The sequence below is a fragment of the Hibiscus syriacus genome, unplaced genomic scaffold (genome assembly GCF_006381635.1).
Source record: "Hibiscus syriacus cultivar Baekdansim isolate YM2019G1 unplaced genomic scaffold, ASM638163v2 tig00110450_pilon, whole genome shotgun sequence".
NCBI classification, from domain to species: domain Eukaryota; kingdom Viridiplantae; phylum Streptophyta; class Magnoliopsida; order Malvales; family Malvaceae; genus Hibiscus; species Hibiscus syriacus.
In genome coordinates, this window is record NW_024062743.1 from 8,616,568 (window position 1) to 8,688,656 (window position 72,089).

The 72,089-nt window shown below is 34.1% G+C and overlaps 1 protein-coding gene and 2 pseudogenes across 1 annotated transcript; 2 read left to right on the forward strand and 1 right to left on the reverse strand.

The window, feature by feature from the left end:
• The first annotated feature begins 23,508 nt into the window (after positions 1-23,508).
• LOC120125962 (APETALA2-like protein 3) lies at positions 23,509-26,577 on the forward strand. The gene is made up of 10 exons (XM_039144273.1): positions 23,509-24,304; positions 24,427-24,452; positions 24,549-24,579; positions 24,655-24,742; positions 24,834-24,979; positions 25,314-25,358; positions 25,471-25,574; positions 25,675-25,811; positions 25,900-26,016; positions 26,196-26,577. The coding sequence occupies exons 1-10, from the start codon at positions 23,724-23,726 to the stop codon at positions 26,451-26,453; spliced, it is 1,533 nt and encodes a 510-aa protein (XP_039000204.1). The 5' UTR covers positions 23,509-23,723; the 3' UTR covers positions 26,454-26,577.
• A 4,880-nt stretch (positions 26,578-31,457) lies between these two features.
• On the forward strand, positions 31,458-38,978 carry LOC120126199 (annotated as a pseudogene).
• Positions 38,979-63,927: 24,949 nt separating this feature from the next.
• Positions 63,928-72,089, reverse strand: part of LOC120126200 — a 10,279-nt pseudogene continuing 2,117 nt past the window's right edge.

The window sequence follows — 72,089 nt, forward strand, 5'->3', positions numbered from 1 at the left end:
ACATATTAGTACTCACATTTTTATCTGTTGGCTCATCATCATCTAACTGGTCAATACGAAAACCCGAATTTGGTTCTGTAAATTGATTGGGATTTGGATTAGGGAAAAGTTTTGGATTTTGAGATTGTGTTTGATATTGTGTTTAGTATTGGAAATGTGGTGAAACAAAAGTTTCTTGGTGATGAAATTGTGGTGGAACCATGAAATTTTGAGGTTGATAACAACGTTGTACATTGTGAGCACTATAAACTGGGGCTGAAGAACTTAGTTGATTATTATCTGTTACTGACCCAACTTCACTACTTCTAGGTTCAACAACATACAATGTAACATCATCTTGCGAAACACTAATGTAAGCAATGAATTGATCAACATCTTCATTGTTGGTTAACAAATAAACTTTACCCTTTCTCTGATAAGATAGCCTAAATCCACTTAGAGGCTCTAAACTCAATTTCTTTGAAACACGTAACATTAGATTTTCATAAGTTAACTTATTTAATGACAGTTTTAGTTGAAGATTCATAGGTAAAGGCATTTATTGTAAAACACCATTAACATTCTCCCATGACCCTCCATAACACAAATCTATCCAAACGTGATCAACATTAGATGATTTCATTATACAAATTGTAAATAAAGTAATTTACTAAACAAACGAGCTATAAACTGATATCATCACTAACTTAGAGAAAAACATACCTTTATTAAATTGATACTTAATAATTTGGGAGAGAAATCACTGAAAAATTATATATAAATAAAATTATGTTGAAAATATTAGAGATAGGGACGAATGTCGTTGGAGATAGGGACAGATGTCGTCGGAGAGAGTGAGAGATGGAGATGGACTGAGTTGTGATTTAGGGGTTTAAGTTATGAGTTGTTGCTGCTGCGTACTTTATATACCCAAAACATTTGTGTTGCGAAATTAAAAGCTGAGTTGCGAAATTTAAATTCACGTTACTAATTAGAAAATCGAGTTGCGAAAACGAAACTCGTGTTGCGAATTTAAAAATTGAGTTGCGAAACAGAAATTCGTGTTGCGAAAATGTCAAATTCAAGTTGCGAATTCTACTTCTGTGTTGCGAAATCCAAATTCGAGTTGCGAATTCCAAATTCGAGTTGCGAATTCGGAAACTGTTTTGTGAAATTCGCTTTCGTATTGCGAATTCGAAATTGAGTTGCGAATTCGTTGGTTATTTTTGCAAATCCAAAAAAATTTGGTTAAAATCATATATTATAAGATATTTTCGATCACTCAAGTTATTTTCTCTTTTAATATTTCCATAACACAACTATTTTAAAAAAAATTCCATCACACCATTTAAGCCCTTATTCTTTTCCTCGTTATTATCTAAGAAATTTGCCTCCGGTGCATATTTACAAAATTATAAAGTAGGAATTCTTTTGTTAATTTGCTTAATGTAAAAAATAAGTGTTTAAATTATATTTAAAATTAAATTTTTTATATTAAATTTTATTTTATAAATAAATATCTAATGTTTTCTATCTTATATTTTTAGATATTTATCGTTAAAAATTATTAAGGACACACATTATGTTTGTATTTAAAAATATATAAAAACATTATAAATGTGACATATATCATTTAATATTTTTTTAACGATAAATATCTAAAAATATAATAAAAAAATATTAGATACTTATTTTTAATAAAAAAATCTTTAGAAGCAAAATTTATTTTTGAGTATAATACTTACTTCTATATTAATCTTTGTTGACTTGGGATGATGAGTTGAGTACAGTATAAGCAAGTTTGAATCATGGGCATAGAAAACCTAAGAGAGCAGCGTAGATGACGGACACATGTTGAATAAGGGGGAGGCGGTGGGGGACGGTTTCTCTAGCAAATGCCAATAGCCTAGGCCAACTCAATTGTCTAGTCACACTCCACTCCCATCTTTCAGTCTCTATTCTTCCTTATATCCTCCGATATAAATGCAATCCGAGAAATAATAGGTTTTTTTTTTTGAAAAATTATCGGTGATCGATATATTTATTGATATAATATCAGTTAGATTATATTTTTTGATTTAACATCCGTAGTAGTAAAGCGCGCTCTCTATCTCGTGTTATATGTTGATTTGGCGTCACGTGGGGTATAACGCGCCCCCTGTACTGTATTATACGCTGACATGACTTACACGTGGTATAGCGCAGCCCCTGATCCGCGCTATATATGTTTATCTGACACGTACGGTATAACGTGGTACAGGAGGCGCGCTATACATTTAATTACCCCCTCCCAAATCCTCCTTATAAATACTTCCATCCTCTATTACTTTCATCATACCATATTCTCTCAAATTCTCTCAAATACTCTCTCTATTTAAGGTATATTTTATAATATTTTTAATATTATGTATTTAATTTATTTAAGCATTTTACTTTATTTAATATTTTACTAATACAATTTTTTTACATATATATAATGGAAGGCGGTCTACTTCGCTTGGATGAAAATCATATATATCGACACTTTGCTGATACGATAATATTTTAACTTTTTAATTTAATTTAAATTATTTGTAATAATTTGTTGATTTATTTAATACATGATTATTAGATTAAGAATTAATTTATGTAATTATTTAATTTTAGGAGAAGGACCGTGTATTAGATCATTTTATTAGGAATCTTAAGTTAGTGATACCTAGTCGTGTCTTGTTGTATTTAGTAGAGGTTGGATTTGGTTACGTAGGTAGATATAAGGGTCACTGTAAGATAGAACCATACCTTATTTCTGCCTTAGTAGAGCAGTGGAGGCCGGAGATCCACATATTTCATCTTACGTGCGGAGAGTGCACGATAACACTTGAGGATGTTGTTATGCACCTAGGGCTTTCGGTGGATGGATATACGATATCTGGGATCTCGTAGGGTTTCTGGACTACTTTGTGCCGGGATAATCTAGGACGTGTCCCGAAAAATTTTATCGGAGGTAGGATACCATTATATTGGTTAGATGCCAATTTTCGGGAGTTGAGCGTAGACGCCTCTGAGGATGAAGTTAAGATGTATGCACGAGCATGCATACTGTAGTTGATAGGAGGGTTGCTGATGCCGGACAAATCGCGCAACCTAGTTCATTGCATGTGGTTGCGATATCTTAGCGACTTTCGTCTGGCCGGATCATTCAGTTGGGGCTCGGTAGTTTTGGCTTTGCTGTACAGGGAGATGGGTGGAGCCACTGACTACAGGCGTAATGCTATCGGCGGATGTCTTATGCTGCTGTAGTCTTGGGCATGGTATCGATTGCCCTTTTTATGTCCCGTTGTGAAGAACCCATTCGTATTTCCACTACTTCTGAGGTAATTATAAAACTGATTTTGTATATTAATAATTTTATACAGCGTATAATAATTTTTTTCCTTGAATAGGTGGTCTACTGATAGGAAAAATTATCAGGAGCTACCTGATGATTTAGAAAAAATTAGGGTACTAATCGATCAGAAGGCTGGCACACAGGTATGAATTTTAATGTTTAAAAATTGATTTTAGATTATAGTTATATAATTAGATTATTATTTTGATAAAAATTATATAATATTTGTTTTAGTTTGAATGGGTATCATATTGTACTGATGATGTGAGGGCGGTGATCCCACCTGAGTTGAGGGGCTCATCAGATGTTTGGATGGCGATGGTCCCTCAGATATGTTATGCGACCGTCGAGTGGCACTCTACTGATCGCGTGCTCCTGCAGTTTGGTTGTTTTCAACCAATTCCGGAAGCACCTTGCAATATGGACGATTTGCATAGCTTAGATAGACGCGGTAAGACAGATACAGATTGGCTGGTGAGGCATCATGAGTGGGTCGTGTTGTGGGATGATCGACATCGGCGCCTTCCCCGTAGAGAACTCATTTTTTATGACATCTTGATGTTTGCTGACGGTTATTATGAGTGGTTCAACAGTAACGGGAAACCGTTTCTGCTTCCCGAGGATGTACGAGGGCAGACCTTTCCGCGACGTCGACAGAAACGTTCACCGACACAGCACCATCGTCCCCCGACTCGTGGACGGAGAGCAGGTGCTTCCGGTTCATCCTCAGCTGCACCAGCAGGACCTTCACAGCAGCCACCACAGCCATTTATGATGCCGCAACCATATATGATGCCACCGCCTTTCTATTACTAGATGTCGCCGCCGCCACTTTCACCTGGTTTTATGACCCCGCCACCACAACCATCACAGATGACCCCTCCTGGAGGCTATTATGGGTCTATGTTTGCAGATCTGACTTGGGGTTCATATGTTAAATATCTGGCGGGTTCAACCTCATCACCCCACAGACACCTCCTGTACAGTTTTCACACTCAGCGATGTCTGGGATTTATGAGTTTTCCCAGTTTTCGCAGGCCGGTGGGATAGTCAGTCATACACCTCCAGCTCCATATTCTATGGAGGTACTTCATCGTCATCAACTCATCATCAACCTAATGTACCTGCTCAGGACGACGACGACAACGATGACGACAGCGAGGAGTCAAAACCAGTGATACGAAGAAATCCTCCTTGAGACCGACAGCCACCGCCCTGCAGAACACATTCGCGTCGCAAGCATCGATAGATTTTTTTTATATTTGTATTTACTTTATTTTGCTAAATTTGTTGGACTTTTTTTAATGTATTTCAATTAATTTTGTTTATAACCATTTAATATCAGTTATTGTAATTTGGTTATCATTTACCATTTAATTCTTATTGTAAGTTTGTCGTATTTAAAATTATATTCAAATACCAAATTGTTATTAGGTTGATAAAATTTAATGATTGTGTTCGTTTTTTTAATCTTCATCAACGATTATCGAATGATATTAACTTGAAGTAAATGCAAATCAAAGTACAAGAATTATAATTTAATAAACAAATACATCATTTCCTCATCAATTGTTACTTGATGGCAACAAAAGTGGACATGTTTTTCTAGTGTGTCCTGGGTTTCTACAATGGCCACATCTTCTGTCTTGTCTAGATCTTTCTCGAATATCTATATCGCAATGAATTCGATTGAATTTTGGACGACCACACTCCCTCAATAAACTCAGATTTGGTACAATCGGAAGCCAATCTTGAACCTCATCAGGGTCTTTATCATTACCTATGGGGGGAAACTCAAATTCGTATACCTTAAAAACTTCAGATAGTAGGTATACGGGATCCATAAAATGGTTATAGTCTTGACGTGTATGCGAGCAAGATGATATCACATGAGAGCATGGTTAATTCAGAGCTTGAAAAAACCCGCAGTCGTACGTTCTGTCCCTTAGATTTACTCTTAACGACACAGCTTCAATCCCTTGATGAGGTTGCGGCAACTCTGTGACACGAAACATTTCATGCCTTCTAGAGAAGCTTGTTACAGACATTCCATTTGATGCAGCAATTTTTTTTCTGTAGATCTGCAACTAATCTAGGGTGATAGACATGACCGCCTTGCATCCAGGTTTGAGCTTGTCCCTCGAGCTTCGCAAAAAGTGCCCCCAAACAAAAATATGTACTCTTTACCAAAGCCGCTACTGGTAAGTGACGTGCACCCTTTAAAGTTGAATTGATTGCCTCTATCAAGTTGGTCGTCATGTGTCCATATCGATAGCCACCATCATATGTGTTCGTCCACATTTCTTTATCGATGAGGCTGATGTAATCGTATCCTTCCTCATTCTTCACCCGCAAATCTTGAAGCATTGATTCAAAAGTTCGAGGAAGTAGTTCGTAACCTGATCAAAAAATGTATAACTTACTAACTTGCTTTCTTTGCAAAATTAAAACGATTGAAAGAAAACAAACTACATCAGTTTCACTTACCCATGCGCACAGTTAATTGACGCTCATCATTCTTCTTGTACCTTCCATGATAGTTCACAGCAATGTGTCAGGGACAATACCTATGTTGGACAAATGGTGGTTGCCACATTGGACCCAATAATAAAACTTGCTTGTATTTTCCATACAAGAAAGTCCCGTCGATCTGGACCATAGGCTTGCAGTATTTGGCAGCATTAACGCACTGTGGGTAACTCCAAAAAACCCGGTAGAATTGGCTTCGATTGCGAAGAACTCGATCATTATGGTATGCATAGGAGGTTTTGAAGTCCACAATTATCCCAGGATTCAACGTCCGCACCAGCCTAACCAACCTAGAAGTTCGTTATAAGATGCATCCCATTCGCCATGAAGTTTTACAATGGCATTTTGTTTTGCCAACCAAGCTTTTTTATAGGAGACAGTGTACCCATACTGCGATTGTATAGCTGAAATCAACACTGCAACAGCTATATGAGAGCTTGTTTTTACCATGGGCATGATGGCTTGGCATATCATTTCAGAGTCCAAGTTGGGAACCCCTCCACCACAACATGTGTGAGGACCGTTGTATACTATTAGTTCCCATATGTTATTTTTCCTCTTCATTTTTGATACGCGAACCATCCAATTGCATCCGTTTTCGCGTCGGGCACAATAGTATAAATGTTTTTCGGTCATCGATTGATTGACTCTGGACTGAACAAAATTACGGATATTGTAATTTTTTATAGCCATCACCGCTTCTTCTTTGCTTGAAAACTCCATGCCTAAATATAACTCACCATTATTTATTGATGAGTAATATCCATAGTCACTGAGATGAGGCATATCCGTAAATTCTGGCCCGTACGTTGCACCATAATCAGCTTAATACATGTGTGCATGAGGGTCAGTTTGTGCCACATTTCCTAGAACTTTATCATCATCGGAGTTGAATTGCGGTGATTCTGGGTGAATGAATAGTCCAGTCTCAGCACCATCCGTACCAGGCTCACGAAGCGGTTCTTCTGGTGGGGATGATGGTTCCTCTATGCTCTCCACATTTAGGTCGAAGAACCTATTACTTGCACGCATTCCCCTTGAACTGGAAGGCATATCGACATTGAGATCGAAAAAGCTCGCAGTCGAATGCCTCCCCCTGGAGCTTGAAGCCATCGTGTTAAATGGAAACTGCACAGATGGTTGCGTCGATGGCATCTCCATATGGTCAAAGAAATTTACAGATGAATGCCTTCCCCTTGAACTGGACGCGGTGTTGCCATACGGATTATTCGTAGACCCACCTTGGTACATATTGTAAGGAGTTGCGGATGAATGTCTCCCCATTATGGCATTAAAATCATTACACATTACTGTAGTCGGGCTATCAACTTGATCAACTTGTTCAGCCAGCCCATAGTGGGAGCTTAAAGATTGACCCCGAACAGCACGTACTTGAACAAAATATGCATACATCTCAATAGCGGCGTCTGAATAATTACTTTGAGCTTCAACCATCATTTGAACATCATCATTATTCAAAAGTTCAAACGCTGTATAAGTTAATGGCAACAATGATGTTAGAAATTTGTACTGCAACGACGACATTCTTCTACTACTTCCAACATGAATCTTCCTCGAAATCTTCGTTATCAGCTCCTCAAGAGTTATGTTTCTCTTGAATGATATTTTAACATGCTCATTTGATACGAAACCAACGCCGGTTTCATCTTCTCGAATTTCACCATCATAATAAACAATAGCTGAAAGTCGCGCCATTCTTTGAGTTTAAAAGTGTGACAATATTATATCTGCAAAAAAAAAAACTGAAACAAACCTGATTAAATAAATTATATATGAACGAAAATATAACACAATAAATTTTTTACACATCAACGTAAATAATTTAAATAATATAATTTTATATTATTACCTGTACCGCAAAACTATTTTGACGTATGCTCCTGTTTTTCAATTTTACAAACACAAAAATTAATTGAAAATAATTAGTATAATATTTTTTTCAAATAATCATAATAAACAATAAGTATAATAAAAAAAATTTATAACAAAATTTATAACGAAAAATCGCACGAACTTCTAAATCAAATATGAGAAAATTATCAGAATTATTACTCATTGACGGAATTGTTGTATTAATTTATAAGTTAGAGGAGAGAGATGTGAGGAGATATGAGAAACTTAACGGGGAGCGAATGGTATTTATAACCATATAAGGCGCGGTACCTGCACCGCGCTATATGTAATTATTCAGATAAAGGTATAGCGCGGACCAGGGTCCGCGCTAAATATAATTAATACCCAGGTATAGCGCTGAGCAGGGGCAGCGCTATACCCCTACGTGGCGTATAGCGTGGATCAGGGGCCGCGTTATACCCACGTGTATGCCATGTCAGCGTATAGCGTAGTACAGGGGGGCACTATACCCCACGTGGCGCCAAATCAGCATATAACGCAGGGCAGGGAGCGTGCTTTACTGCTACGGGTGTTAGATCGGGAAATATAATCTGAACGGTGTTAGATCGGTAAATATAACGGTCACCGGTGATTTTTCGAGAAAAATGCCAAAATAATATCAACCATGTTTTTTTTGAGTTATTATATTAAAAAACTCATTAATTATTTTTTAATAATAACCCCTTAGATTTATTAGAAAAATAACCACTTTGTGCACTTGTAAAACTACCCAACACGTGAATATGTCTTACAGTACCAAGTACTTTTCAAATTATCCAATTTAATATGGTTATTTAATACCTCACGTTTTTTAGAGCACGAGGTCCACCAGATATTGAATCGTCCCGAGAAATTTATTGTGAAAAGTATTCAATGTACCTCTCGTATTCCAAGAAGTGAGGTATGTTGTTTTTCCAGCATACCACATGTGCTTATAGGCATGTTCGAGTATTTATTATTGAAATTTTTGTAACTTATAAGATTCTTCACATAGTATTGAATTTTATCTTTCAGTTGAGGATAATATAAAGACATGTGAGATATTATAGGCGGGTTAAAAACCGCATTGAAAATGGTACCAAAGATTGTTTTGTGCAAGAATAAGAAAATACAAAATCGCATTCAAAATGGATCCAATATTTGGTTTTGTGCATACAGAACAAGCTAAAATGGCTCGATAGACATGGCTAATATCGGTACATACAATACATTTTAAGCAGTGTGATAATCGTGTTGAAAATTATTCGAAACAAAAGTAGTACAATGAAAAAACATGATAAGTTTAAGGGAATGAGTGGAGGTGTGCCATCTGTGGGTTTGATGCCTTAAGTAGATGGTGCCGTAAGAAGAGAATGCATTGTTAGAAATGATTAATTTCCCGAGTGATAAGAATAGTGGCGGTGTGTCATTTGTCAAATCAACATCTCAAGCGAGAAAAATAGAAGATGATGCCACCAGAAGATGATGCCTTCGTAGAGTTTCCCATGAATGTCGGGTTACTCATGTTTAATCAACTTTAAAAATATATTGTATAAAAGAACAGTTGCAGAGAAGGCCAACCGAAGAGAATGTCTTTTATAAACATTGTTGGTTTGGACGAAAAAGGAGTAATTTACGAAACAAACATTTTGTCGAGAAGGTCATATCTTTTATAAAAGGCATTCTCTTCGGGTGGCATAACTTATAGCACTAATATTGACATAAGTTTAGTGCCAAATTGTGCCACAAGAAGAAAAACCTCCTATAAGTATAGACCATGTTAAAATTTACAATATCAGCAGAAGGAGGGGATATTTATAGTCAATAATCTCGCGCTGTGCAAAACACGAATTTCTCATAGATTTCTTACGTGTCAGGAAAGTTGCGCTATGCAAAACACAAGTTCTTTCAAGATTCTTGACGTGGAAACAACATTTGATTTGACATGGTAAGTCTCGGTTTAAAATGAGAGAGAAAATAAGTCTATAAAATCAAGATTGATGTCCATTTTGTATGAAATACCTTAGTAAAACAAATATTAATGGCGAGATTTTCTGCAACTGTGTTCTATTCTGGAACTTATTTCTACACTTCCTTCAATGCCAAGATTAAGAAAGATGAGTTGCACAATTTGATATAAACGGAGCTTAAAAAATCTACAACACGACATGTGTTTTCGTTGCAAGCTAAAGTTCCCATGGGAAATACTAGTACTGAAGCACATTACATGTTGACCTTATCGAATACAAGCGACCTTATCGAATACACACATATTAGTGGTAGGAACATCGAGTTGACTGTAACGTTTAAGGAAAAATCATGTTTAATAAGCAATGAATGAGTAACTCGGTTATCACAATACTATGAGGAAAAAGAACGAGTTTTGCTACGTATTTCCCATGAACGTCGGGAGAGAGAGTTTTAAACGTGTAGTTTATTTTATATTATGTTTTTAAATATGTATTAAAATAAATTTTGTATGAGTATGATGATTCCCAAGTTGTTTAAACCCTAAATTGAACAACTAAAAAATAAGAACATTATATTCGAATACTATTTTTTAAACAAAAAATAAAACAAAGTTCGATTAACTAAAAAAGAAAATGCAGCTTGATTAACATAAAAAATACAAATTTAAACAATTGATGATGCATAAGTCCACATGCACCGCACTATGGTGGACAACGAGTCTGACGATGATTTCTACAAATGAATCTCTATTTGGGGGCATCATCATCACTCTGATCATTGCTGCCACCGCCACCACAACCACCATCACCCTCATCTACATTGCCAATACCACCACTTCCACTAGGACTAAGACTAATGTAGAACATGCTTTGCGGTGGAGTCTGTTTAATACCGTTGGATCCAAAGTCTGTTACCAATGTTTGAACAGATGCACACGGAGGTGACGGATAATATGGTTCAGCTAGTGCATGAGGTCAATGAGAATTGACAACGACCGTTGGATATGAACGAAATACGTCGGTGGTACCATATGTTGAAATGATGACAGAGTCACCGTATGTTGAAATGCCTACAGAGTCGAGTGGGTGAATGTAGGTGTCATCAGCGGTATCTAATACTCTATAAGTGTTTGTGTCATTTCTGATGATAAGGCTTGAGTGTGTTTTTTTCTACCCCGATTTGCACCATGTTTCAACGAGGGATGTTGTATGGGCAAACGGTTTTGGGAGGCCTATAAACTTCTCGTGCTCGCTCCTCCTCGGTCAAAATATGCGACATCTCATTTTGCTCGTACCACAACATGTAATCATCTGAAACATCATAGGCCAAGATGGGTTTATAAATGGGCTACGTAACGAACCTCGACATCCACTACCTCGCCCAATCATCATGATACACCTTCTAATTAATATTTATCTTCCCCTATCACGTTAGACAATGTAAGGCATCGTCCAAGGTACTTGGTGGTGACGAAATCATTTGGACATTGCCAAATTACCGCAACACGATATCAACATGAAGCAACTCGACGATCTCATAGAGTATCAACGGGACCATCGACATCTAAAGGTACGAACCTTGATGTATCTCATCCAGAGTAAACACTCTAATAGCACTGTCAACATACGACGTCCACACGAACTACGTAAATATTTTTAAAATATGATACAAAAACTAGAATAAAAAATTGATATTTAATTTACAAATTAAAATTATAAAATTGATTACCTCGTTTGTTATCTTATCGATTGACAATCTAAAATCACACAGACTTTGTGGTAGGTGGGAGTGACTAAGTGCAATGGTCCATCTATTATTCATATAATAAAATATAATTATTTGTAAAACTAAAAAAATTATATGATAAATATATAAACTTAGGTTATTTGTAATTACCTCCGAAGCAGTGGAAATTATAATAGGTCGGTTGTGTAAGAATCGGCGCTAAAAATGAATTTAAAACCAAGCCTACGATTGTAACAACATCAAACAGCCACCACTTGCTTGTTTGTTCAGATGAACAACTTTATATGGCTCTCAGAACAAAAAGACCAACATTGTCGATCCCCAACTCTGATTTTTAGTGGCCCAAAAATCACGTAGATTATGCAACCACATCAGATGCACTTTGTTTCGGGATTTATCAAATATCAAGATCCCCCAATAACTTTTAAAATATGAGCACGATTTTATTGCTATAAAATAAAAATGGTGTGAATATATTAAAAATTTATCGTCAAAAAATTATAATAACACAAACTAAAACAAAATTTAAATATTATAAATAAATAAATTAAATTATTTAAACATATTTAAAAGATTAATTGTTTAATTTTTGCAACAGCATCAACGGGGCTGTGTAAAATTGTCGTCCAAAATTGTAATGTAGATCTTCCTTCTATCCAAATCTTCTTCTGTCAGAGTAAGACCGAGGAGCTCCTCACACAAGCTTAGTCAGTCCCTATGAACCATATCGGTAATAGGATTTCCATCAACAAGAAGCCCAAGATGGTATGCGACATCTTCAAGGGTAATAGTTGCCTCCCCAAAAGGAAGATAAAACGTGTACGTCTCCGGTCTCCACCGTTCAAGCAACGCGTTTATTAATGGAGGGTGCAACTTCGTGCCTTCCGTTACAGTGCTAACGTAACCAAAATCTGCTTCGTGCAAGTATGAAATAATATCGTCATCACGGGTCAGGAAACGGTTGATAAAACACTTTGACAAACGTTCATATCTCTTCAAATAAATAAATAATTTTGAAACAAACAAACAAATACATTCAAAATAACTAAATAAATAAATAAAAGCATAAATTAGAAATAAATGAAAAATAATTCAAAATAAATAAATCGAACAAAATTATTAAAGAAATAAATAAATTATTCAAAATAATTAAAATTTTAAAACAAATTAATAAATAAAAATTACTGCCAGATTATCTCGTCAATAGGTGCATACATACTGAAGACCAGCCCTCAGTAATCTTACCATAATAATATTAGAGAGAGTTTTTTTTTTATAGTGGTCCTCGCACTGCCCCTGAAGCGAAGTTAATGATACCTCGTGTTCTATGAAACGTGAGGTAAGAGAATCTTTTCAAATTTTAAATCTCGAAACTTCTGTGAACAATAATTTTCCAATATCTCGTGGACATCGCGTTCTGAGAAACGCGAGGTATTAAATAACCATATTAAATTAGATAATCATAAAAGTGTTTGGTACATCGCGTTCTGTGAAACGTGAGATATGTTCACGTGCCGAGTAGGACGTGAGTAGGGAGTTATTTTTCTAACAAATATATTAAGGGGTTATTATTCAAAAATAATAATTAATGGGGTTTTTAATTTAATAACACTTTTTTTTTGGTTCTCAAGTCTTCAGTTTGATTAATTCAGATCAACTCAGGTTATACATTTAGTTTTGATGAGTGAGTCTTCCAACCAAACTATTTTACATAAAAAAAGAATCGAACTTGAGGCCTACTTAAACGTTATTAAGTTTTTTACCATTTGAACCAACAGTTGATAAATCAACCATGTTTCATATACAGTAAGTTTAAACTAATATTTTATACTGATGTATTTTCTACCATATAAATTTATTTTTTAATTGATGCATTGTAACTATAAAAATTGACGGCTTTTCAATATTAACCGGTAAATTTTTACATTCATAAAAACAAATAAAGATGATAAAATCTAATTAACATTATTTTTCTCAAAACAGAAAAAAAATCGATAAACAAGTGTTTTGAAGAAGGGATAAATATTCCATTTATACATGAATTATACTAAATTCTTAATTTCATACATAATATTTAAAAATTCTCAATATCATACATAATATTTTTTCCGTTAACAGATTCACTCATTTCTGTCACAAAAGGTGAAGTGGAACCCTACTATGCTCCGATATAAATGCAATCCCAGTGAAATAAATCAACCATGTTTTTTCGTTCTCAAATATTCGCTTTGATTAATTCAAATCAATTCAGATTAAACATCTAGTTTTGATGAGTGAATATTTTTACATATATAAAGACTCAAACTCAATACTTAAATGATATTAATTTACTTACCACTTTAACCAACTCTGTTAATAAATCAACCATGTTTCATAAACAGTAAGTTTAAAATAATATTTTATACTATGTATTTTCTATCATATAAGTTTATTTTTTAATTTATGTATTGCAACTATAAAAATTGACGGCTCTTCGATATTAACCCGTAAATTTTTACATTCATAAACACAAATAAAGACGATAATATCTAATTAATATTATTTTTCTAAAAAAAAGGGGGGATAAACAAGTGTATTGAAGAAAAACCTGTGACCTAAGAATAGGGAAAAGAAAGAAAATTTGTATTTTTTCCCCGAAAGGAATGAGAACAAAAGGCCTTGCTATAAATGGGTAAACTATACCACAGACCACCCAACTATAGCTCCTTTTCGTTTTGACCACTATTTTTAAATTCTTATCAATCAAGTCATCCAATTATTTAAATGTATTCAATTAAGCCGCTAGCCGTTAACGGTTAACGGAAGTGATGACATGGTAATTAGTAAAATTGGTGGTACAATTACACATTTGATCATCAATATTTATAAATTTTATCAATTTAATCCTAATTTAATTCAATAAATTTAATTCTTTAATCATATGAGGACACATGTCATCATTTTAATTGTAGCACTTTTTAATAATATTTATTTATTTAGTATAATATTTTTCATCCAGATGGTGACACCATCAAGTAAAAACAACTTTCAACAAAATGAGGGGGAGGATTTGAACCCTTGTAGGAGGAAAAACAAGAAACACCACTGAGTCAAGCTCTCATTTGTAATTAGGCTTACATAATTTTTTATAAAACCTATTAAATAATAGGGTTTCGAAAATGCTTAACACCCGGTGGTGGGGAGGAATAGTGACAGTTGCGGTAGTCTTAGTTTTCTTAGGTGGATGTCCATGTGGCCTTCCAGTGCTGATGGGGGTTTCGGCTTAGGGGGAGCTGATAAATCCTTGACGACCACGTGGCCCAGGCGGTGACACGACGATATCGGGCGAAAGAGGGGACTTAGGTTTCAGTGGACGTCCACGTCCACGCTTTGGTGGGGTATTGGGGTCGGGTTTCATGTAATTGTTGTTCGACATTACGAGTTCGCCGCTCTGTTTCATCAGGTTGAGGTGGTGGGAAAGAAGAGTGGAGTGATTCTCCAGGAAATCCAAGTGAATCAACTCGATGTGTTTCGTGATTGATGCCATGTTCGACCCTTATTTCTCATTCAACACTTCAATGGCTTCCATAATCATCTACCCAGCAAAAAACTCAGAATGAAAGGGGGGAAAATAAGCTCAAACGAAATCTCTATAACTAAGAAAACCCAAAGAAAAAGCAATGAATTGTATGCAAAACTACCTGAGGGTAGTCTGGAAGAAAAGATTATTGAGAAGCATGAATGCCTTGAGTATGATTACTTTCTTCAATCGCCATTAAAACTCACTAGAATACTTTCCTTTAAATTTTTTAAAATCCTTTTATTTCCTGAGAGAAAGATGAAATGAAATTGTGGTTTGTTGATTTTTGTTGTGAGATCTTCGGGATTTAAAAGGGCAAAAGCTTTAGGATTGAAGGGAAAACGGGGAAGTAAATAAAGAACAACATTTGGGTATGAGCTATAATCCAAAGGCTAGGCTTGGCTCAATGGTGTTGCTTTTCCTCCTCTAGCGCCCAGGAAAAGGGTTCAAATCTATCCCTTCTCAATTTGTTAAATGTAGTTTTTCTTTTAACCTGATGGTGACACGTGTCACTATGTGGTTGGATGAAAAATGTTATATTAAATATATTAAAATTATAAAAAGTGCTCCAATTAAATGATGACATGTGTCCTCATATAATTAGAGAATTCAATTTATTAAATTAAATTAACACTAAATTGATATAATATATAAATATTTTTGACCAAATGTGTAATTATATCAATTTTACTAATTGTTACATTATCATTTTTTGTTAATTGTTAACGGATGTATTTTAATAGTTAGATGACCTGATTGATAAGAATTCAAAAATAGTGGTCAAAATAAAAAGAGATTGTAGTTGGGTGGCTATTGGTATAGTTTACCCTATAAGTATGTAGGAGGATATAATTACTAAAACACACCCGCACAGCATAAATGCGTAATCCTACAATTCAATCTCACAATATAGTTAATCCTGTAAGTATGCAGGAGTGAAAAGTGGTGTAAATGAACCAAGTTTAAATAATAAGATTTTGTTTATATTTGTTTGTTTATTTTTTAGGTGTTTATGTTGGGTTCGTGTTTGTTTATTTTTTTAAGGTGTTCGTGTTCGTTTATTTAACATTCACAAATGTGTTCGTTTAATGATCATGAATATATTTGTTTAAATGTTCGCTGCATGTTGGTTTAGCATTCTTTTATAGTTCGTGAATATATTCGTTTAAAATAAAAGGTAAAAGAAAGAGACGGGAAAATGTTTCTGTTTATGTGTTATAATAGGGGAAATGGTAAAAGTGCACAACTAGTGCTTAAACTTCTTAGGATTTATAGTTTAAACTCTAAATTTAATCATATATTCAATTTAGTAGGTACCTTCACTAATATTCAAAAGGGTAAAGTATAGTAATGGTCATTGAACTTTTCTAAAGCTTTCATTTAGGTCCTCCAACTTTTAAAACTTGCAATACAATCCCCCAACATTTAGTTCATTTGCAATATAGCCCCTAACATTTAGCCTATTTGCAATATGGTCCCCAACCATTTAACACCGTTACACTATCGTTAGTACGTTTGCAATATAGTCACTGAACTTTTCAGGCACTTGCATTTAGGTCCCCCAACTTTTAAAACTTGCAACACAGTCTTAAATTTCATTATAAACCCTAAATTCCTTTTCGATCTTAAATTTCATTTTTCGCTTCTCTCTTCTCATTTCCAGCATAACTTTTTAGTAGGGGATGCATGGGAAATTCTAATCTAACTTGGAATTATGAGGAGGTGTTGACTTGAATAAGGGTCCATTGAGAGAAGACCCGACCAAGGGACTATCGGGACCATCAACGATTCAAGGTATAATGTTAGATACAGGTCATCTAAGGTAAATCATAGATGTTCGATGAAATTCTTGTGAGAAAAAAATGGGGTTAGAAATGCAGAGTTGACAAATACTACTAAGATGAAGTAAGTATCATTGTTGAAAGTCACCAACAAAGCTGGAATTATTTTGTATAAATGACATATAATAATTTCCTCGTTTAATCCTTGTGCTTAAAGATTTTCCAACAGATGATCAAATATAATGAAATCCCAAACATCACATTCACCTCTCGTTTGGTTTTTGTTCTTCAATTTTCAGCCATGTAAAATTGTAAACCCAAGCAATGCTCTGTCTTTCAGCTTTTTATTTACAAAGAAAAAATGGAGGAAGGATTGCTTGAACGCAACACCGATTGTGTTTATTTCTTAGCCTCTCCCCTCACTTGCAAGAAGGTATTTATTTTCTCTTTTGGGATATCCGAAAGTAAGTTTTTCCTCTTTCTCACTTTCCCATTTTCAGCTTGCATTGTGTGTTTTTTGTTGAAATTGTTATGTTTCTGGAATTGCATGTCAATGATTTGGATATTCAGGGTTAGTTTTGAACCAAAAGCATCTAATTTTCTTTCTTTCTTCTTAATTAAAACTTTTAGTACTCCTTATGAAAGATATTCAGTCCATCAGAATAGAAGTGAAATAGGGTCCTAGGCTAAATTTTTTTGATCTTCTTGTTTGGTTTTTCTTTAAATCAGGGAATTAATTGTGAGTATCGACACAGTGAAATCGCCAGGCTCAATCTGAGAGACTGCTGGTACTAGTTTACTGGGAATTATATTGATATGACCTATGGTTTTCGGCATCCTGTGAGCTCGTATTCTTTTTAATAAGTTCATGTTGATTATGGGACTGATATATCGTGAACAAATTAATTTTTTTACACGTTTTTAAAATTTTACAGTTGAATTGTATTGAATTATAACTTTAGAAGACAATTATGCATGCACGCAACTCGAAAGACATCATGACAGTGTAGTATATTTAAAGCAGCTACTTGACCCTGTCATGATGCCTTTCGAGTTGCGAAAGAGACTGAGAGGTGAATGCGTTGTTTGGGATTTCATTATATTTGATCATCTGTTAGAAAATCTTTAAGCATAAGAATTAAACAAAGAAATTATTATATGTCATTCATACAAAATAATTTCAGCTTTGTTGGTAACTTTCAACAATGATACTTACTTCATCTTAGTGGTATTTGTCAACTCTGCATTTCTAAACCCATTTTTTTCTCACAATCATTTCATCAAACATCTATGCTTCACCTGAGATGACTTGTATCTAACATTACACCTTGAATCGTTGATGATCCTGATAGTCCCTTGGACCCTTATTCAAGTAAACACCTCCACATAATTCAAAGTTAGATTAGAATTTCTCATGCATCCCCGACTGAAAAGTTACGCTGAAAATGAGAAGAGAGAAATGGAAAAGGAAATTCGAGATCGAAAAGGAATTTGGAGTTTAAAATAAAATTTAGGACTGTGTTGTAAGTTTTAAAAGTTAGGGGACCTAAATGCAAGTACCTAAAAAGTTCAGTGACCATATTGCAAACGTACTAACGGTAGTGTAACGGCATCAAATGGTCGAGGACCATATTGCAAACAGACTAAATATTGGGGGACTATATTGCAAATGGACTAAATATTAGGGGACAATTTTGTAAATTTTAAAAGTTGGGGGACCTAAATGAAAGTTTTAGAAAAGTTCAGTGACCATTATTATACTTTACCCTATTCAAAATATAAAAAAAAATAAACGAGCGTATAAACGAGCTTGTTCGTGAACACAAACGAACCGAACACACCTATGTTCGTGTTCATTTGTTTATTAAATGAACAAATTGTTTATATTATTTATTTAACTTAATAAACAAATATAAACAAATATTATACGAACAATTCAATGAATGATGTGTTCATTTACACCATACGAGTGAATGCTCTCCACCAATAGATCATATTATTGATAATCCTATTTTTATGAGTTAATTACCTTACATATTTTTAAATTATAAATTATAGTTTAAAATTTTCAATTAACCATTCACCGTCAAAATGTTTTGACATTGATAAATATAGTTATTTTTTTTATATTTCTATGTCTTATTCCTCTTTTTATTTTTCTTTGGTTTTTATTTAGTTAATAGTGACACTAATTTTAATATTGATTATTGGTCATTAGTAATTATTATTTTTCATGTTCTTTTTCATATTATGTCACTTGTTTTTTCTTTTCTTAAAATTTTTAATTTTAAATAAAAAATTTTATTCTTGTAACACATTTTTCTTTACTCTTGTGACACTTTTTGTATGCTCTTGTGACACATTTTTTATGGCTTTTGGTAAGTTTTTTGCATACATTTGAGGTCGTGTTATTGCTTGCACAAAGATTCTCACAATATTTATTTTTTGATTGGTTCGTCTATGGTCACGTATTGTCAAATCCCATCTTTTGGTAAAACGTTATTTATCAATATAATCAGAATTGTGTAGTGAAGCAATTTACCAAATTGTTTGATTCACTTATCACTCATTTATTACTTCGTAAAGTGTCTCTTTTGACAAAGACAAGGGGTTTTGTAAAGGTTACTCGGTTCTTTTAATATTAGACATCATTTTCAATGTAAAAGTTTAATTTTTTCATATATTTGGATTTAATATTTTTATTTTACATACGAGTTTTTTAATGACTATTGTCTCTAATCTTATCTTTAAATATGTTATATTTTTGATTCAGTTCATTATTTTTATTAATAAAATATAATTGTCATTATTAAAAAAATATAAATTAACTTTTAAACACATATTTTATTTATTACATTAACAACTTTAGATTTTATTTATAATTTTTTTTATGAATGATGATATTTGTTTCTTTAAGATGTCAAAGTTAAATTATTTATATAATATACAAATGCATATCTTAAATATATACACAAATCTATAACACCCTAACTCGTATCCGACCCGGATATGAATTCGAAGTGTCACATTGACTTTTTAAAACATTGACTTTTTTAGGATAATTGAAAATTATCTTTCATTAAAATAAAATGTAAATACTTTACATAAATACAATAAAAAAAGATTTACAAAACCGATCAGAGCATATTCAATTTAAGCCTTTATTTACATACCAACAAAATAACATACAACAAAAGTACCTACTGCTTAAATAAATTCTGATATGATCTGATCTTCAGTCAATATATACAGTCTTGCCCGCTTGTACTAACTTGGATCTCCTTTTTCTTTGAACCTACGTGTGAAACACTCACACGTTAAGTCACGAACTTAGTGAGGCATCTAATACAATAATGCAATAATAGAATCATGAAATAGACAATCCTATAATATCATAGTGTAATAAAAATCATCATATATCTACTCAACAAGAACATACATGGACATGCATTTAACAAATAATAACATATCACATTATTCAATGTTATTTTATGTTATATATTTTATTAGCCCATGGTACATTACTGAGAACTAAAGATATGTAAGTGCATTGAGGTTATGTACAAATGTTGTCACCACAGATCGTATAAATTGCACCGAAGTGCCGTGTAGAAATGCACCAAAGTGCCACATAGAATGTCCCGAAGGACTACGTAGAATTGTCCCAAAGGACCGCGTAGAACCCTTGACTCTTGACATACCAATTATACCCTCAGTTCTCATATCATATACTATGGGCTTTACCATTTACATCATATCTTATAACTTATTTTATATAGTAAAGTAAACATGTAGGTAATGTCTCATAACTTATACCATTATTTCATATAAACACGTAGATCTTATCACATAGCTTATATCTTATACTCATTTATCCATATAGTTCATGTAACACATAGACTAACATATAATACATAACTCATGTATAACATTGCAAGTAACATATATATAAATATGCATGTACTCAAATACACATATAAACCATATTAATCACATTTTAGTATTCATGCAATCATGAAAGTAAAACATGGGAAACATACTCATCGCGAGTCTAATTTCCATATAATCATATGTCATAGTAATATGCACTCACCTTAGCCTCACTTTGTCCAATCAACTCCTATTAGTCTTTATCTTTCTCTTGATCAATCTTAACTTGTCGATTGTTCCAGAACTTGCTTATGTTCAATATCTACACACATATATATTCGATACGAATATCAGAATTCTAAGCATTATTAATAATGGTATCGGTACTTGCATAATGGTATCGATACCCTTGGTACCGATACTACCCCTTCAGTATCGATACTATTTAAAGAATTTATCCAATTTTGCTTTCTGGTATCGATATTGTTCATCCAGTATCGATACCCAATCCAAAAATCACCTATATTTTGCTTTGGAGTATCGGTACTGTTCATACAGTACCAATACCCCTTGCCCAAAAATCTCCTTTCCATTTCGAATTTTTACCTAACCCAGCCATAACCCTTACTTTTAACTCCTTTCAAACCTTTAAACTATAGCATACTTATTAAAATTAACTTACAACACTTTAACACACTCTAACATCCAAAAATTCTCATACAACACTTAGAACCAAAAATCATACCAACTTATCAACATCGTTCTTAATCCTTTCTAACACTTTAAATTTCTTATTCCAACACATAACAAGTCAAATTTCATTTCAAAACTTATTTACGAACTCTTTCTTAACAATTTATTCAAAAATCCTTTATTCTTAATCATTCATAACTTCTTCATCTTTTGATTTTAAGAAATCTTAAGCTTTCCTTAAGCTTATGTATCACCCAAAGAGCATAAACCAACTTAAATTTCAAGAAATAACCAACTTATAAGAAACTCACCTTTTAAATTAGGGTTCACGGTTGAAGGAATAAGGAGGAGAAAAAGATATTCCAAATACTTCTTCATTTCCCTCTTCTTTGCTTAAATATCTACGAGAATACATTTTTAAATTCTTTTCTTGCCAAAAGACCATTTTTCCTTTCTCTTATTGGATCTTTTCCATTCAATCCTACACAAAGATATTTCAATTAAGTCCCTAAACTTTTTAATTTATCTAATTTGATCATAAAATTTTAAAATCTTGCAATATGATCACTAACCCGATGTTTGAGATGTTACAGAATCGCACAAACCAACTTACCTCAGTAGTTAAAGGAATTGTTATTGTTCTTAAAGGTTACGGAATTGAGCACCAGGGTCTACATCAAGGTCATTGAGTGTTTATTGTCAAAAGATTGGGACTATTCATTATGTTCATAACTCGTTCTTTTTTATTAAACAATTGACGGTGGTTTAAGTTGGATGTAAACATGACAAATGAGATATGATAGTCATTTGAGACTTAGGGATCATATTTTATCATATCACAATCAACATGTTAACGTCTAGCTTAGAATATTGTCAAATTTTTAACGAAAAAGGATGATTTTGGAACATAATGAATAGTCGGGTGATCATTTTATAACTTATAATAGTTGAGGGACGCAACAAAACTACTCTATATTCATAAGACTATTTTGTAACTTTCAATATTCGAAAGACTTAATAAAATAATACTCAATAGTCGGGGACCATTTGTGTACTTTACCCTTAAATTAAATGATATCAAATGTTCATAGAATTTTAAAATTATTTTTTTAATTTATTATAATAATATGAAATCATTTTTATTTATTACAACAACAACAACAACAACAAAACTCAATTCCCATATGCAATGGGGTAAGGGGGAGGTAGGGTAGTAGGCTGCCCCCAACGCCAGGTTGAGAGTAGCTTCCGTGGAAGACCTCCGGCAGTCAGAAAATTAAAAATATAGATAAAATGCAATGCATGTATAAATAAATACAAAAATACATAGTTGAACAGTAATCATATGCAATATTAAATTAAATTAAATTAATATTTCAATTAAAATTTATTATTATCCAAGAAAAAGTTAGTATTAAAATTATTCTTAATACAGTAGAAACTCTTTAAATTAATACTCGATAAATTAATAAACTCTCTAAAATAATAAATTTGTCTGGTCCTGACTTGGGCCAATGTAAAAAATTGAAAAACTCAATAAAATAATAAGATAATAATTTTTCGTAAGATCCCTTTATAATTTAGGGTCCCAAGAAAATCATAAATTAATAATTCATAGAAATTGAAAAAAAAAATATTATACTCTATTGAAATATGATTCAATAATTGTCTATTTTCCTTTAAAGTTCAAGTCTATTTGGAGTTCATTATTAATTTAACTAATCTCTTGCAACGTAATTCTAAGAGACATAGACTAATTTATCTTTTTATTTGGTATATACAGTATAATTATTTAAAAATTCTTTAAATTAATAATTATTAATTTATTAATAAATTAATAACTCTCTAAATTAATAAATTTCTTCGATACTGACACTATTAATTTATAAAATTTTAACTGTATTAATATTCTAAACATAAATTGTGATTCTAAATCTTGCCATTGTAGTAAAGAATGTAAGATTAATCGGGAGGGAAATCCTTAAATTATATCAACCTCGAAAAGAAGGAAAAATAGAGGTTTTTTTTTTAAAAAAAAATTGTTTAGGGAAAAATATAAAAAATGGCAGCCACTTCTTCCCTCATACGTCCCATCGTCCCCTTTCGAGGGACCCCTCTATTCTCTTTTTCTCTTTGTTGCTCCATCTTTCGCCTTCCTTCACAGTCCCAAACATCTGAAGAAGAAGCCTCAATAAATCCTCTCTAGATTTCCTTCAATATCCACTTCCTTCTTGAAAACCACACTTCCCTTCTTCTTCTAAATTCATGTTTTTCTTCATTTGAAACCTTGGAATCCTTGTTTGTTTTCCCATTTCATTTTTAAGTTTTAGTTATGGTGTTAGATCTTAACTTGAGTGTTGTTTCTGATGGTGGCGATAATTCAGTACTGATAATGGAGATGGAGACGTTCGGAGAAAATGGCCGTATTGGGTTTTCCGGTTATAATAGTAACCAATTGGATAGTTCCGGGAGCATTGGTTCCTACGTCGTCAACGATAACACCGCAACCACCGGCGGCGAAGAGGACTCCGCTTCCAGCGCGGCAGCCACCGACACTTTCGCTTACCCCTTCGGCATCCTCAGAGCGCCCCAGCAAGAAGAACCAGAGAATAACGACCGGGCAACCATCTCGCTTTTCCCGGTCGCTGTCGAGGGAAATGGCGGGAAGTCAACCGAACCGTCGGTGAAGAAATGGCTGGATCTGGGCGGGTCCCGAGAAACTCCGTTGTACCACGTGGACGGCGAGCGAGCCGCGGAGCAGAGGATCCTATCCCATCAGCTGCTACAGCGTCAGCAGCAAGTTCAGCTGAGGCCACAAGTGAAAAAGAGTCGACGTGGTCCCCGTTCGAGAAGTTCTCAATATCGTGGCGTCACGTTTTACCGTAGAACCGGACGTTGGGAATCTCATATTTGGTCAGTTTATATATACATATGCAATATTACAGATCCATTTGGCTTGAATCTACTGCTTAAACTTGTTTCCTTTTAGTTTTTTTCCCCTCATTGGTATTCCTTTTATCCTTCTAAAATGCCAGGGATTGTGGGAAACAAGTGTACTTGGGTAAGGAGAATTGAAACCGTAATCCTTTATTCCTTTTGGAAGCTTAAAAATGGTGGGTTTTAAATTTTGATCTGGGTGTTCTTTCTTTCTAATCAGGGGGATTTGACACAGCACATGCTGCAGCAAGGTAAAATTTGTTCTCTAATCGGATAATTGTTAGAAGTTTAAGGGTATAATTTTTTTGTTTTGAGGGTGTTAACAGAGCATATGATCGAGCGGCAATCAAGTTTCGAGGAATCGACGCGGATATTAATTTTAATGTTGGCGATTATGATGATGATATTAAACAGGTTGGGGATTGTGTTTGATTTATTGAATTTAATACTTGCTTTGGAGAATTATACTGCTTAAGTTAAATTAACCATTCTTTTTGTTTTGTAGATGAGTAATTTTACAAAAGAAGAATTTGTGCATATCCTCCGTAGGCAGAGCACTGGTTTTTCAAGAGGCAGTTCCAAATACAGGGGAGTTACATTGCACAAGTGCGGCCGATGGGAAGCTCGAATGGGACAACTTCTTGGCAAGAAGTAAGAATCCTTTAATAATTTGTGACTTCGATTTTTTATTTAGTTTTCTAATTATGTTACCAATACGGTTTTGGTAACATAACTATGTTAGGATACGAGTGTGGGATATGTGAAGAAAACTTGACAAAAAGTAAAGTGAACCTGTCTTGGATGCGTGCTCATATCCGACACAAACTCTAGGAATCATTTGACATTGACTTAGGCTAAAATTGTCTTAGCATATTGGTTGTTATGTTTTAAGTAAAGACATTAATCTAAGAAGTTGAATCATGAATGAATTGATTGATTCATAGTAATTGTTTTGATTGGGCTGTTATACACTCCTTTCTGGCAGGTACATATATCTGGGGCTATTCGATAGTGAGATTGAAGCTGCAAGGTCCTTGGATTATATAATTCAAGTTTCTCTCGTAATACCGACAATCGAATGATTTCTCAACCTGTTTGATTTCCAACTCTACTTGTCTCTGTTATTGTTATTTCCAAATCAGGGCTTATGACAAGGCTGCTATAAAATGTAATGGAAGGGAAGCGGTCACCAACTTCGAGCCAAGCACTTACGAGGGGGACCTCATCTTGGAATCTGAAAACGGAGGTACTCTTTCTATTTCTAGAATTGTCATCTCTCATTTCCATATATCAATAAACAATTTTTTGCTTTAGTTTACCGTGAATTGTTGATCCTCTCGTTACAGACCAGAAAGAAGTTCTCGACTTAAAATTGGGCATTGCGCTCCCCTATACATCCAATCATCCAAATGATTACGAAAATTCGAGCAACTCTGCTCACCAGCATGGCTTTGATGGCCTGGCTGTTGCGAGTGGTGCAAGGGTAATGTTGATTACATCCTCTTAAAAAGTTTTTGTCTGTTCAGTGATTGAAATATTTCATTGAAACACCTTATATTCGACCTTTTCAGTTTGAGAGCTCTGCTCCGGTAACAACGAGGGTTCAACCTAGTCTTGGCCAAGCGATGGTATTCAAACACGTTCCGAACTGGAATGTTGCAAATCCCACTTTCTTTCCAGTTTATAAGGTAAGGCCAACATCTTTTTGGTCGACTCCTGATTTCCACCGGTGAACTAATTATAGAAATGAAAGTGATAGTTTGAAGCAAAATTATTTCTTACCCGAAATTCGAAACAATAGTGGTGTCTGATGCAATGAATCAGTTATTATAGGTTGATTTACTATTTAATTTTTTTTAATTCACAGGAAAGAGCAATAGAGAAGAGAACAGCAGTAGATTCCCCACCATGGCAAATCCAAGGACCTTATGGTGGGACAAATGAAATGCTACTCTTCCCTAGTGCAGCATCATCAGGATTCTCATCTTCAATAATTACTTCCCCATCAGCTGTTGCCGGCCAACATCAAATACCTAATACAACGTTCCTCCACCACCATTATCCCCCAGTGATCACGAACCCGAACCCAAACATCTCCCATTTCTACTGCAGAACCAAAAGGTAGAGTATGACTTAGCCATTGCCACCCTTATCTTAACTATTTCGGTAGGCAGACCGATGAGAATAGAAATCGAGTTTTGGGATGCAGGCGTATAAGATGAGGCTATGCTTTGATTGATCATGTTTATTTTTCCTGTAAAGCTCGTCAAACTATCAGCTAATGTATGATGTGGTTGAAATGAGAAATAATTGCCAAGTGGCTGTTGTTTTTACCGTTTTCTATTGAGTTATTACAAAATTAAGTGCCGAACTATAACTCAAATTAACTTTTTAGCGTCTAAAGAATTTTTAGTTAAAAATAAATATATAATGTTTTTTTATTACACTTTTAGGTGTTTATTGTTATATTTTTTTAATTTTTTTTAAAAATAAAAATATTCTTTAAAGAAAAGAATTTTTTTTATAAAAAAATCGTTCTTTCCCACCGTCATCTCTCCAGCCTATTCCCCACCTTTGATGGTGAAGAGTCACCACGGTTAGGTTTTGTTTGAAGTAGGACGAGGAACTCAAAATTGAGAATGTAACATACAAATATTTGGAGTCAAAATCGTCAAACAATATTAAAGAAAATCCTAAAAGTTCGACGACTTTTTGTGGTGTTTTTCATGACGATTAACATAGTTTCACGGTGTGGATTGAGTTTTGATCGCGGTGACGAGACGATTTTGATGGTGTCAACGATGACGATCACGGACAGATGGTGGTCGATTAACGGTGAAAAAAAATAAAATTTGGGTTTTTTAAATAAAATTACAATATAAAGTTTTTTAAATAATTTTTTAAAAGTTTATATATATATATATGATACATACCAGATAACAGTCAAATTTAATAGTAATTATTGTTCAGATCCTAAAAGTATAATGTTAGAAACATTTAACACTTATTTCTAATGATTTTTTTAAATATTAAAAGTTAATTTAAATTATAATTTAAACACTTATTTTTATATTAAGCTTTTTTTTAATGGCTTAATACCAAAATAAGTGCCCCAACTATACCGTTTTTTCCAAATAGGTGTCTAAACTATTTTTTGACTCATTCAGATGTCTAACATTATAAATATTACCCATTTTAAGTGTTTGGGCCGCCAACGAAGTTAATTTCTCCCATTAAATGACACGTGTCACAATCTAATATTTTAAAATTTAATTTTTAAAAATATTACAAATATTATGATATTTATAAAAAAAATTAAATTTTCTTATATTACAAAACAAACCCAAAATCCCAAATAACCTTAATCTGTCGTCGCCGCCCTTCCTAGCCATGACCATTGCCACCGACATAGTCCTTATCATCCTCCTACTCATACGTCATCGTAGTTTCCATCGATTGGCCATTGGAATCGCGTGGGATCGGGTTTGCGGGGTATAAAACGTTGATTCGTTGTCGATCGCTCACGATTTCATAGGGGTTTTGGTTGTCGAGAGGAGGGGAGGTCGGGTGGAGCTTTGTCGATGGCAAAAGACAACGGCCGACGTGGGTTTAGGGGTTGAAATGAAGCTTTTTAAAATTTTGGGTTTATTTCAAAATTTGTGTTTTTTAATATATATATATATATATATATATATATATATAATTTTAATTTTTTAATTTTAAATAAAATTTTAAAATTATCAGGTTATTGTGACACTTGTCACTTAAAGGAGGAATTAATACCGTTGATGGCCCAGGTTCCTAAACGTTTGTAATGTTAGACACCAGAATGAGTCAAAAAATAGCTTAGATACCTATTTCAAAAAATATAAATAATTTAGTCACTTATTTTGGTATTAAGCCTTTTGTAATCTTTGTTGTATCTATCTGTAACCAGCACATATGTTCAGGTTTTTTAGGGTTGACTGTTTGGCAGATAGGGAAAGCAAAATGTTGGGTTAAGTTCACTTTGTGGCTTCTTATTATGAGACCTTTAAGAATTATAATCATCCCTTTAATCACGTACGTAACTTGGTTTGTACACAAATAATTGTTATTTCATGAGATCTCGAGTTCGAATACCAGAAATGTTAGGGTGTGAACATTCAATATCAAATGATTTAGAGTTATCTTTAAATTGATATTTTCTTGTACTTATCCCAGATTAATAAAAAATAACTTGGTTTGTACGAATGATTAGGATTTTAAAATATAATAAAATTTCATAATTAAATTTAGGGATATATATAGGGACAATTCTAGAACGAATGTCACGTATTGGAATGCACTATTAATTTTATATGTTATAAATTTTAAATCGTTATTAAATTATATTAAAAAAAATTATCATTGAATTTTCAAATGTTATATAATGGATAATAAATTCTAAATTTTATTACAAAATGGATACAATATCTTTATATGATATTAAAGGAGTAATATGACATATCAAATTAATAGAAAATATCTTATTTAACCCTTCAGTTGTAATTAAAATTTTATTTTTATATTTTTAATATTCTTAAATAATAATTTTGAAAATTAATATATATATATATATATATAAATTCACAATTTATTTTTAAAATTATAAATTTATGAATTTGTTAATTATTTAAATTATTTTATAATTAATTTATTATTTAATTGTGATTGTATTTATAAAATTTACAATTTCTAATTTTTGAGATCCAACAATTTTAATTATAAAAACCAAAATCAATTTATTTTATTAAAAAAATATGATTTAATTATTTAACTTTTGTTTAATAATTTTGAATATAAATTTTAAAATATATTTATAATTTCAAAAATAATTTTAAAATATATATATATATATTTAAAAATGATTTTATTTTTTTTGAAATTATTACTTAAAATATTGAAAAATATAAAAAATATTTAATCACAGTTCATATCAAATGAGATATTTTTTTTATTAATTTAGTATATAATGTTACTCTTACGACAATCAAGGGTTTAAATATTTTTTTAATATAACCTAAAGTTTAATTTACATTTTATTACTTTTAAAAAATTACATGACCAATAAGATTATTTTATTATAGTTTAATGACTACCCTATTTTATATTTTGATCAAGTTGTTATCTAAATTATTTTTTAAGACGTTTTATTTCTTAAATTATTAAAATTTAATTTTATTTCCTATCTTTTATGTTATTAAAAAAATTCAATTGAGCAAAATGTGTTATGTGATAATTTTGAGTGATTGATTTTAATGAAAAGGACAAATAACATATCAAGTCCCGAAATTTGAGAAGAATGGATCTATTCTTGGTATATTATTCGTCGATGCGAGCTGACACTACTATCTGATCATCAATGATTTTGTCTAAAACTCGAGAAGAATCCCGATCTTCAAAATTCATTTTTCAGTCTTTCATGGGTTTAACTGTTTTTCCTACGATTTCTATACATTTCATGGGTACGACTTCTTGCAAAATTGGCCCAGTAAAGTATATGAATTTTTTATTTAACTCATTAGAATAAGTTAAAATTTATTTTATGATCTAAGATATTTTTTACAGTAACATAAAACTTGTTATACCGAGGTGATCAGTTTCAATAATTTTTTTTTTATTTTAACTTTTTACCACAACGTGATAAATTTTAATAAAAAAATTATATTTTATTTGAACTCGTCACCCCAGAGTGACAAGTTCGAATAAAAAATATTTTTTATTAAAACTCGTCACCTCGGTGTGACGAGTTCCAATAACACTGTAAAAAATATTATAGATCCCAAAATAAATTTTAACTTGTTCTAATAGACTAAATAAAAACTTATTATCTTTATTGGACTAAATCAACCATGACTTCTTGCCATATGATGTCGAAATTCGAGGCCCACCTATAATTACATTAACAATTCTTTTCGTTGGTTGGAGAGGACATTTCAGGGAGGTTTGTAACAAGGATTGTTTTGAGGGTTTCATTTTGATTGATTCTCATCTTATCAGGATGTGTTACGCATTCACCGTATCAATTTTTTATGGGAACAAATGGATTAAGTCGATCGTTGATAGTTTAAACAGAGAGTTACAGTCAATAATTATGCGACCTTTGACCGGTGATTGTGACGATGAAGGGAGATTGTTGGAAGGAAAGAAAAAGTCTATAGATTTTAGAAGATTCTCCTTCTTTTTCTCATCGGGGATTACATATTGACCCCTTAGATGTGTTGCTGTTAAACCTATTACCTAAGGTCATGATTACTATTCGTTATTCGATAGAACTAATAAATACATTCGTCAATTAGTAGATTTAAATCTTGTTAGATTTCTCGGGTATGTTGATACTCTTGTCAATGGGTAATGGCTGCTATGATTAATTGAAGAGATGATATTTTATTCCGAAAGTATATGGTTTTGATTTTGGAGGTATAACACGTTTATAATAAATTGAGATAAAACTTAAGTGGATTTAATCAAATAAATTGTTCTAGAATCATAATTGTAACTAAACTTTGTTGTAGATGCTTAAAGTGGCTCCAAGGATTAAAAAAATGTTGTTTTTGCTAGATAAACTAGGTTTAAGTAATTGTTTATATATTTCGTGTGTTGTTAATAGATTGTTTTTTAACGTATAATACATTGTAATCACTTCAGACCAGACTATTAAAAAACTAAGCTTTGTTGTATATGATGATGATGATAATTATACACACACAAACATACATTGTTTGAGCATATTAAAATCACCTAATATGTGGTCAAATGGGTATTATTCAAATAATTTGTAATTATTAATAAAATGTTTTAAAATAATAAATAAATAAATAAGGGGAAACCCAACGAACGGTGTAGATAAAACCTCGGTCTCTTATCAGATCTGATCTGAATCGACAGCTGATCATTTCTTCTCCAACGTCCGATTTTCCTTGAAATCCAATCTCTCACTCCCACTCTTTTCTTGCTTCTTTCTCTTTTTTATTCATTTCATTTAGTCTTTTCTACTTGAGGTTAATTTCCCACTTCCCTACTTCTCTATATTTTCCCTTTTTAGGTTTTCTGTTTAGGAATTAGAGATTTGATTATTTGTTATGATTTTCGGGGATTTGTTAGAGCTATGATTCCCTCTATCGAGGCGATACCGGCTCCGGTGAGTTCTGGCGGCTGAAGTGACGACAACGGGGGCGAGCATAGCCCTAGATCCAACAACGTGCGAGAATATGAGAGGTTTCTTCTGTTAAGCATTACAGTGATGTAAAGCTTAAAATTCACAAGAAGAATACTAGAAAGAATTTTATTGAGCTTACTTACTTTACACACTTCCTAAACTACTTACTTATAGCTGAATTACAACAACCTTTAACAAACTAACAACTTTTAAAACCGTTTCCTAACAACCTTCATATGCATACTAACTTCATCCATCAGCTACGTTCCAGCTCCCATGCATGATATGCATGAGCTGCTTCAACCCACGTGCATAACATCCACCAGCTACTTTAGGTATCTCAGTATTCTCTCCACTTCTTCTTCTTCCCTTCCTTACCACTGCAACACCCGTATTTTTTCCTGAAATTACTCAAACGCTGGCCTGGTCAGTGGCTTGTTTAGATCATCAGCCACCTGAAAACCAGCAGGTACATAGCTAACTCGAAGATGCCCAACTGCAATCTTCTCTCGAACAAAGTGTACATCCAATTCAACATGCTTGAATAGAGCATGACACACCGAATTCATGCTCAAGACAACCGCACTAGTATTGTCACACCAAATAACGGGTACATCCTGCAACGACAAACCAAGATCGTGAAATAATATAGTAAGCTAAGTGACTTCTACAGTCAATTCAGCAACACTCATGTACTTTGCTTCCATCGTTGAACGTGAAACAATCTTATGCTTTTTTGAACTCCATGCAACCAAGCACCCTCTAAGGAAAACACAGTATCCAGATATGGATCTGTGATCACTAGCATCACCAGCCCAGTCAGCATCTGAGAAGGCTTTAAAACATAACCTAGCATAATCATTTGAAAACACCAACCCATGATCCAACGAACCTGCGAAATAACGCAAAATATATTTGACAACCATAAAATGAACATCACGTGGAGATTGCATGAACTGTGCCACTTTATTAACTGCAAATGCTATATTCGATCGAGTATGGAAAACATATAATAGATACCCCCACAATACTTCGATACTCTCGAGCATTAGACAATAGATTTCTTTCCTGATCAACAACCTTTGCAGCAACAACCATTGGAGTACACATAGACGTTGCTTGACTCATGTTAGTTTTCTTCAACAATTCACAAATATAAGTACACTGGCTCAGCATCAAACCAGTACCAAACCTCTTAACTTCTATTCCCAGGAAGTATGACAGTTCACCTAGATCTTTAAGTGAAAAACGAGTGCTAAACATATGAATAACCTTATTAACAACAGTAGCAGAGGTACCTATGATTATAATGTCATCTACATACACTAAAACATATGTACACCAATCATCCTGGAGCCTACCGAAAAATGACACATCTGTTTTTGACTCAACAAACCCTAGCTCCAAAAAACTAGCATTAAGCTTCTCATTCCAGTTGCGTGGTGCTTGGCGAAATCCATAGAGTGCCTTTTGTAACTTACACACCAATGGAGTACCATCTGCAGCACACTGCTCAAACCCTGGAGGTTGCTATATATACACCTTTTCGTTCAAATCACCATTCAAAAATGCATTATTGACATCAACCTGCCTCAACACCAAGCCTCTTGCAACCGCCATGGCTAGAAGCACATACACCGTTGAGAACTTCACAATTGGGCTAAACGTATTCTTGAAATCAAGTCTAGGAACTTGTGTGAACCCTCTTGCAACCAGTCAAGCCTTGTTTCTATGCACAGACCCATCAGGATTTTGTTTAAGTTTAAATAATCACTTGCACCCCACCATATTTCTGTCAGCAGGTAGGGGAACAATGACCCATGTGTCATTATGAAGTAATGTCGAATACTCAGCATGCACTGCAACAGTCCATGGAGCTGATTGAAGAGCTTCTTCAACCATGGTTGGTACAACATCATCAAAGAATGTAGTGTACACTTTTGGCTTAAACACTCCACACTTAATCCGAGTCAGCATAGGATGCCCATTATTAACCGTAATTCTTTCTCTGTCATCAGGCATCAACTGAGCTTCCACAGTAGCTTCAGGAACTCCCTGACCAATACTGGGAACCTCAGAAACAGCAGTAAATTCAGTATCTGGCACTGATGGCGTGGTGCAACGTCCAAGAGTATCTACAAGCAGGTCAACACCTTCTGGTATTTGAACACCACCATTATGCAACTTGTTCACATCCACCAGTATGTCAAGAGACCTGCTCAAAGACAAACATGTAATAATTGTCTGACAGATCAATCACCAGCAAATGGGAAACACCACTCATCAAACTTCACATGACGAGAAACAATGACACGCTTATCAGGTGTCAAACAAAGAAAACCTTTATGTTTAGGACTAATACCCAAGAACGTACATGGTTGAGACTGAAAATCTAACTTATGAGCATTAAATGGTCATAGATGAGGAAAACACCAACACCCAAATACCTTGAGTGAACCATAATCAGGCTTCTTGCTGAACAAGCACTCAAAAGGAGATCGTCCAGCTAACACCTTCGTGGGAATACTTTTGATCAAATGCACAACCATAACCACTGCATACAACCAGTAATTAGTTGGCAAGGAGGCCTGGGTGAGTAGAACTAGAGCCAACTCAACTACATGCCTGTGTTTACGTTCCACTACACCGTTTTATTATGACGTGTGTGGACATGTAACACGATGAGATATGCCAGTTTCAGCAAGAACGCGAGACAACCGACGATATTCACCTCCCCAATCACTTTGAACAACCAAAATTTTCACTCCAAATTGTGTTGTCACAAGCTACTGAAAGAGTTGAAATACATAAGCAGCTTGAGACTTATCTTTAAAGAGATACAACCACGTGTGTCGAGTGCAAGAATCTACAAAACTAACATAATACCTGTGGCCATTAGAAACAACATGTAATGGCCTCCATAAATCAGTAAATACAAGTTGAAAAGGTAACTTTTTCACAGTAGATGAATTAGAAAATGAAAGTTTATGAATCTTTCTCATATGGCAAGCAACACAAGTTTCATTAATATTTTGCTCAACATTTACATCAATTAGTTTGCATATTTGCTCAAGGGTTCCATGTGCAGGATGCCCAAGGCGTTTATGCTACAAATCGTACAAACTTTGTGAAGCAGCAACATTATTAGCTTCAAAGGAAATATTGGTATTATTTGTGTAATCCACTTGGAACAAATACAACCCATTCTTCTCTTGTCCTTGCAGCAACACCTCACCAGTGTCTTCATCACGAACCCAGCAGTGCGATGTATAAAATTTAAAATACACCCCATTGTCCCTAGTAAGCTTCGAGATTGAGAGACCATTTTTAGTTATCTTGGGAACATGAAGAAGATCATTCAACATTAATGCTCGAGAAGAAGAACATAAAGTAGATTTACCAATAGCTCAAATAGGGAGTAAACCTTCATTACCAACAAAAAGTTTACCTGGTCCTGAGAAATCCTTTTGACTAAGGACCTTAGCTGAATCAGAGATTACATGATGCGTAGCCCCGGAGTCAACCACCCAGTGATCTCTTGTAGTAGTAGCATCATGACTCTACGGCTGTGAGGAATAGCAGATCTACGCCTTAGCACGAGCTTTAGTATGCACGCACAATCATCAACACCAACAGAACTTGTCTCTAAACCAGAGTAATTAGCAGAGCCTGACTCACCACGAGACACAACACAATCAGACGATCGACCAGTAAAGGTTTGATCGAATCTGTACCAATAACCAATAACTAGATGGCCATTTTTTTTCCACATAACTGACACTGAACATCTTATCGGCCACGATCACGACCTCCACCTCGACCTGCAGCACTAGACCCTGATCGTCCAGAGACACTATCATAAAAGCCATGGCCTACAGTTTTCAAACTAGGACCAGACTGAACTACATGAGCACTCATTGGAAAGGAATCGTCTTGGGAATCAAACCCAACAAGTTGCGTCTCTACATCGATCAACATCGAGCAGATCTTGTCAAGAGACAAAATATCTTTCATGGTGGTTATGAACGCAATGTACGGTAGATACTCTCGGGGAAGGCCTTTCAATATGCTTGCAACATGCTCAGCCTGAGGAATAGCACTATCGCACGAATCTAACACATCACAGACTTCTTTGATGCGAGTAAGGTACGTACGCATGCTATCACTCCCTTTCTTGAGAGACTGAAGCTTGTAGTGAAGGCTGATAACCACTGTGGTAGACCAGTTCGTAAAAAACTACAACACCGTACTCCAAACTGCCGCTGCCGTCTCCGCTCCAATAAACTGGGATAATAAATTAGGGTTGATCGTGGACAGTAACCAAGAAGCTAGTGCACAATCTTTTGTAACATACTCTTCATACAACTCATTTGACATCGAGTCACCATGCTCGTCCACCACTGTTGCAGAAGGAGGAAAAACGGCTCCAGTTAGCAACCGTTCAAGTCGATGACTGCGAACAGTCAACAAAACTTGATACTTCCAAAGAAGAAAGTTTGACTCATCGATGATGATATTAACCTTCTTGTTTGTGAAGGTTTTACCTACCGAGAACTCCATGACACGAGAATAGCACAGCACACAGAAGAAACCTCAGGAAGAACAAGCGAATGATACCATGTTAAGCATTGCAGTGATGCAAATCTTAAAATTCACAAGAAGAATACCAGAAAGTATTTTATTGAGCTTACTTACTTTATACACTTCCTAAACTACTTACTTATAGCTGAATTACAACAACCTTTAACAAACTAACAACTTTTAAAACCATTTCCTAACAGCCTTCACAAGCATACTAACTTCATCTATAAGCTACGTTCCAGCTCCCATGCATGATATGCATGAGTTGCTTCAACCCACGTGCATAACATCCACCAGCTACCTTAGGTATCTCAATATCTTCCTATCGCTAACATTAGTTGTATCATGAAGAAAGCTCTTCCTGCTAACGCCAAGAAAGCTAAAGATGCTAAGGAGACCGTACAGGAGTGCATCTCGGAATTCATCAGCTTCATCACTAGCGAGTTCGATTCTTCACTTTTCTCTGCTTTTTATTTATTTTAGTCCTTCATTAACTTTTTTAGCTGAGCTTATTAGTTCCATAGTATGAAATGCATTGATAATTGTAAGATTGGTCATAAATTGTTGTTCAGAACCAGTGACAAGTGCCAGAAGGATAAGAGGAAGACAATTAATGGGGATGATCTACTCTGGGCTATGACCACATTAGGGTTTGAAGATTACATTGATCCACTTAAGATTTACCTTGCCAAATATAGAGAGATTATTAATTAAAAACTTTATATATATATATATATATATATATATGTTTTTCTTCCTTAGGGAGGAAATTAAACTGATTTTAGTCTATATGTAGGGGACATATTTGGATAACTTCATAAATGGGTTTTCCACTTGCCTCTTTAACTATTCAATTTCCGTGTATATAGTTTAATAGGTAATACATTTCATCAAATGCTAGTATGTATTATAATAGTCCATCTGAAAATAATGAGAAAGAAATTTGGCTTATGGATGATGAAATATGTGAGATATCCAAGTATATAGTTAAGTAAATGATTTCCATGTATATAGTTTAATAGGTAATGCATCCTATCATCTAATGCTCTGGTTTATACGACCATAGTCCATCTGAATATAATGGGAAAGAAATTCGACTCATGGATGGTGAAATATGTGAGATTTGCGGGTCTATTTTTTCTCCTTTTCTTGTGATTGCCCTGAAACCAAAGGGGCTCTGGTTTCAATTTTTAAATAATTGTGTACTATCCGACTTCTATTAGTGGTTTTGATTGCTAACTTTTCAAGTTGTACAGATCTGAACTGACTGGTTCTTTTTTTTCTTTCTATTTGGATGATCAATTGGGTCATTGCAGATGGAGGTGAGTGAATATTCTTGTACAAATCAAGCTGCTACTTTGTTAAACATCTTATTGCCTTACACTTATCCCCTCCAAGCTACCTCTCTGATATGGTTGTTGTTGATAGGGTGATACGAAGGGCTTGGCTAAAGGAGGAGATACATTTCCCAAGAAAAATGTCCAATTAGGCTCAAATTCCCAGATGGTATATTAGTTTTATTTATTCTTACATTCATTTTAGTTTTGGTTCTCCCTCATTGAAAACCATGCCATAAGATTTTCTGATCCATTGGGTAAACTAGACAAACATTGAGTTTGATATCTTTCATCTTTTGGTAAATAATTCTTGCAGGCTTGCAGCTCGCACATCAAGGTTCATTCTCACAAGGTGTTTATTATGGGAATTCACAACCTCAAGTACTCTCTCTTTCTCTCAATCATGGAACATATTAATGCATGAACACACTAGTGACTCCTTACATATTTCCTTTTCTTCATATTATGGTTATCAAACCCCTTTTTGTTTGGCTTTGGCATCTCTTATGACAGTTTATAGTTGTCAACAACCATAACTTAGCCTTTCAAGGTACAACTGAATGGCATTTTTATTTGCTAAATGCTTTTCACATATCTTGATAATGAATAGCATGAAAATAAGTTCATCCATTGACACATCCAAACATTGATGTGATGGATCATTCTAGATGCCTTTATCTATTTAAGTGAACCTCTATTCTAAACAGTGTTAGTGATATCATATATTTGCCTATGACATAAGCGACAGAAATGATGGCAGTTCACTTAATCGGCAGCATAATCTGGCAGTAATTGCTTCCTTAATCGTGTAACATCAAATCATACCAACACATGAGCACTTTATAAGATCATCCTATATGAAAGCTATATCTCTTGTGTAGATGGTGAAGAAATTATATAGTATGTAGTCAGAATGTCCAGAGCGCAGAAGTTAAGACCTACTAAGAGAAAATAGTTTATTGCTGAAAGATAGTTTTTCAAGCCAAAACAGCTTTTCTAGCCATAAGAAATGTGAAAACAGATTTTCAAGCCAAAAATGTATTTCAAACTGGGTTTATAAACCAATCCAAAAACTTTAAAGTTCTAACTTCTGTCTTATTGGAAACCACTTTTATGCTAAGTTATTTATTTGACCATATTTCTCTATTAATTATTTTGTTAGTTTATTTTATAACTTCATGTCTGAAATTGATATTTTATCTTTCAAAAGCACTTTTCCATAACACTTGTCAAAAACAATGTTATACTAACTGAAAATGTGCTTTAGATTCACATACTTGAAATTGGTGATCCGTAGAGTTCGTGAATGAAGCCTCACAAGGTATCTTCAGAGAGTTTAGGCAGCTATTTTACTTGAGATGTTTCTTTGTAGCTAAATTGTATCATCTTCTACCATTAAAACTCTTATTTACTGCTAGTACTCGAACATCTTTAAATTTTAAGAAGAAATAAATTTGGTTCGGCCAGTTCTAATAGCTTTCAACTTTTGTAGTTGCAGGCCCATATGATGGCTTCTGATGCAAGGCAATGAGTGAGATTAATCCTACATCAGTTAATTTCATCACCCAAATCTCCTTTAGTTCATGTTTCAATGCCAATATGAATTGTTCACATAATCTGATGTTATTTTTCCAGTAATGTATGTATACCAGTTATTGGGAATCGATTCAGTCATCAAAGAGATGGTGTAAATGGTCGGATAGTATTATTGTAGGTTTGAGTTCTTGGGAATGGCATTATTTTGGTAATTGGTTAAAGCACAATGTACAATATTTATTTATGTGGAGCTGATTTTACTCTCGGGTGTTATTATCATTATTATTCTTATGTTGTTTTGGTAATTGGTCGACACTTGGGTGATATCATTTTATGGGTAAAGGTGAGAATTCGATCGAGTTGAGTCAAAAGCTTTCGAGTTAATCCAGTTGGTGAGTCGTATTTTATAACTTAAACTTAACTTGAATTTTTTTCAAATTGAGTTATTCGAGTTTCTATACTAATTTTATTATAAGTGTTTCCAATTTTTTTTTACTTTCTCTAACCGTGTGTGTTCACATTATAATGTTATTTAATATATAAAATATAATTTAAAATTACAAATATATGTTCATAATATTGTATTTAAAAGAAAATATTTTGAGGGTAAAATATCGATAATAGTATAAAGGAGTCAAAGAATTGATGGAAAAAAGAATTTACAAACAATTATAGTCAAAAGACCAAATTGAGTAAAGTGTAAAGTTAAGGGACTAATTAAAAGAGAGAGAACACATCTTTAGTAAAAAAAATTGAAGTTAAATAGGTAATCTGAAGTGGTATATGACCATGTGGTTCAAATTTGGTAAAAAGAAGACTTAAAATAAATGATGAATTGAAGAAATAAAAAAAATTATGAAAAATTCAGGGTCTAAATTGAAAAATAAAAAACTTGAAAGAGGAATTGAATATGTATTCTACGTTTAGGATCATGTGATTCAAATTTGATAAAAATATACTTAAAATGAAAAAGGAATTGAATGAATAATGAAATCATATATTACATTATAAAATTATGCAAATACTTAGTCAAATTTTTGATTTTTCGAGTAACTAGAATTTTTCAAATTTCAACTCTACTCGAACTCGAAAATCAAATCGATAATTCGACTTGATTCAAATAACTCAAATAACTCGACTCAGATAATTTAAAATTAAAAAAAATTAATTTTTCGAATCAAGTCGATTTTTATTCACCCTTAATTATGGGCATGATGAGTGGTTATCAATTGTTTTTGATCATCATACGACCCACGTTAACTCATCGAGTCAAACGTATGTGGATTCCTCAGTTCTCGCCGATCCAAAATAATGTTTATCAATGTTTGGACACTGGAGTGAAATTTTGGAAATTTACTTGTTATGGAAAAAATTTAGGATCCGTTTGATTAAAAAAAATATAAGTTATTTTAATTTTTATTTTCTTAAAAAATAGAAAATATTGAAGAAAACATGTTTGGTGATAAAATTAAAAAATGATTTCTAGAAAATGAAAATAAAAAAAGTAAAAATAAAAAAAAAACATTGAAGGAAACATGTTTAGTTGGTTCAAGTGGTAAACAACTTGATATCGTTTAAGTAATGTCTCAAGTTTGAGTCTTTGTGTATGCAGAAAACCCCTGGTGGGAGACTCACTCATCAAAGCTAGATGTGCGACGCGGGTCGATCTGGATTAGTCAAGGTGAAGCCTTAGAACCGTAGGGCAACAAAAAAAATGTTTGTTCTAGAAATTTGAAAAATAGAAAAACACGATATCTAGATTTGTAACTTAATTTATGCATGTTCAAATCCTTCTAACAATAATTTTTTTATATTTAATGTATTAAATATCTTAATAATTATTTATATTTTATATTTTAAATTTAAATAATACCTTGTATTTTTAAAAAAAATTTAAATAAATCCTCAAACTTTCTAAAATATTAATTAGGGTCTCAAAATTAGTGAAAAATCAATTAAACTCATTTACCACTTTATTATCCATCATGTACTGTCTCAACAACATAATGATGAACTGTCACATCAATATTGTAGATTATCATATAAACTTTATGAACTGTCATGTAATCATCTTGACGGTTTAATTCAATTGGTTAAAAATTTAATAGATTTTTGTGTTATGAAAATTCTTATCAATTTTATTGTTTTTGCATAACTCACATGTTAAATTTATGTAATAAATTTTTTAATAATTATATTTTAATTTAATTATTTAATAACTATTTAACATCTCTATTTTAAAAAATTAGATACCAAATATAATTTACAATTTTTATTTTTGAATTTAAGTTTTCATTTATATTAACAAAACATGTTTTCTAGTTTTCAAAAAAGTGAAAGTGAAAATTATTTTCTAGAAATAAAAACATAAAACAAAAATATAAAATATTTTATAGAACCAAACGAACCCTTAGTGTTTTGAGAGTTCTCAAAACTCGTGGATACTAGACCTTAAAGGTAGAGTACAATAAAACTCGATATGACACGAAAAATTAATTTTTTTTTCAATTTCAAGTTATTCGAGTCAACTCAAATTATCAATTCGGTTTTTGAGTTTGATTCAAGTTGAAATTTCAAAATTTTGAGTAACTCGAAAATAAAAAATTTGGATAAGTATTTTGAAAATTTTTCGATTTGGTCCCTAATTTCTTATTCCTTCAATTCCTATTTCATTTTTAGTAATTTTTTTACCAAATTTGAACCACTTCCTCCTAAACCATTATAGAGTACATATGTATTTTCAATTCCACTTTTTGATTACAAAGTTTCTATGTTTTCAATTTAGTCCCTCAATTTTGTATGATTTCCATATTTTTTTCAATTCATCATTCATTTTAAGTATGTTTTTCACCAAATTTAAACCACATGCTCCCCTACCTCTATAAAATACCTATTTAACTTCAATTTTATTTTTTTAATTTAGTCCTTTAATTTTTCATTTTACTCAATTTAGTCTTTTGACTATAATTGTTTACAATTTTTTTCTTCACATAAATTATTTGACTCTTTCATACTCCCATTAATTTTTTATCCTTAAAATACCTTCTTTGAAATATAATATTGTAACCCCCTCAGACCGATGTGCTAACACAATCCGATCTGGAGTGTCACATTGGGGCCACCGGAGCGACCTACTGTAAAAATAGCGAAAAATTTAAAACTTTTATTAAAACATATAACTTATAAAATCATTTATCAGTATGCATAAATAACACATATTTTCAGACTCATATTTATAAAACAAAATACAATTACATGTCCCCTAATCACATGTACCATACTCTGCAAGCAACATCGGAAAAACTCCTTTACTGAAGTCGATAGCTGCACTGGTACAATTCTTTTAACATGCAATGATGAGTAATAGAGTGAGCTTCGGAAAGCTCCGTAATACAGAACTACCAGATGATGCTGAAGAACGTGCAAATACAGATAAACATGTATTTTCTTATCGGTTTAGATATATACTGATCTCTATGTTGAGCGAAAATCCTACTGATATTTTAGGTAATAACAGATAGTATTAATTTCAGATAGAAAAATATTTAGGATGTTTAGGTTCAGGAGATCAGAATAGGTTTTCTAGTGTGTTCCCACAAAACCATGTAAAAAGATACATATCTTAAAAAACATATATATATATATATATATATATATATATATACCCCCATCCGTTCACATCATAAATATGTAGGTTCCCCAGAACCATACACCCAACCGCACATGCCATTTAGACCCTGAGCACAAAGCCGAGGAGTCTGCAGATAATCTTTCTCTAACAATAAACCCCCCAGATAAAACATTTCTCTGTCGATAAATGGAGATATCAGAAATGAAAACAGAATTCAGATCAGATATCATAACAGAATCCATATAAGAAATCAGAACAAAATTCAGGTAATGTATCAGAACAGAATTTAAGTCGGAAATTAGATAAAATATTTATATGATTAGGGAACACACCAGAGTTTACAGATATTATTTAGAGGTACTGGATAATCTTATCAAGCAGAAAAACACAGATTTTCAGTATGTGGATAGAATGTTGGAATTTAGAATCACTATCGGAAGAGATCAATAACTGATGGAATCATCAGTTATTCAGAATGAAACTTGAGCTAATAAGAAAAAAAATGAAGGTTCAAGACCTTTACAATATATGTCGATTACTCGAATTATCTAACAACTCCAGATGAATAGCCCCATAACTAATACGTGTCAATTCATTAACCTTACAGGGTATTTACTCTTTAATACCAAATATTTTTATCCATAGATCATCTTCTGAGTCACACAGAACAGATCTTAAGGAGACGAACAGATATTCCAATGCTCTAAATTTCATATTCACGCTTCCACTATATCATGAACTGCTGACGTGCTTAATTTGTAATTTATGATCCATAAGAACATTACATCATGTATGTTCATTAACTTTTATAGACTCATCCAAATCACTTACTTAATCCTTAGTCCTTGAGGTTACTTAATTCATTTAGCAATTAAGTCCATTCCAGATACTTCGGGTTTTTCCAAAGTAATTCAGACCTTTCTGAATTTCAGATACATATTTTACTTCTGTTTAATTCAATTTGGTCTTTGTGGTTGATTTATCTAACGAATACCCACTTCTTAATATTGAATGCGATCTAGAGTTTAGCTAAGCTAAATACTTCCAAAATTATCATCAAGCCACACTTGAGAAGACGAACACGCATTCAAGTAATATCTATGTCGTCCAGGTACTGACATATCATTACGATTGATCAACTCACTTAAGTTGTATTCCATAACTTTTAAAGGTAGTCCAATACTTATGCTTATTTGGATTCCTTAATTAATCCAGGATATTTACTTAGTATAGGCCATAAGGGTATTTTGGTCATTTTGGTGTTCAGTTTTATTCCATTCATTTCAGAGCTCGAGGATATCCACTCATTCCTGAGCTTGGTGATATTATTGGTCATTTGCGTTCTAAGGGTATTCTGGTCATTTTACAGATCCATTGTAGTCCAATGATTCATTTCGTCTGTTCTTATTATTAAATTCAAACTTACCATTGAACTATTCTGACAGATCCGATGTATTTCAATCCTTTCCATCCATCTGATCTTATTATTTAATTCAAACGTGTCATCTTTTTCAATCCTTTCGAATAATTTTGACAAAAGAGCACCCTCGATAATTTATTCTTAACTCGGAGATTTTCAGGTCAATAGCCTTCTCAGAAATTACAAATAGGTTATCAGGAATTTTCCTGTACAAAGACAGGATCTTAGCAATTAAATCCTTAATTTATCGGGTTAGGTACGAAATCTCAGGGTATATTCTCATTCAGGGTCAACTCAGACTATTTTTACCACTCAAGGGTATTTTCGTAATTTTATAACCAAATAATCTCGGTATTAACTCTTAACAAAAATAATTATGATTTAGAGGTCCTATGGTTAATTGCTTTCCCGAACATTTTCTGAAGCACATTAGTAATTTTATCGGATCAATATATTTTTTCAGAGTTATTAATCAACTTCCAGGGACAATTCTTGTCATTTTACAACATAAGGGTATTTTCATAATTTTACCATACCGGAGTATTCTCATAATTTCCAATCCAAGTACCTTTGATGAAATAAATTATAATTTACATATCCAGGGCTGATTTCTTTATCACTAATCACAAACTTGTAATTTAATTATAACAATTCCTCAATCTCTTATATTAATCATTCGATCCGTATTCAGTTACAAAATTTCTACCACATTCATATCGAGTGTATAAATTATTCAACTCCACAAAAGTGACCAACGTTATCTTATTCATGCATTTACCAATATCAATATGTTCCATAAAGCATAAAGAGGTAGTAAAATATTACCTCGATTTACGTTTAATACTGATCGACCATTAAATTCCATTAGAACGCCCTCGTTCTTTAATTCAACTTCCAATAATTCCTCAAATACATAACAATATAAATTTCATAAAAACCAGAGCTTAATTCTGAAAAACAGATCGAATCGGGTGATTAATCAGTGAAAAACAACTTTCCGGGTTCGAATTTAGCGAAACGGACTTCAAAATTGGACTCAGGACGTCAACAAAACCTAAAATATTACTATTGAATTCCATCCCACCAACTTGATTTCTAGCTTCCAATCTTTTCTAACGAACACGAACAATCTAGCGTATAAATACGACTTTAAATAATTTTCCTCACCATAAAAATAACTTATTAGAATCTAATTAATAATTTGGGGACCCAATTATTAAAACTAAGGACTTTAGGAGTCAATATAATTTTTAATTAATAAAATTAGGGACTAAATCGATCTTAATAAAACCATTACATCATAATCATAACAATATGAAAGGTAAGAGACAAGGTTGAGCTTTTAACAACTTGGATGACTTACCTTGTAATTTACCCGTTATCACTTTAATAACAACCCCAAAACCACGTGCTGCTCCCTTTTCACTTTCATTTTCAATTCTTTTTTTCTTTCTTCCTCACTTAATCTTTCTTTCCAGACTTAGACTTTAAGTCATTTTCCATTTCTTTTAGATATCTTCACCGAGCTCTGCAAGTGAAGCAAGGAAGCTTCGTCGGCCGACAGTCAAAAGTCGGTGACCACCCCGTCAAATTCCATCTCCGGTCTCCGTTCAAGACCAACTTTACTCGTAAGTTGAATCGTCCTTCCAAACATGAATATGGGGTCCGATATCCCAAAATCATCTTTGTTTATCCTAGATTTGAAATTGTTGACGTTGATGCACGTTGATATTTCGGTTTCTAAACTCTTGGCCTTTAGATATACGAATCTCAATCTATAATTGGCAAAATCACATGACTCGTTGCTAGCCGGGGAGTCCTCGCTGGAGCTGAGGCTTGAGCACATATTGTCGGATAGTAGTAATCCACCGAAGTTCGATAAAGTAGCGACGGTGATAGGCTTGATCCGCTATTTCTAAAGGAAGCGACGAGTATTTCTGGGAATAATGTCAATTGAAGTTAACTCCAATTCTTGCGATTCTTCAGAATCAACGATTTTCCTTCTCTTTGACAAAGAGAATCATAAGCTTGAATAATCCATGCTTGTTGCATGTTTCTACACTTCATTTGGAGCTCTCGTACAATTTTCGTCTCTGATTTTGCTATTCTTTGTTCTTCTGTGAGCTCCATAGTTTGGAATCACCTTGCGTACAGAAAACATGTAATAAATCCTGGCCAATTTTCAAAGCTGAAATAGCAACGAAGTAAGGTGCACCGGTATATTCACAACACCCTCTGATAACAACTATGTTCCCAGCTTGGTCTTTATGTTTTATAGGGTCGAAGGATGAAGTAATAGCTCTCAAAACACACTCGGTAACTCTTTTATAATTGAAGATTGGTTGGCTCAGGGTCTACATACAATAATGGTATTAACAGGTGGCCATCAAAATTACTACGGGCCAAAACAGATAGCCGAAAAACATTAATGGCCTTAGGTGTCCAAAAAGGACATTTGGCCTAACACACCAACTAATTATCACTACCGGCCAAGATACATGCGACCTTAATAATTACAATAATTGGGGTGTTATAATTCTCCCCTCCTTAAAAGAATTTCGTCCTCGAAATTCATTCATGTCACAGAATTGCAAAAATGAAACTTCTATCAGTTTCCAAAAACTTTTACAGATGTACGAGTTCTTTACTAATCCTTAAACATCTGAGTATACATTTTCGTCAGAATTCTCCCTCATTCCAATAGGAGAATCAGAATAGATTTATCCTTGTGGAATCAATTCAGCTTTAGTTACTGGAATAAGCTCATAGAGTGATAACATATCCCAATTTCATTTCTGGAGTTGGATCGAAAATTCTCAGATGAGTAACTCTCACATGGCTCATAAGGTACTTTACAGAATTTAGACAGACATTACTAGTATTCTTTTCTGCAATGGTAGAGTCCTAACAGATAGAAAATTTAGTTTTACTCGTTACAGATAGAGACTCAACCTTGGAGTTCCGGCTCAGAGAGGTACGATTGTAGTCTAGGGATATGTACTGATCAGACATATTTTGACATTTGACCGGATAGTCTTTCTTGAAAATTTTAACTCAAACCATAGTGTTGAGTTAATCGATCGATGGAATCGGCCAAGAGGGGGGTGAATTGGCAATTAAAAATTTTGTGGAAGCTTTTGCAGAAAATTGAAAGTAATTGCACAGCGATTTACAGTGGTTCGACTTTCTCAAACAAAGTCTACGTCCACTACCTTAGCTATCCACACTAAGGATTTTCCAACAAATTCACTAATTTGTTCTTTCTTTTGAGGCCAAAGAGATAACCTTACAAAATCCCTCAAGAGTATACCCCAACTCTTGAGAACACTCTTTTTCCCAAAGAGAAGATTACAAATTTGCAAACTTACAAGAAAACCCTCACAAGGTAAGATGTTTGTACAATTCTAGAACAAGAAAAGAACACTCAAAGATAATTACAAATGAGCACAAATGGTGTTCTTGAAAGCAAAATGAATATTGAAGGAAAATTGGCTTGATTTGCACAAACTTTGTGTTTGATGCTTTCTCTCTTGTTTCTCTATGATTTCTTGTTGATCAAGGGCTTCAGAACTTGTTTAAATACACCTTGAATCACTTCTGAACGTTGGGGATGATTAGTGAAGATCATATAGCCGTTTTAGTGTGAAAACAATTAATAAAACAGTTTGGAGCGTGGGGGGAATCGGTACCCCCTATGGGGAATCGGTTCCCTAAGTGTAAAATTCAAATATTTCGACCGTTGAACAGGGGGGAATCGGTACCCCATATGGGGGAATCGGTTCCCTCCAAGCATCATGGAAATCTCGGAGCCAAACCATTCAGGGGGGAATCGGTACCCCTTTGGGGGGGAATCGGTTCCCTCTGAGCAATTTGGAATTTTTGACTTTGAAATGGTTCGAAATACTTTGAAAGATTATTTTGAAATTGTTTTAAGATTAAAACTTAATTTTACACTTAAGTAAGGATTAAAAGTGATTTTTGAAATATTTGGAGTAATGTTTTGATATTCGAATAATTATACCGAATATACCTAGAAGATCATTTTGGAAAATCTTAAAATTCATTTAACTTAATTTGTTATATCGAAATATCAAAAAGTTTTCAACAATCTCCCCCTTTTTGATATAACAAACATTTTAGTAATTTTAAGATTTTGAAATCAAGTTTTGAAATTACTCCCCCTTACTTTAACACTTCTCCCATTTATCATTTTAAAAACACACTTAAAACATTCTCCCCCTTTTTGTTAAATTAAAAAGATTCAAATAAACATGAAAAATATTAAGCCAATTGATTAGGTATATGTATGCATAAGATGCTAAGATCACAATCAAGAGAACCGTTAGCCATTAGTTCCATAATCAATATTCATAAACAATGTGATATGGTAAAATTGGTCATATTTGCTAATAATGATGTAAATGATGCAATAATGAATAAATCATACCAAACATATAAGTTCACACCATCCAAAAATTCAAACATTCCAAAATATTCAAAATGTTAAAACAATAAGTTTGGAAAACAAAGTAAAACATTTAATCATATATCCGGATCAGGAGGAGGAAAACGAGCTCGCATAGCGGCCATTTCGTTAGTGAGGTCATTAATACGTGCGTTGGTTGCTTCATTATTTGCACGCATTTCCTGAAGAATTTCTAATTGTTGAGCTCCCATTGTGGATAAATGGGACTCTATAGAATTAAAGCGCGAATCCATGGTCGCATATCGGTAATCAAATGTCTCCATAAAAGATTGAAAATATGGAGGCATTTGAGTCGATTGTTGTGCTTGCTCTTCGGGCTGCTCCTCGGCCTGCTCAGGTTCATCTTCAGCTTCATCGATGTCTCGCATTAGTTGCTCAAGCTCGAGATCTTCGTCAGCTTCGGGTGGAGCTTGTGAAGAACTAACTCCCGGAGTAGTTGCAGAAGATCGAACCCATTCCCCGGTTTCCTTATCCTTAATCCATCCCGCTCTCGTTAATGAAAGAAGGTTAATTTGTTTCTTAAGAGGAAAAACGAAATCTAGACCGACTCTAAGCCCAGCTTTGGAAAACAGATTACTCAAAATACAACCGTAAACAAGAGATGAACAAAGTTTTTTATTAGGAACAAGATTTACGGTTTCAACAATTTCAGCAAAAATAATCTGAGGTAGGTTGATTTTAATATTGTTTTCGAAACATTGTAACCACCAAAGATCTAAGGCTCTAAGAGTAGAATAACGACCTCCAGATGGTCGAAACCACCAAGAAATCATTAGATGAAGAAAACGTTCATGAAGGTCTAGGACACTTGCACTATCCCTTCTTTTATAACGAGATCCTAAAACTTGTTTTTCATTTGAAATCCCTTCATTATCTAATCCGAATGTATTGGCTAAGTCAATATATAAGAATTGTCCTAGAAGGTAGGAACGAATTCCTATGGTTTCGGTTTCAGTTTGGTCTTTAACACAAACGGCATTAGAATAGAAAATACGAACAAGTTGATGGTAAACGATGGGTTCAAGGTCAAAGAGTTTATCAAATTTCCACTCTTGTAAAAGAGGAAGATATTTAAAATTGATAGCTAACATAGCTTGACGAGAAGGAATACGTTCTTCCCGGATTTTGTAAGAGTCGAAATATTGATAATACCAAAAACGATGATTTCTAGGACCAGGATGATTGAAACACGAATTTTGGATAGTCAAATTAGGATCAATAGGATGAGGATTAGAAATTGGAATAGGTGGAGGATTTGGAGGTGGATTTGGTTGTCGGTGTGAATGACTAGATGAAGACCTAGCACGTTTAGGATTAGACATGGTGAAGGAAATCAGAATAAATTGGATAACCTGCAATTTTAAAATCAAATGTATGCAATTTAATTAATCCCAAAACTCAATTGAGTCCTCAATATTTCAAGGTTCTCTAAATCAATCCTAATGGGCAAAGTTTTTGAAAAAAAACTTTTGAAAAATATGGTTTTGAGAAACAATATATGTATAGTTTTCATAACAACAACATAATTTAATCAAAACACAATGATTTGAAAAACAACAATTTTTTTTTTTAATTTCGAAAATTTAAAAATTTTGGAAAATTCTTGTGTTTTTTATGAAATTAGTTGTAACAACTAGTTTCTAATCACTAAACAATCAATGCCCAATCACTATTTCAACCTAGAACTAATTAAAACTAATCCTATGTTCAAAAACAATGAAATAGAGAGTTTAGAAAAATTTACCTTGAAAGATGAAGATTGAGGGGATTTAGATGTTGTTTGCACGATTTTAATGACTCCAACAGGTTTAGAAGATGATATTTGAAGCGAATTCCGATTAATATCGTTGATTTGAGGCAAGAAAGGAGAAAGGGAGAGAGTTTGGTCGGCAAGGAAGAAAATGGAGGGTTTTTGCGTGTTTTGAAGGGTTCTGCCCGATTTTAACAGAACCCCAGGGGGGTATCGATTCCCCTGTGGGGGGAATCAGTTCCCCTTCAAAGGGGGAATCGGTTCCCTCATGGGGGGATCGATTCCCTCTGCACCAAAATGCTAAAATCCGATTTTAAACACCCAAAATGCTAAATTAATTTTCTCTAGTGGTATTGGCAACTCATATATTGAAAAAATAATTATGTTCAAACAATTATATTAATCTTTAATTGATATTTGAACATAAAATTAATTTTTCATCAAGAATCATAAACTCTCCCTAACTAATAGCAATGAATACAAAAAAAAAATTACTATTATGAGCATTTTTCAGTATTTATTAAAAGTGTTAAAAAATATTTCTAAACACTAAGTGAAGATAGGTTGGTCAAACCTAATTCTCTCCTAAGTGTCCAAAATCTTTCCTTGTCTAAGGGTTTTGTAAAGATATCCGCTAATTGATGCAAAGTATCAACATATTCTAGAACTACATCTTCCTTAGTGACATGGTCTCTAATGAAGTGATGTCTTATTTCAATGTGCTTAGTTCTAGAGTGTTGGATGGGATTTTTAGTGAGACAAATAGCACTAGTATTGTCACACTTGATAGGAATGGTACCTACTTCAATTCCATAATCAAAAAGTTGTTGTTTCATCCATAAAACTTGTGCACAACAACTACCGGCTGAAATGTATTCCGCTTCAGTGGTAGATAATGCAACACAATTTTACTTCTTTGAAAACCAAGAAATCAGCATATTTCCAAGGAATTGACAAGTACCGGAGGTGCTTTTCCTATCTAATTTGCATCCTCCATAATCCGCATCAGAAAAGGCATGCAAGCTAAAGCTAGAGTCTCTAGGATACCAAAGTCCTAAACTAGGAGTGTCCTTAAGGTATCTAAAGATTCTCTTAACAACTAGTAAATGTGATTCCTCAGGACATGATTGAAACCTAGCACACAAGCAAACACTAAACATAATATCCGATCTACTTGCGGTTAGATAAAGCAATGAGCCAATCATGGATCTATATAATTTAACATCCACACATTTACCTCCTTCATCTAAGTCAAGCTTTGTAGAAGAGCTCATTGGAGTGGCATAAGGCTTCCCATTTTCCAATCCAAATTTCTTGAGCATATCTTTGACATACTTAGCTTGATTAATGAAGATGCCATCTTTCCTTTGCTTGATTTGGAGTCCTAAGAAATATGAGAGCTCCCCCATCATGCTCATCTCGAACTCACTTTGCATTAGCTTAGAAAATTCTTGGCAAAGAACATCATTAGTAGAACCAAATATTATATCATCAACATAAATTTGAACTACTAATAAATCTTTACCTTTTCTCTTTAAAAACAATGTAGTGTCAACCTTTCCTTTTGAAAAACCTTTTTCAATTAAAAAATTTGACAATCTTTCATACCAAGCTCTAGGAGCTTGTTTTAAACCATAAAGAGCTTTTGTCAATTTTAAAACATGATCCGAAAAATTTGAATCTTCAAAACCTGGAGGTTGTTCCACGTACACTTCTTCCTTTATAAAACCATTTAAAAATGCACTTTTAACATCCATTTGATATAATTTAAATTCATTGAAACATGCAAATGCTAATAACATTCTAATTGCTTCCATCCTAGCTACGAGAGCGTATGTTTCATCATAGTCTATGCCTTCTTCTTGAGTATAGCCTTGAGCAACAAGTCTAGCCTTGTTCCTCACTATATTACCACTTTCATCAAGTTTATTTCTAAAAACCCATCTAGTACCTACAGTAGATTTATTACTAGGCCTTTCAACTAATGTCCATACTTTACTTCTCTCAAATTGATTTAATTCTTCTTGTATAGCCATAATCCAATGTTCATCTTTTAATGCTTCTTTGATGTTCTTAGGCTCTATGCATGAAATAAATGCAACATAATTACAGATATTTCTAAGAGAAGATCGAGTAGTTACCCCTTTTGATGGATCACCTATAATTTCACCATCCTTGACATAGTTGTACTCTCTTGGAAAAGATACTTCCCTTTCTTCAATGGTTGGATTCTCGAGGGGATCATGAGTTTCCTCATCCTTTGTTTATTCCTTTGATGATGATTCTCCAACATCATGTCTAACGTCATTTGTTTGTACAATACCTACATCATCATTAACACAAGAATCCTTCCTCGAAAGGAGATTATCATCGAAAACAACATGTATAGACTCTTCTACAACTAAAGTTCTTTTATTAAATACACGATAAGCTTTAGAATTTAAGGAATAACCCAGAAAAATTCCTTCATCACTTTTAGCATCAAATTTGCCAAGGTTTTCTTTACCATTGTTTAAAACAAAACATTTACATCCAAAAGGATGAAAATAGCTAATGTTAGGCTTTTTATTTTTGAGAATTTCATATGGAGTTTTCTTTAAAATTGGCCTAATCATTACTCGATTTACAACATAACAAGTGGTATTTGTAGCTTCCGCCCAAAAATATTTTGGCAAATTATTTTCACAAAGCATGGTTCTAGCCATTTCTTCTAAAGTTCGATTTTTCCTCTCAACAACTCCATTTTGTTGAGGGGTTCTAGGTGCTGAAAAATTATGGCTAATACCATTAGAATTACAAAACTCAATAAATCCAAGATTTTCAAATTCAGTTCCATGATCACTCCTAACACTAGTTATAGAGTAACCTTTTTCATTTTGGATTATTTTTGAAAATGTGATGAAATGTTCTAATGCTTCATCTTTAGTACTTAAGAATAGAACCCAAATGTATCTAGAATAGTCATCTACCAAGACAAATGCATATTGTTTTCCTCCCAAGCTAGTAGTTCTAGTTGGCCCAAAAAGATCTAAATGGATCAATTGTAATACTCTACTAGTTGATACATCATTAATAGATTTAAAAGAAACTCGTTTTTGTTTTCCTTTAGCACAAGCATCACAGATTTTGTCATTATCAAATTTAAGCTTAGGCAACCCTCTTACTAAGTCTCCTTGAATTAACCGTTGCAAAATACTCATACTAGCATGTCCTAGTCTCCTATGCCATAACCAACTATCATGCTTATCCTTAGCAACTAGGCATAAATTAGTCATATCAATAGAATCTAAATGCACCATGTAAATGTTCCCTATTATATGACCAACAAGCATAATTCGATTAAATGCAATGTCAATGACTTTACAACCATTAATTTCAAATAAGACATTGAATCCTTTATTGCATAATTGACTAATACTCAATAGATTATGCTCTAATCCATTCACATATAAAACATTCTTAATTTGTATGGAAGAGGTATTACCTATTGTACCAATACCTTCAATGTGACCTTTTGAATTGTCTCCAAAAGTCAATTCTCCTCCATTTTTGGCGTTAAGCTCAATGAATCGGCTTTTGTCTCCGGTCATATGTCTTGAGCATCCACTATCAAGGTACCATGAATTTGAATTTGTTTCCCGTGCCTTGTAGCAATGCTCCTTTCCCTACAAACATAGATTAACTTTTGATTTTTGGTACCCAAATTCTTTTGGGTCCATATTCATTAGTTTCCAAAATCCTAGTCCCCTTAGGTATCCATTTGTGTAGGATATTTTTATCTTTAGTAGTAATGAGTTCTTTAGGAACCCACATACTTCTAACGATTTTTCCATTAGAGGTTCTTTGGGGACCTCTATGATTGTAGTTTCTAAAACTTTTTCTAACAAAGTTGGATTTTGAATTTCCACATTTTTCAAAATGTTTTGTTCCAACTTTATCAAAAGAAGTTTTAAGATCATCAATTTTCTTTTGATGATCATCATTGATCTTTGAAAGTAAATTTTGCAAATCTAAATTTTTCTTTTCAAACTCTTCTAGTTTGATTTGCAAGTCTTTGATTTTACTTTCAAGATCGTTGTTGGTTTTGGATATGAGTTTGTTTTCATTTTTCAATTTTGAAACATCATTTTTATATTTTAAAACCAATTTCTCATAATCCGAAGCCAACCCATTGTATTCCTCAAATAACTCATCATAAGATAAATCATCAAAATCGGATGAGTTAGAGGTTACCTTAGAATCTTCCCCGAATGCCATCAAGCACAAGTTCGCTACTTCTTGTTCCTCTTCATCGGAACTTTCTTCATCGCTCTATGTAGCCACATGAGCCTTGTGCTTATTCTTTGATTGACCCTTTTTCTTCAATTGTGGGCAATCATATTTGACATGCCCCGGCTTTTTGCATTCATAGCAAATGATTGGGTCCTTCTCTTTTGGTTCATTTTTTAGGCCTTCGTTTCGTTTGAATTTTCTTCCTCGGTAAGGTCTCATCATTTTTCTGAACCGTTTGGCAAACAATGCCATTTCCTCGTCATCATCATCATTATTAGAATCACTCTCATCTTTTGTGGATTTGAGAGCAACTCCAATGTTTTTCTTCTTCTCCTTCTCCTTTGGTGTCTCTTCAACTTTATCCAGGTCCACCTCATCTTCAAGCATCATCTCATGAGTGAGGAGTGAATCGATAAGTTCTTCAAGAGTTAAGGATGATAGGTCCTTAGACTCAATGATTGCCGTCTTCTTTGATTGCCATGATTTTGGGAGGGAGTAGACTAACTTCCTCACAAGCTTTTCATTTGAGATGATCTCTCCATATGATTTGAGACCATTGACAATCGTTGAAAATCTATCCATCATAGCTTTGATGTCTTCATTTGGTTTTATCCTGAAATTTTCATAGCTATGCGTTAGAATACTAATTTTTGATTTCTTTACCTCATCGGTACCTTCATGTGTGACTTGAAGCTTGTCCCATATTTCTTTGGCGGTTGTACATGATGAAACTCTTTCGTATTCATCTGGTCCAAGAGCACAAAAAATAATATGGATGGCTTTGGAATTGAGCTGGAACATTCTTGTATCTCCTTCACTCCACAACCTTGGATGAGTGAGAGGCTTGATGTATCCTTATTCTATGGCATTCCATGCTCCCATGTCACTTGCTTGAATAAAGTACATCATTCTATTCTTCCAATAGGCATAATTAGCCCCCATTGAAGAAATGAGTCTTGTTGACGGGCATCGAATCGAGACCGGAGTCGTAATTTGAAGTGGAGGCCATTGATGACTTTGTAATCGATGTAACTCTTCCCGAATCGACTCAAGAGGCGATTAAACCTTCAAATGAGTGAGGCTCTGATACCAATTGTTGAGTTAATCGATCTACAGAATCGGCCAAGAGGGGGGTGAATTGGCAATTAAAAATTTTGTGGAAGCTTTTGCAGAAAATTGAAAGTAATTGCACAGCGATTTACAGTGGTTCGACTTTCTCAAACAAAGTCTACGTCCACTACCTTAGCTATCCACACTAAGGATTTTCCAACAAATTCACTAATTTGTTCTTTCTTTTGAGGCCAAAGAGATAACCTTACAAAATCCCTCAAGAGTATACCCCAACTCTTGAGAACACTCTTTTTCCCAAAGAGAAGATTACAAATTTGCAAACATACAAGAAAAACCTCACAAGGTAAGATGTGTGCACAATTCTAGAACAAGAAAAGAACACTCAAAGATAATTACAAATGAGCACAAATGGTGTTCTTGAAAGCAAAATGAATATTGAAGAAAAATTGGCTTGATTTGTACAAACTTGGTGTTTGATGCTTTCTCTCTTGTTTCTCTATGATTTCTTGTTGATCAAGGGCTTCATAACTTGTTTAAATACACCTTGAATCACTTTTGAACGTTGGGGATGATTAGTGAAGATCATATAGCCGTTTTAGTGTGAAAACAATTAATAAAACAGTTTGGAGCGTGGGGGGAATCGATACCCCCTATGGAGAATCGGTTCCCTAAGTGTAAAATTCAAATATTTCGACCGTTGAACAGGGGGGAATCGGTACCCCCTATGGGGGAATCGGTTCCCTCCGAGCATTCTGGAAATCTCGGAGCCAAACCATTCAGGGGGGAATCGGTACCCCTTTGGGGGGAAATCGGTTCCCTCTGAGCAATCTGGAATTTTTGACTTTGAAATGGTTCAAAATACTTTGAAAGATTATTTTGAAATTGTTTTAAGATTAAAACTTAATTTTACACTTAAGTAAGGATTAAAAGTGATTTTTGAAATATTTGGAGTAATGTTTTGATATTCGAATAATTATATCGAATATACCTAGAAGATCATTTTGGAAAATCTTAAAATTCATTTAACTTAATTTGTTATATCGAAATATCAAAAAGTTTTCAACACATAGCTCTGATACCACTAAATGTAACCCCCTCTGACCGATGGGGTAACCCGATCCGATCTAGAGTGTCACATTGGGGCCACCGGAGCGACCCACTGTAAAAATAACGGAAAATTTAAAACTTTTATTAAAACATGTAACTTATAAAATCATTTATCAGTATGCATAAATAAAATATATTTTCAAACTCGTATTTATAAAACAAAATACAATTATATGCCCCCTAATCACATGTACCATACTCTGCAAGCAACGTCAGAAAAACTCCTTTACTAAAGTCGATAGCTGCACTGGTACAATTCTTTTAACCTGCAATGGTGAGTAATAGAGTGAGCTTCGGAAAGCTCAGTAATACAGAACTACCAGATGATGCTGAAGAACGTGCAAATACAAATAAACAAGTATTTTTTTTATTGATTTAGATATATACAAATCTCTATGTTGAGCGGAAATCCTACTAATATTTTAGGTAATAACAGATATTATTCATTTCAGATGGAAAAATATTTAGGATGTTTAGGTTCAGGAGATCAGAATAGGTTTTCTAGTGTGTTCCCACAAAACCATGTAAAAAGATACAGATCTTAAAAAAACATATATATATATACCCCCATCCGTTCACATCATAAATGTGTAGGTTCCCCAGAACTATACACCCAACCGCACATGCCATTTAGACCCTGAGCACAAAGCCGAGGAGTATGCAGATAATCTTCCTCCAAAAATAAACCCCCCAGATAAAATATTTCTCCGTCGGTAAATGGAGATATCAGAAATCAAAACAAAATTCAGATCAGATATCGGAACAGAATCTAAATCAGAAATCAGAACAGAATTCAGGTAATGTATCAGAACAGAATTTAAGTCAAAAATCAGATAAAATATTTATATAATTAGGGAACACACCAGAGTTTACAGATATTATTTAGAGGTACTGGATAATCTTATCAAGCAGAAAAACACAGATTTTCAGTATGTCGATAGAATGTTGGAATTTAGAATTACTATTGGAAGAGATCAATAACTGATGGAATCATCAGTTATTTAGAATGAAACTTGGGCTAATAAGGAAAAAAATGAAGGTTCAAGACCTTTACAATCTATGTCGATTACTCGAATTATCTAACAACTCCAAATGAATAACCCCATAACTAATACATGTCAATTCATTAACCTTCCAGGGTATTTACTCTTTAATACCAAATATTTTTATCCGTAGATCATCTTCTGAGTCACACTGAACAGATCTTAAGGAGACGAACAGATATTCCAATGCTCTAAATTTCATGTTCACGCTTCCATTATATCATGAACTGCTGACGTGCTTGATTTGTAATTTATGATCCATAAGAACATTACATCATGTATGTTCATTAACATTTACAGACTCATCCAAATCACTTACTTAATCCTTAGTCCTTGAGGTTACTTAATTCATTTAGCAGTCAAGTTCATTCCAGATACTTCAGGTTTTTCCAAAGTAATTCAGACCTTTCTGAATTTCAGATACATATTTTACTTCCGTTTAATTCAATTTGGTCTTTGTGGTTGATTTATCTAATGAATATCCACTTCTTAATATTGAATGCGATCTAGTGTTTAGCTGAGCTGAATACTTCCAAAATTATCATCAAGTCACACTTGAGAAGATGAACAAGCATTCAAGTAATATCTATGTCGTCCAGGTACTAACATATCATTACGATTGATCAACTCACTTAAGTTGTATTCCATAACTTTTAAAGGTTGTCCAATACTTATGCTTATTTGGATTCCTTAATTAATCCAGGATATTTACTTAGTATAGGCCATAAGGGTATTTTGGTCATTTTGGTGTTCAGTTTTATTCCATTCATTTCAGAGCTCGAGGATATCCACTCATTCCCGAGCTTGGTGATATTATTGGTCATTTGCGTTCTAAGGGTATTCTGGTCATTTTACAGATCCATTGTAGTCCAATGATTCATTTCGTCTGTTCTTATTATTAAATTCAAACTTACCATTGAACTATTCTGACAGATTCGATGTATTTCAATCCTTTCCATCCATCTGATCTTATTATTTAATTCAAACGTGTCATCCTTTCCAGTCTTTTCGAACAATTCTGACAAAAGAGCACCCTCGATAATTTATTCTTAACTCAGAGATTTTCAGGTCAATAGCCTTCTCAGAAATTACAAATAGGTTATCAGGAATTTTCCTGTACAAAGACAGGATCTTAGCAATTAAATCCTTAATTTATCGGGTTAGGTATGAAATCTCAGGGTACATTCTCATTCAGGGTCAACTCAGACTATTTATACCTCTCAAGGGCATTTTTGTAATTTCGTAACCAAATAATCTCGGTATTAACTCTTAACAAAAATAATTATGATTTAGAGATCCTATGGTTAATTGCTTTCCCGAACATTTCCTGATCTTGAAATGATTCCCTTAACAAACTTCTAGCATCATGCACAAACCCTATTGGGGTTAAAAATCAGTTATCCAAATCTTCTAAGCAAAATTAGCATTTCTTATGCACATTAGTAATTTTATCGGATCAATATGTTTTTTCAGAGTTATTAATCAACTTCCAGGGATAATTCTTGTCATTTTACAATATAAGGGTATTTTCATAATTTTACCCTACCGGAGTATTCTCATAATTTCCAATCCAAGTACCTTTGATGAAATAAATTATAATTTACATATCCAGGGTTGATTTCTTTATCACTAATCACAAACTTGTAATTTAATTCTAACAATTCCTCAATCTCTTATATTAGTCATTCGATCCGTATTTAGTTACAAAATTTCTACCACATTCATATCGAGTGTATAAATTATTCAACTCCACAAAAGTGACCAACGTTATCTTATTCATGCATTTACCAATATCAAACATGTTCCATAAAGCATAAAGAGGTAGTACAATATTACCTCGATTTCTGTGCAATACTGATCGACCATTAAATTCCATTCGAACGCCCTCGATCTTTAATTCAACTTCCAATAATTCCTCAAATACATAACAATATAAATTTCATAAAAAACGGAGCTTAATTATGAAAGCGGATCGAATCGGGTGATTAATCAGTGAAAAACAACTTACCGAGTTCAAATTTGGCGAAACGGACTTCGGAATCGGACTCAGGACGTCAACAAAAGCCAAAATTTTACTATTGAATTCTAGCTCACCAACTTGATTTCTAGCTTCCAATCTTTTCTAACGAACACGGACCGTCTATCGTACAAATACAACTTTAAATAATTTTCCTCACTATAAAAATAACTTATTAGAATCTAATTAATAATTTGGGGACTCAATTGTTAAAACTAAAGACTTTAGGAGTCAATATAATTTTTAATTAATAAAATTAGGGACTAAATCGATCTTAATAAAATCATTACACCATAATCATAACAATATGAAAGCTAAGAGACAAGGTTGAGCTTTTAACAACTTGGATGACTTTCCTTGTAATTTTACCCGTTCTCAATTTAATAACCCCAAAACCACGTGCTGCTTCCTTTTTCATTGTTTTAAAAATCGGACCGGACCAGTCAGTTCAACCGGTTCAACCGAGAATCGTGTGCTAGTTCGGTTCAATCTAAACCGGTTGAACCGCTTCTAGTTAATCGGCCAGAACCGTTAACCGTTAGAACCGGACCGGTTAAAAACCGGAAAAAACCGAAAATTTTGTTTTTTTTTTAAAAAAATTAAATTAAACAACGTCGTTTGTTAAACGAGCCAAGTCGAACTCTAGTATTGCGGAGCTCGACTCGAATTTGAAAACTTTAAAAGTAAGCTCAACTCGACTCAAACTCACAAGCTAAAAATTATCAAGTTCAACTCAAACTCGAAATATAATATTGAAACTTGAACTCAAAAAGACTTGAACTAAAAAAAATTTAGAAGCTCGATTGAAGCCTAAAATTCGAGTTTGATTGAAGTGAAAAAATAGTTCACTCAATGCTCACCAAAAGGCTCCATGATTTTAAATGTCAAATTACCTCTATTATTTATAGAAATTAGTTGTGATGCTCTTATATGTTTCTTAGCAATGTGGGATTGTTTTGTTCTCATATTTTTACTCTTTAGACTTTTGGGATGCTCTTCTATGTTTCTTAGCCATGTGAGATTATTTTTTAAACAAAAATTAAACCAAACAATATCATTTTGTTATGTTTTTTTAACCCCAAATTTATTTTTAATTATAGTTATATAATTATATTTATTATTTAATATGTTTTACCTTAAATATTATGTTATAGTTAATTTGAATCATTTTGTTTCACTTGATTTTATGGTTTTTAACTTATATATGTTATGACTTGTTTTGAATATAACTTGTGATATAAAAAATTATTTTTTATTAAATATTTTTGATATTTTTATTTAATTTTTTAAATAATTATGACGTAGTCCGGTTCCTCCGACAAGTCAGACCAATTTAACTGATTGAACCAATGAACCGATAACATAACTAATTCATTAACCGGTCCGGTTCTAAAAACCATGCTCTTTTCACTTTCATTTTCAATTCTTTTTTTCTTTCTTCCTCACATAATCTTTCTTTCCAGACTTAGACTTTAAGCCATTTTCCATTTCTTTTAGATATCTTCACCGAGCTCTGCAAGTGAAGCAAGGAAGCTTCGTCGGCCGACAGTCAAAAGTCGGTGACCACCCCGTCAACTGCCATCTCCGGTCTCCGTTCAAGACCAACTTTACTCGTAAGTTGAATCGTCCTTCCAAACATGAATATGGGGTCCGATATCCCAAAATCATCTTCGTTTATCCTAGATTTGAAATTGTTGACGTTGATGCACGTTGATATTTCGGTTTCTAAACTCTTGGCCTTTAGATCTACGAATCTCAAGCTATAATTGACAAAATCACATGACTCGTTGCTAGCCGGGGAGTCCTCGCCGGAGCTGAGGCTTGAGCACATATTGTCGGATAGTAGTAATCCACCGAAGTTCGATAAAGTAGCGACGGTGATAGGCTTGATCCGCGAATTCTGAAGGAAGCGATGAGTATTTCCGAGAATAATGTCAATTGAAGTTAACTCCAGTTCTTGCGATTCTTTAGAATCAACGATTTTCCTTCTCTTTGACAATGAGAAGCATAAGCTTGAATAATCCATGCTTGTTGCCTGTTTCTACACTTCGTTTGGAGCTCTCGTACAATTTTCGTCTCTGATTTTGCTATTTTTTGTTCTTCTATGAGCTCCATAGTTTGGCAGCACCTTGGGTACAGAAAACATGTGATAAATCCTGGCCAATTTTCAAAGCTGAAATAGCAACGAAGTAAGGTGCACCGGTATATTCACAACACCCTCCGATAACAACTATGTTCCCAGCTTGGTCTTTATGTCTTCTAGGGTCGAAGGATGAAGTAATAGGTCTCAAAACACACTCGGTAACTCTTTCATAATTGAAGAGTGGTTGGCTCAGGTCTACATACAATAATGACATTAACAGGTGGCCATCAAAATTACTACGGGCCAAAATAGATAGCCAAAAAATATTAATGGTCTTAGGTGTTCGAAAAGGACATTTGACCTAACGCACCAACTAATTATCACTACCGACCAAGATACATGTGACCTTAATAATTAGGGGTGTTACAAATATTATAAATATAATTTATAATTTTAAATTGTACGTGATATATTAAATAACATTGTAACGTGAAAAAAATATGAAGAATATATATTATATGGCTAGAAAAAGTTAAAAAATTGGAATAAATTCATATTATAATACTATAAATAAATAAATAAATCATTACAATTAAATTTGAATTGAGACTTGAACAATTAAACTCAAACAACTTGACTCGAAAAAATTTCAAGTTAAGTTTGAGTCGTAAAATATGACTCGTCAACTCAAATTTTTTTAACTCAACTCGATCGAATGCTCACCCCTATTTAAAAGGGTTTTGGACCAGAAATCATTTTGCTCGTGGCCACATCAGGTTGAGGAATAAAAAGATGGGAGTCAAAATATGAGAACTGAGATGTTGCTTCCTAATTCAGTAGAACCAAACACTGAATCACCATTTCAAGAAATTAGGACATTTGGAGTTATTTTCTATTTTTCTTTTACGCATGGGTTTTTTTTTTTAAATTAAGTTCAAACAAGTTTAAATTTTTCAGGTCGGTTCGATTTTTATTCATTTTATCACCTCTAGGTAAGTATTATCTACAAACATATATCCAACACAGATACTCATTTTAAAATTATGATATATATATATATATATATATATATATATATATATATATATATCATAATTTTGAAGACTCATGTCTAAATTTGTGTAAGTGCACATGTGAAGCACGGAACTTGTTTTAGAAAATAAAGAATTTAGTAACACAACTGTCCTACAAATTCAGATGCAAAAGAGTTTCAGGAAATGAATTGTACGATTTGTTCTACATGTCAATAATGTAGTAATATATTTGAGAAGAAATGCAAGAGTCGTTCACTTATGACTCGTACCAATGCTAAAGCCAAACTCCAGTTACCACACATTGTTATATTCTTACATCCACTGTAATTTGGTAACGGATGCATCATAAGCCTCGTTTCTATATACATAAAACATGATAATAGGATTTGATAAAGGCGCCTACCTTGTTTTGTTTTGATGGTAGGTATTTAACATCTTGATCTGGATGGTTGGCTCTTTGAACACGATGATGATAACACCTGCAACATGGTCAGCAAGGGTCAACCAGAGTTTATTTATACACTTTTACTACTGTAAATTCTAGAACTAAATAAACCCTTGTTCAATTTTGTATTTCACATTCTATTCAAGTACATTACATACTTAAAATGGACAAAATATCATATCGATTCAAGATTTTACTAGTATAGTATCATTCCAGTTATTAAGACGTTATACCTGATATGTCTTTGGCCCCTTCTTAAGAAGATAGCATACACTGTTTAAGTTTGTCAGGGTTGCACCTGAAATTTGTGAGAAAGGATTGAAGAAAAAGAAGAAGGTAGGTTACAGAAAACGAATTCTCAGCATTTCATTCATAGCTTTCCATTTTTTATTACAACTCTATATATCCCTTAGGTTGTACAATTATTTATTGGCAGCTGTAATATTCCTTCTAACAAATTCTAACCGCCTCCTTGCCCAATCTTCTACCCGTGGATCATCCTTATATGCTGACCTCTCATCAGCCCAATTGTTGTGTTGTCTCAACTTGCCTCATCACTTGTACAGTGCCAGCGCCAGGTAAGTCATTCTTCCTCACTTCCCTTCGTCATAATTCAAAATCCCTAATTTCATGACCCTCAATCCCTAATTTTTCATCCAAGGCCATGACAAAGTTGTCCACATCAGGAACTCTTAAGCCAATTCTATCAGGAACTCTTAATTGGTAGACCGACTTTGAGAAGCTTAAGTTTGTACAGATATGGAGAAGCAATCTTTCTGTTGCAACTCTGATTGCTTGTTTAGAGCACTTAGAAACCGCTTTGCTTCTTTTTGTTGATTCATCCCCCCACTCCGACCAAAATCCACAAATCCATGCTCATCAACATACTTGTCGTACAGCGATTCTTTCATTATTTCCACTGCATCCTGCAAAATTAACCCACATTGAAATTTCTTTTTATGATCTTAATGTATTGGATCGGAACAAAACATTAATAACAGTAGCAGAATTAAATTATAAGCTAAATCCTCAAATTGAATATAGTACAAAGATGGAAATTATAATTTTATTGGTATGCAGATATAACCCTCCAAATACTAATACCCATGTTGAAAATATACTCATCTAACACTCTCAAGTAGGATAAAAGTTAAATCTATATAAGTTAATCGTTTAGCTTCATTTAGACAATAACAGCTGAGTGGGCATTATCAAGTTATCCTCTCTACCTGCCTAACCTAGAAACCAAGGAAAACTAAGCCTTACCTTAGCGTCTTGGGCTGTTATTTCTTCCCTCAACTCCACTTGTGCTCGAGCTTGTGCCAGTCTCACCAGACTCTCCAATTGTCTCGCTGTTATAGGTGTATCATCACCAGATGTACTGCGGTCTCTAAGTTGTAAGTAGAAATTTTGCAGGATTTCCGCAGCTGGTTTTTGACATTCTGATTGCCATAAAAGTAAAGAGATAATGATAAAAAAACAAAAACTGCTAAGTAAGGCAAATGAATGTTCAAGGCGGAGATCACTTCAAATCACCTGTGGAATACATAAGTTCTTGCATAAGCAATATATTTCCGAATAAGTGTATCAGGCAATGGGACAAAATCAGCATCCTTTTTAGGGTCAAGTCTTAGCCTAGAAACTAAAGAACCTTCTTTCACGCTCATACTTATTGTTTCAACAATTTGTGATGCTACATTTATAAACAGAAAGCGTTTCTTGTTAGATTCTCTTTCTAAACTGGACGACTAGCATGCATAAGCAACACATTTTTTTCATAACGATGATAGAAAAAAAGAAAAGAAAAAAGAAACCTTTAGCTATACGTGGCTTTTTCACTGCGGGTGATCTTTCTCCCTATCCGGCATGAAGCTGCAACATAGACACAAGGGTAAATGACATTTTTCTTTATAAAATCTTGGCTCAGGCTTATAAACCTATATACAACGTTGACAATAAGCTATTTGTTGTTACGAGGTACAAAAGTTGAAGGAAATATATATAACTTTACTCACAGGAATTCAACAATATAAAGGGTCCAGCCTAGATTACTTACCGACATTATGTGCTCCGAAAGTCGCTTGTCCAGCAGCTCATGAGGTTTATCAAGCAATATGAAAACCAAATCAAATCTAGAGAGCAAAGCTGCACTCATTTTCAAATTTTCATCGACTGTTTTCGCTCGGCTGCAGTTGGATATTGATTTCATTAATTATCAACAAATAATACCAGTAACATTACTTGAGAACAATAGCACAAAGTAAAACGAACAGAAAATGTACTAGTCTACAGAATAGACTATGTAAAGAAAGCTGACTCTTGATGAAGAATATAGCTGATAAGTAGATTTTGGCTATCCCAAGAAAAACTATCAGAATGTAAAAATAAAGGGAAAACACAATAATAGAATTCACAAAGTATTACTTATAGTGACCACCAACAGGATTTGCTGCTGCTAAGATAGATGTTCTAGCAGATAAACTTGCTACCAGTCCAGCTTTTGCAGCAGAAACGCACTGTTGTTCCATTGCTTCCAGTAAAGCCTGTTGCAATAGTGATGTAAGCAAAGCCCGGATACTTGGCGGTCAAATGAAAAATATAGTCAGGAGGGACCTGATGTTCAGCAGACATTTTATCAAACTCATCTATACAGCATAGTCCACCATCTGCAAGTACCATGGCTCCTGCAGCAAAATTTTTTGTTACAAGAATGAATATAAAATCTTATATTTCCGCTGTAAATCTGATGTAGATCAGTCCAATACTTTTCTGGTTCATGGGTCGAAAATACATTTGAATTGAGCTAGTTCATACCCATCAAACAACTAGGTTGATACATCGAAGAGAACAAAATAGCATGCATCAGCTTTCAAAGGAGAGAAAGAGTCAACTACCAGCCTTGAAAGCATAGTCACTTGTCATAGTGTCCTTCACTACAGCTACAGTCAGACCAGCATTGGTAGTTGCATTGTCACAAACATATTTTCTGCGTGGGGAAACAGCAGCTGCTGCTTGCAATAATTGACTCTTCCCCGGACCTGGATCGCCTGGTAAAGTAGTAGTAATTGTTAAGAATCAACCTATAGTGTTTACCTGCAGAAATTTTAAAGGATGATCCGACTGATTACTGGATGATAATCTGACTATAAAAGAAACAGATAAAAAATAATCATACCAACAACAATGACATGGATGTCTCCTCAGACTGGAACCTTATTCCGATCCATGGAATGTTTCCGTACACCACCAAACAATGACAAAGTTATTCCAGCAGTTGATAAAGCCAATATATTCACATAAATGCAAGATCACATAATTAATAGAGAAATACTTAACCATGTCTGTCCATGTGTCACACTAATTGTGATACTTGGCATGGGGTTTATATAAAGCAAATTTACCGATACAATCATATACATCGGGTTGGTGGCATGGTAGTCTTTTAGTGGGGGGATGTAGGTGCCACAAAATGACAACATCAAGTAAGTTCCCTCCTTCAAATTCAAGGTTTACCTTTAACAAGCTCGTGTCCATAGATGGATGGACATATGGATTGAAGTATTTGGCGAAAGACATCTAAACTTGCTCTTCTCGAAACTTCACAATAAATTCCAAATCCCTTGGAGAGAAAGAGAACAAATCTACTAGCTCTGTTGGTCTAGTATCACTGTTTGAATCTTCCAAATCTTCAGTCAAAGATAGCGACTTGGAATTTTTCACAGAAATTGCTTCTATGTATAGGTAGTAAATGTTAGATTTGTCTAGAAATTAAGTTGACAAGTTGGAAATTTCATCTTGGTTGGTGGCCAACTTATTGGAAATTTCATCTTGGTTGGTGGCCAAACTTTGAACATGTGAATTTCATATTTGGTGGCTAACTTGTACACATTGGAAAATTCTTTGGTAGGTGGCCAAACTTTGAACATATTGTTCTTGAAACTCAACTATAAATAGGCCTAAGTATTTCCATTAGAAATCATCCCAAAAACAAGTTCTCTCTTCCTCTTGTATTCTTCATTCTCCCACTTTGGGAATTCCAAAGAATTCCATTTGTTGTAATATTGGCGATATAGTGAAGTTATCATCCGGTGTGGTGCCCGAGGAGTAGACGATATTCTCGTCGAATCTCGTAAATTTGGTGTGTTCTCTCATTTATTGTTTTTTATTCGGTTCTTTTCCATTGTGTTTCAATATTCAATAGTTTGACAGGTTTATCAGCTGTGCAACCTTTGGTGGTTTTAATCTTGACATTTTAGGTCAATTTTAAAACTACATTCGTGTGGGAAATAACCCGTTTTCCCCAACAATTGGTATCAGAGCTTCGGTTGAGGTTATCCTGGTGGTTCCGTTGCTGAAAATATATAGTTCGTGATATTGAATATTGTTCGTTAGAATTAAAATGCCAAAATACGGATCAGTTAAGACATCAAGCTCTTCATCTGGACCGGTGAGGAGGGTGATGTCAAATGCAAATTTCTCGGTGGAGTTGTTCGATGGATCCGGTCATTTTGGCATGTGGCAAGGCGAGGTGTTAGACGCTTTATTCCAACAAGGTCTAGACATCGCCATTGACGAAGAAAAACCCGAATATATGGAGGAGAAAGAATGGGGAACAATCAATAGTTTGGCGTGCAGCACGATTCGATCTTGTCTTTCCAAGGAGTAGAAGTATGGTTACAAGAACGAGACTTCTGCAAGTAAGATGTGGAAAGCTTTGGAGGAAAAATTCCTGAAGAAAAGCTCTCAGAATAGTCTCCACATGAAGAAAAGATTGTTCAGATTTGATTATCAACCAGACACCAGTATGAATGAACACATCACTGCGTTCAATGAGCTAGTGGAAGACTTATTGGGCATGGATGAAACCTTCAAAGATGAAGATTTGGCTTTGATGTTGTTGTCATCTCTTCCAGATGAATTTGAGCACCTTGAGACAACGTTACTTCATGGTAAGGATAATGTTACCCTTAAAGATGTAACTACTGCTTTGTATAGTTATGAACTCAGGAAGAAAACCAAGAAGGAGAGAAGGTACGAAGCAGCAGAGGCCATGGTGGCAAGAGGTCGCTCGAAAAGTCAAAAGCCAAACTGGAGAGGGAGATCAAAGTCGAAGTCCAGACTGGGAAAAGATGAATGTGCCTTTTGTCATGAGAAAGGCCATTGGAAGAAATATTGTCCGAAGCTGAAGAAGAAAGGAAAAGCTGCTCCAGATGCATGTGTTGCAGAGCATGATGCACATGACTCTGACATATCATTGGTTGATTCATCAACCATTCCGATGAGTGGATATTAGATTCGGGTTGCACCTATCATATGTCCCCTAATCGGGAGTGGTTCTCCGATATAGTGGAACTAAATGCAGGAGTTGTTTATATGGGCAATGACAATGCCTGTAAAACTGTTGGGATAGGTTTAATTCGATTGAAGAATCAAGATGGATCAACCAGAGTTCTGACGGATGTCCGATATGTGCCCAGTTTGAAGAAAAATCTCATCTCGTTGGGAGCCTTAGAATCCAAAGGCTCAGTAGTCACTATGAGAGATGGAGTTTTAAAAGTCACATATGGCGCACTTGTGATGATGAAGGGCATCAAGAAAAATAATTTGTATTACTACCAAGGTAGTACAATTATTGGAGCAGTTGCAGCAGCTTCCGGAGGTGATGATTTAGACGCAACCCAGTTGTGGCATATGCGGTTGGGACATGCTGGAGAGAAATCCTTGCAAATTCTGGCAAAGAAAGGATTGTTGAAAGGTGCAAAGGCTTGCAAATTAAACTTTTACGAGCATTGTGTTCTGGGAAAGCATAAGAGAGTGAAGTTTGGCACCACTATACATAATACAAAAGGTATTGTAGATTATATTCACTCATATGTATGGGGTCCTTCAAAGACATCGTCTTTGGGAGGGAACCATTATTTTGTAACTTTTGTAGATGACTTTTCCAGAAGAGTTTGGGTGTATCTGATGAAGTCTAAAGATGAAGTGCTTCAAATTTTCCTGAAATGGAAAAATATGATCGAGAACCAGACTGGTAGAAAGATCAAACGTCTTAGGACGGACAATGGAGGGGAATATAAAAGTGACCCATTCTTTGACGTTTGCCATGAGTATGGTATTCTTCGACACTTCACTGTTAGACATACACCACAACAGAATGGGGTGGCAGAGCGTATGAATCGAACACTATTAGAGAAAGTTCGATGTATGTTGTCTAATGCTGGGTTAGGCAAGGCATTTTGGGCTGAGGCTGTGACATATGTTGGCCATCTCATTAATCGTCTGCCGTCATCAGCGATAGGAGGAAAAACACCATTGGAGGTATGGTCTGGAAAACCTGCTACTGATTATGATTCCTTACATGTATTTGGATCCACTGCTTATTATCATGTGAAGGAATCCAAGCTTGATCCGAGAGAAAAGAAGGCTCTCTTTATAGGAATCACCCATGGAGTGAAGGGATTCCGCCTTTGGTGTTTAGACACCAAGAAGATAATTTGTAGTAGAGATGTTACCTTTGATGAATCTGCCCTAGTAAAGAAGGTAACAAGTGAAGCTGTCCAGACAAGTAGTACTCTGCAGCAGGTGGAGCATACTCCAAAACATGTGGAGTTTCAGCAGATGATGATCCCAGAAGTTGATGCAGCTGATTCTTCAACTCCAATAGAAGAATCAGAAGATGAAGAGGTTTAAACCCAAGAACCATTGGAGACACCAGAAACACTTGCAGTTACAAGGCCAAGGAGAGAAATTCGTAGACCTGCTCGATTTGTTGATATGGTGGCCTATGCTCTTCCAGTTGTTGATGATGATATCCCTATCACTTACCAAGAAGCAATACAAAGCTTGGAAAGTGATAAGTGGAAAAGTTTCATGGATGAAGAAATGCAATCTCTCCAAAAGAACGGCACTTGGAAACTGGCACAATTACCGAAAGGTAAAAGAGCCATTAGATGCAAGTGGGTATTTGTAAAGAAAGATGGATCTCATAACAAGAAAGATGTTCGCTACAAGGCACGGTTGGTAGCTAAAGGCTACGCTCAAAAGGAGGGAATCGACTACAATGAAGTATTTTCCCCTGTTGTGAAGCATTCCTCCATTAGAATATTGTTGGCCTTGGTAGCACAGTTAAATTTGGAGCTAGCTCAACTTGATGTAAAGACGGCTTTCTTGCACGGTGATTTAGAAGAGGAGATCTATATGACAAAGCCAGAAGGATACAAAGATGGTGGTTGTGAGAAATGGGTTTGTAAGCTGAACAAATCGCTATATGGATTGAAGCAATCTCCGAGGCAGTGGTACAAGGGATTTGATAGCTTTATGAGGAGGCAAAAGTATACTAGAAGCAAATATGATCATTGTGTGTATTTGCAAAAGCTCAAATATGGATCTTTCATTTATCTTCTCTTGTACGTTGACGATATGTTGATCGCTTCGAAGAGTCAAAAAGAGATAGACAAATTAAAGGCTCAGTTGAATCAAGAGTTTGAGATGAAAGATCTAGGTGAGGCCAAGAAGATTCTTGGTATGGAGATAAGCAGAGATAGACAGAGAGGAAAGCTTTGTTTAACACAGAAGCAGTATCTGAGAAAGGTATTACAATGTTTTGGCATGAATAAAAATACCAAACATGTAAGTATCCCATTGGCTTCTCATTTGAAACTTAGTTCTCAATTATCTCCTAAAACTAAAGAAGAACGAGTGTATATGGCAAAAGTTCCATATGCTAATGCAGTTGGGAGCTTGATGTATGCAATGGTGTGTACGCGTCCTGACATTTCCCAAGCAGTTGGAGTTGTGAGCAGGTACATGCATGATCCTGGAGAAGGACATTGGCAAGCTGTGAAATGGATTCTACGGTATCTCCAACAAACCGTGGATATTGGTTTAGTTTTTGAACAGGATGAAGCACTTGGTCAGTGCATGGTTGGATATGTTGATTCCAATTATGCTGGTGATTTGGATAAGCGTCGATCAACTACTGGGTATTTGTTTACTCTTGCTAAAGCCCCAGTAAGTTGGAAGTCTACATTGCAATCTACGGTGGCCTTGTATACTACAGAGGCAGAATACATGGCAGTTTCAGAGGCTGTAAAGGAAGAAATTTGGCTTAAAGGGTTGATGGAAGACTTGGGAGTTGTTCAAAGTCACATTAGTCTCTATTGTGACAGTCAGAGTGCTATTCACTTAGCGAAAAATCAAGTCTACCATTCAAGGACTAAGCATATCAACGTGAGGTATCACTTTGTGCGGGAGATCTTTGAAGAAGGAAATATTTTACTTCAGAAAATTGTGACATCAGAAAATCCTGCAGATATGATGACCAAGGTGGTAACAGTAATCAAGTTCAATCATTGTTTGAACTTGATTAACATCCTGAAAGTATGAACACCTTCGGGTGTGTGGCGCTTGTGAGCGAAATTAGAGGCACTACAAATTTGGGGAGTTGAAGAAGTTGAGTAGGCTTGGTAATTTCAGGCCAAGGTGGAGATTTGTTAGATTTGTCTAGAAATTAAGTTGACAAGTTGGAAATTTCATCTTGGTTGGTGGCCAACTTATTGGAAATTTCATCTTGGTTGGTGGCCAAACTTTGAACATGTGAATTTCATATTTGGTGGCTAACTTGTACACATTGGAAAATTCTTTGGTAGGTGGCCAAACTTTGAATATATTGTTCTTAAAACTCAACTATAAATAGGCCTAAGTATTTCCATTAGAAATCATCCCAAAAACAAGTTCTCTCTTCCTCTTGTATTCTTCATTCTCCC

Excerpts from the sequence above, each read along its gene's own strand:
- LOC120125962 (XM_039144273.1), top strand. The coding sequence starts at position 23,724 with ATGGTGTTAGATCTTAACTTGAGTGTTGTTTCTGATGGTGGCGATAAT. Across the intron at positions 24,743-24,833 it reads ATGATGATGATATTAAACAG|ATGAGTAATTTTACAAAAGA; the intron begins GTTGGGGATTGT and ends TTTGTTTTGTAG. Across the intron at positions 24,980-25,313 it reads GGACAACTTCTTGGCAAGAA|GTACATATATCTGGGGCTAT; the intron begins GTAAGAATCCTT and ends CCTTTCTGGCAG.